Source organism: Nicotiana tomentosiformis, chromosome 4, assembly GCF_000390325.3.
Source record: "Nicotiana tomentosiformis chromosome 4, ASM39032v3, whole genome shotgun sequence".
Lineage (NCBI taxonomy): Eukaryota > Viridiplantae > Streptophyta > Magnoliopsida > Solanales > Solanaceae > Nicotiana > Nicotiana tomentosiformis.
Window position 1 is genome coordinate 126212636 of NC_090815.1, and position 72089 is coordinate 126284724.

The 72089-nt window shown below is 37.5% G+C and overlaps 1 protein-coding gene across 1 annotated transcript; it reads left to right on the top strand.

The window, feature by feature from the left end:
• The first annotated feature begins 54191 nt into the window (after window positions 1-54191).
• LOC104090684 (uncharacterized) lies at window positions 54192-59243 on the top strand. Its single transcript, XM_009595847.4, has 6 exons — window positions 54192-54441; window positions 56383-56482; window positions 56859-57035; window positions 57653-57751; window positions 57853-58098; window positions 58716-59243. The coding sequence occupies exons 2-6, from the start codon at window positions 56423-56425 to the stop codon at window positions 59013-59015; spliced, it is 882 nt and encodes a 293-aa protein (XP_009594142.1). The 5' UTR covers window positions 54192-54441; window positions 56383-56422; the 3' UTR covers window positions 59016-59243.
• Window positions 59244-72089: the final 12846 nt, after the last annotated feature.

The following is a 72089-nucleotide window of genomic DNA, read 5'->3' on the forward strand; positions in this document are numbered from 1 at the left end:
GCACCTGGTTGAGCTGTATCAAGCCTCCCTGAAGAAGATAGAGAAAAATACTGAAGCAAATTTTATTTCTGAAGATAATTTAGACTTCATGCATTTGGATGTAGCTTATTACTTTGCACTCTCGGAAGGAGAAACACGTCATGTGATCGGTGATGAATTTATAGAGATGTAAATATTTTAATTTTTGTTGTTTGTAGTAGATAGTGTGTATATGTAATTATAGTACATAAATAAAAGTTATGCTTTGATAATGATGTTTACTATCATATTTATTTTGTTTATATCATTTTGAAGAATATGGATAATTCTCAAATTATGTTTGGATCAAAGACCAATCATGAAGATATTTGTGTAATTGATAGTGGAACAACTCATGCCATATTCAAAGATCAGAATTACTTTTCTTATTTGCATAAGGAAAAAGCAAATGTTTCTAAAGTTTGATTGAAGGCTCCGGAAGAGCTAATGTATTTCTGTCTAAGGGAACAAAACTTATTATAGACAATGAATTATTCTCCTCCAAGTCTCGAAGAAACTTGTTGAGTTATATAGATATTCGCCGAAAAGGGTATCATGTTGAGATGACAGATGAAATGAATATGGAATATCTTTGTATTACAAAGAATGTTTCTGGCCAGAAGTGCATTGTAGAAAAGTTACCAACTTTATCTTCTGACTTATACTATTCAAAGATTAGTACAGTTGAAGCACACTCTATCATAAACCAGAAGTTTACTGATTCAAATACTTTTGTGCTTTGGCATGGCCGTTTGAGCCATCCTGGATCAATAATGATGAGACAAATTATTGAAAATTCAAGTGGGCATCCATTAAAGAATCTGAAGATTCTTGCAAATGATGAATTTTCTTGTGATGCTTATTATCAAGGCAAAATGATCACTAGACCATCACCAATGAAGGTTGGCAGTCCCCTACCTTTTTAGAACGTATACATGGGGATATATGTGGACATATTTACCCATCAAATGGGTTGTTCAGATATTTTATGGTCCTAATAGATGCATCTTCAAGATGGTCTTATGTGTGCCTACTATCATCTCACAACCTCGCGTTTGCAAAATTATTACCCCAAATAATTCGATTAAGGGCACAATTCCCAGATTATCCCATAAAGGCTATTCACTCTGATAATGCTGGAGAATTCTTATCTCAAGCTTTTGATGATTATTGTCTATCAGTTGGGATAAAAGTTGAACATCCTGTAGCTTATGTTCATACTCAAAATGGCCTTGCAGAGTCATTTATTAAACTCCTGCAATTGATAGCAAACCACTACTTATGAAAACAAAATTGCCCACTACTGTTTGGGGCCATGCTATCTTGCATGCAGCATCATTTATCCGTCTCAGATCGACACATTATAATAAATATTTTTTGTCACAATTAGTTTTTGGTCATGAACCAGATATTGCAGATCTACGAATTTTTGGAGTATATGTGCCAGTAGCACCACCATAGCGTAGTAAGATGGGCCCACAAAGAAGGTTAGGAATATATGTTGGGTTTGAATCACCCTCTATTATTTGCTTTCTTGAACCATTGATGGGAGATTTACTTACTGCTCGATTTGCAGATTGTCGGTTTGATGACACAAATTTCCCACAATTAGGTAAAGAGAAAAAGGAAATCAAAAGAGAAATTGTGTGAAAAGTTTCATCATTATCCCATTTTGATCCACGTACCCCTATATATAATTTGGAGATCCAGAAGATCATCTATTTACAAAATATAGCAAATAAAATGCCAGACGCGTTTACTGATTTGAAAAGGATAACTAAGTCACATATCTCTGCAGATAATGTGCTGTAACAACCCGACCGATCGTTTTGAGCATTTGCACTTCGCTCGGTGGTTTGCGGGCATGGGCAGCCCCGTATGATGCATTCTGATTTATGTGAGTCATCGATTTTGATTTTTAGGTTATTCAGGATTGATATGGGGAAATGATATTCAACTAGGAGCTTTAAATATGAAAGGTTTGACCAAATTTTTGACTATTAAGTAATCGATCTCGGATTTGAATTCTGATGGTTTCGTTAGCTCAATTAGGTGATTTTGGACTTAGGAGTGCGTCCGGAATGTGATTTGGAGGTTCGTGGTAGAATTATGCTTGAATTGGCAAAATTGAAAATTTGGCGATTTTCGGTCGGCAGTGAAAAATTTGATATCGGGGTCGGGATGGAATTTTGAAAGTTGGAATAGGTTCGTAGTGTCATTTGTGATGTGTGTGCAAAATATGAGGTCATTCGGGCGTGGTTTGGTTGGTTTCGGCATCGGATGCCGAATTTGAAAATTTAGAAGTTCTTAGGCTTGAATCCGAGGGTAATTTGGTATTTCGATGTTGTTTTGAGTGATTCAAAGGTTCGTATATGCTAATATATGACTTGTAGGTATTTTTGGTTGAGGTTCCGGAGGCCTAGGATGTGTTTCGTATGAGTTTTGAGCGAGTCTGGGTATTACCGGAACTGAGGCATGGTTCTAGTGCTTAAAATTTCGCTGAGGGCGGCAAAAATTCCGCTGAGGGTGGCAAAATTCCATTGAGGGCAGAGGAGGGGGCGCGGACCACCTAAATTTGGTCGCGGAGGCGCTGCAGGGCAGATCTGTAGATTCGCTGGTTCGGCTTCGGAAGCATATATCTTTTGATATACAAGGAATTTTGAGATGATTCGAAAATGAAAATTGTAGCCCTTCATGTCTAGTTTCCAGAAAGGTAAAGAAATCATCATCTGAACATTTGTAGAGAAAGTTATGGCCAAAATACTAAAGCATGTCACTACAGCTACCAGAAGCGCGGACATCGCTACTTTTTCGCAACCGCTGGGGTTGGATTTTTGCGGCCGTGCCTGGATTTTCGCGGTCAGTGTAGTGGAGATTAGAGAGTGCACTATATAAACGGGGTTTAGAGTATTATTTCACATTTTGGACCTGGGAAGCTCGGCTTGTGGCGATTTTTTGAGGGTTTTCAAGAAATTCATCGGGGTAAGTGATTCTAACTCGAATTTGGTTAATGTACATGAATATATCACTGGTTTTATCATTTGATTAGTACTTTGGGGTGGAAATTGGGAAAAATAGTAGAAACTTTATAAAATGGATTTTGAGAGTTGAATGTCGATTCGAAGTCGGATTTTGACAAATTTGGTATGATTGGACTCGTGAGTGAATGGGTTTTTTAGTTTTGTAAATTTTATTGGATTTCGAGATGTGGGCCCGGGGGCCGGGTTTGAGCCAATTTTGGATTTTGGGCTAATTTGATAGTTTTTCTTGTGAAATTTATTCTATTAACATATATTGATGGTATTGTACTGATTGTGAATAGATTCAAAGCATTTGGAGGCCGCGTCGAGAGGCAAGAGTATCTTGGGGTAGAGATTTATCCGGTTTGAGGTAAGTAACGATTGTAAATCTAGTTCTGAAGGTATAAAATCCCAGATTTGGTATCATTCTACTATTTTGAAGTGACGCACATGCTAGGTGACAGGCGTGTGGGCATGCACTGTTGGAGATTGTGACTTGGTCCATCCCGCAGTAACTGTAGAGTTATATATTTTGTTGAAATTATATGATACTTATGTGTTTTAGAAAGCGTTTCTGTAAATTGGGCTGAATGTCATGTTTGGGCCTTGTGCCAGTGTTGTTTTGACCCTTAGGGGCCTTTTCTTATTATCCTCTCACTGTTTTCGATTGAAAATCTATACTCAGTCATGGTTATACCTGTTTACTGCATAACTCAGTTTTATTACTCGATTTTGATGCATATAAATGTTGTTTTGGGCTGAGCACCCTGTTTTTACTGAAATACTCGAGTGGCTTGAGAAGTTTATGACTGAGTGAGGCCGAGGGCCTGATTTGTGAGGATATTTATGGGATCGGGCTGCACACCGTAACATATTTGTATATTTATGAGATCGGGCTGCACGCCGCAACATGTTTGCATATTTGTGGGATCGGGCTGCATGCCGCAGCATGTTTGCATGAAGCAAGTAGGGAATGCGTATGGTTGAGATCAGTAATTTATTTTATTCAAGAAAAATATAGTTTGGAATGTGATAAAAGATCCACAATTTTATACGAAGACAATGTTGCATGCATAGCACAATTAAAGGGAGAATTTATAAAAGGAGATAGAACGAAGCACATTTTATTAAAATTATTCTACACACATGATCTTCAGAAAAATGGTGACATTGATGTGCAACAAATCCGTCCAAGTGACAATCCGGCAGATTTATTCACTAAATCTTTTCCAACTTCAACTTTTGAGAAGATGGTATACAAGATTGGAATGCGGAGACTCAAATATTTAAAATATAATTTTTATCAGGGGGAGTAAAATACGCGCTATACTCCTTTTCCCTTACTAAGGTTTTCTTTATAAGGTTTTTAATAAGACAACTAGTTATGTGTATTACTAAATATGTGTACTCTTTTTTCTTCACTAGGATTTTTTTTCACGGGGTTTTTCTTAGTATGGTTTTAATGAGGCACATTATCTTTCAATGAACATCCACGGGGAAATGTTATAAATATATTATATTATGTATGTCCATTTAGTACTCCGTTGTAAATAAGTTTCCTGAAGAAGCTTATCTATATGAGACTCCGCCGTAAATATATTTATCTATTTAGTACTCTATTGAAAATAAGTCTCTTGAAGAAGCTTATCCTTTCGGTACCCCGTTATGGATAAACATCACCCCCGGTAGAAGATTATCTATATCTGGTATAATGAGCTTATCATTTCGGTACTCCGTTATGGATAAACATTATTTCCGGTAGAAGATTATCTATATCTGGTAATGATCTTATCATTTCGGTGGTCCGTTATGGATAAACATTACCCCCGATAGAAGATTATCTATATCTGGTACAGTAACAGCTTACAAAACAGCTTGCGGAAGCAGCTTACACAACAACTTGTTTTATTCTATAAATAGAGGAGATTTCAGTTCATTATATACATAAGTTTGAAGTTTGAATAATATATCAGTTTCTCTTTATACTTGTCTTTACTTTACTGTCTTTATTTTATAACAGTTTTCAAATTGACTGTCTATTTTTATTAGAATTGACATATGCTGGAATTGTTGTTGAAAAATATTCTTTAACGAAAATATTTCTTGAATGTGTAGTTTGGGATTTGGTGGTATGTGGTTCATTAGTATACAAAGTTTTGTTATTAAATTAATTTGTATAGGGTGCGTGTATAAACTGTAGTGGTACCGATACCAAATCTTCAGTTGAGTCTGTGACAAATGTTTTTCCATTTAAGAAAAAGTGTTCGTCAGTACTTTGTTTTTAAGATCGTTCCATGGAATTACTACTAAGAAACTAGTGATAAAGCAACGTTTCTAATTGGCCTAGAAAAGTGAAGGTGACTTCTCCGGTTTGGTAACTTGCATTGTTGTTTTGTTAATCCTTTCTCAAAAAGTAAATTGTGTTATAAGAGAAATCAAATTATGTTGGATGTCTATCTTCCTCTATAATCTTTTCAAATGCTTAATGACATATTTTTATGTTTAATGACATATTCAATGACATATTTTTATTCACTTTTCATGCCTATATAAAGGCCTTGTAATAGATTAGAAAAAAACACACAATTGAAGAAGAAATAAGAATCTCTCTTCCTCTCTTTCTCTCTATATCTCTTACCTTGTTTTTCCTTGTTCGCTATTGTTATTTTGAGTTATATTTATAACACGTTATCAGCACGATTGTCACCTTCATTTTCACAATCACATCTTAGTTATGTTCGATTCTCCTTCAGGTATATCACTATATATTCTTTTAGTTTATGGTAATATATATGCACCAATATGCTATTTATTAACAAATTCATATACTGTTAAGTATTTATTTTAATTAATCATGTTACTGAAGTTCTCTTACCTTGCTTATTGTTAAAGAAAATATAAGATATAGATCTTAAGTACGTTAAACTAACAAAAATAATTTAATAAATATGTGTGAACTTGCGTAGAGCAAAACTTATCTTCAAGACATTCTACAAAAATAAAATAGTGATAACCTAGGTGACAAAGTAATTATTGTACATACTAGTTTAAATTACTTTACAATTGGTGGAAAGTAATATTTGAATACATTCACTCTTATCACCGTGTATGGTTATTCCTCAAATCCTTGTTTATAATAAATTGCTTTTTCTTTTACCATACTAAATATATCTCTTTGTGTTTATTCATATACTTCATAATTCTTGTTTATTTGACATATATATTATATGTTACTTACACTTCTTAATTAGTTGTCTGATTTATTTTTACAAGTATATTTTTATTAAAAATTATTTTTATTCGTTCTAACCCATTTACTTTTGTGATTAGTTTCAATATGTCAAACTTGTCAAAGCTTGAATTCGTGGCACTAGACATTACTGGAAAGAATTATTTATCATGAGTCCTTGATGCTGAAATTCACCTTGAAGGATTAAAAACTGAATATTTAACTATAAAAGATCCACTTGAGTTATGGATTAATTTTAAGGATCGATATGACCATCTAAAACTTACGGTATTACCGAAAGCTCGGTATGAGTGGATACATTTAAGGTTGCAAGATTTTAAAACCTTAAGTGAGTATAATTCGGCTATCTTTAAAGTAAGTTCTCTATTAAAATTATGTGGAGACACTATCACAGATGCGGACTTATTAGAAAAAATATTTTCTACTTTTTTACGCTTCAAATGTGGTGCTACAACAGCAATACTATGAAAAGGGCTTTAAAAATATTCTGAGTTAATCACATGCCTACTTGTAGCAGAGCAGAATAATACTCTATTAATGAAAAATCATGAAGCCCGTCCCACTAGGTCAGCACCATTCCCGGAAGTGAATGTTGCAGCGGCATATGATAAGTCTGAAAGAAAATAAAATAATTACCGTGGTCGCGGACATGGTCCTAGACGTGGACGTGGCAGGGGACGAAACAATTATCGTTATTATGGTGAAAATAAACAGGAGAACAATAAGGGTTCTCAAATTAATCCTTCAAAAGGTAAAATTAGTATGTGTCACCAATGTGGTATGAAAGGTCATTGGGCACACATTTGTCGTACGCCATATTATTTTGTCAAACTTTATCAAGCCTCCCTTAGAAAGAAAGAAAATAATGTGGAGGCACACTTAACCTTTCAAAATAATGATGATGAAGCAGGTCCCTCAAACAAATATGATACTGAGGTACATCTTGCATATAAAGATGATGATTTTGGAGGCCTAGAAAATATTACTCATTTAGAAGCTGGAAACTTCTTTGAGGATATTGACTGAAGAACTAATCATCTTATTGGGAATGAAGCTATAATAAAAGTTGTCATTTTGTTATGTTTGCAACTAGTTTATTTTTCTTAAGTGTATTTTCCTAATGTATCATGTGTTGCTAGTTTCTATATTCCTAATGTATTTCTTAATATATATTTTGTTTGTATTTCATATTTCTTATAATGTACTTTTTGATTTTTTTTATGAAGAATATGAAAATTTTTCAGTCTTCAGTTGGACTCAAGATTAATAAAGATGATATATGTCTTCTGGATAGTGCTACAACACACATTATTTTAAGAGATAAGAGATATTTCTCTTATTTGGTAATGAAAGAAGCCAATGTTAATACAATATCCGGTAGTACAAAATTAATTGAAGGTTCTGGAAGAGCCAATTTATTACTACCAGGAGGAACAAATTTGGTTATTGATGAAGCACTATATTGTAGTAAATCTCAAAGAAACTTATTAAGTTTCAAAGATATTCACCAAAATGGCTACCATATTGAGACTACAAATGATGAAAAGATTGAATATCTTTATATTACTACAATAATGTCTGGTAAGAAATATGTGCTTGAAATGTTACCCGCTCTTTTCTCTGGCTTATACTACACAAGTATTAGCAGGATTGAAACGCATGCCATAGTAAATAAAAAGTTTACTAATCAAGATAATTTTATTATTTGGCATGACCGATTGGGTCATCCTGGTTCTATTATGATGCGTAAAATAATTGAGAATTCACTTGGACATTCAATAAAGAACCAAAAGATTCTTCAATTTAAAGAATTCTCTTGTGTTGCATGTTCTCAAGGCAAATTAATTATTAGACCATCAGCTATTAAAGTTAGGATGAAATCCCCTACATTTCTGGAACGTATACAGGGTGATATATGCGGGCCCATTCACCCTCCATGTGGACCATTCAGATATTATATGGTTTTGGTAGATGCATCTACGAGATGGTCACATGTGTGCTTACTATCAACTCGCAATATTGCATTTGCGAGATTGTTGGCTCAAATAATAAAGCTAAGAGCACAATTTTCAGATTATGTAATTAAGACAATTCGTCTTGATAATGCTGGTGAGTTTACATCCCAAGCCTTTAATGAATATTGTATATCAACTGAGATAACAATTGAGTAACTGGTTGCTCATGTTCATACATAAAATGGTCTAGTGGAATCATTGATCAAACGCCTCCAATTAATTACTAGACCAATACTTATGAGAACAAAACTTTCCATTTCAGTATGGGGTCATGCTATTTTACATGCAGCAGCACTTGTGCGGATAAGGCCCACAAGTTATCATAAAGTCTCCCCATTGTAATTGGCTTTTGGTCAGGAGCCAAATATTTCTCATCTTAGAATCTTTGGTTGTGCGATATATGTTCCAATTGCTTCACCACAACGCACAAAGATGGGTCCCCAAAGAAGGTTGGGAGTATATGTTGGGTATGAATCTCCTTCTATTATAAAATATCTAAAGCCTATGACTGGAGATTTATTTACAGCAAGATTTTCTGATTGTCATTTTGATGAATCAGTATACCCAATATTAGGGGGAGAAAATAAGCAGCTGAGAAAGGAGATAGATTTGAATGTATTATCACTATATCATTTAGATCCTCGAACAAATCAATGTGAACAAGAGGTTCAAAAGATAATTCATTTGTAAAATATTGCAAATAAACTGTCAGATGCATTCACTGACCTACCAAGGGTAAATAAGTCAAATATTCCAGCTGCTAATGCTCAATTCGAGTGGATATCCCGGTAGGACAATTAATTAAAGAAAATGAGTTTAAACCACGCTAGAAACGTGGTAGACCTATCGGTTCTAAGGATAAAAATTCTCAAAAAAGAAAAGAAGCAAATGATCAAAGTGATCATAATACGGAGGTAGTGACTCAAGAAGAGCACAAAGACATAACAAATGATAAAACCTCAAGGGAGGTTTAGGTACCTGAAAATGATAAGAATAGAGAGATTTCAATAAGTTATGTCTCAACGGAAAAAAGATGTAACCGAAATAATATTGTTATCGATAACGTTTTTGATTATAATGTCGCTATTAAAATAATGCAACAAGATGAAGATCTTGAACCAAAATCTGTTGATGAATGTAGACAGAGAAATGATTGGCCAAAATGAAAAGATGCTATCCAGGCAGAATTAATTTCACTTGCGAAATGTGAAGTTTTTGGGTCTGTAGTCCAAACACCAAATGGTGTTAAGCCCGTTGGCTATAAATGGATTTTTGTACGTAAAAGGAATGAGAAAATGAGGTACAAAGATATAAGGCATGCCTTGTTGCACAAGGATTTTCATAAAGGCCTGGTATCGATTATGAAGAGACGTATTCTCCTGTTATGGATGCTATAACATTCCCTTATCTCATTAGTTTTGTTGTCCATGAAAAGCTTGAAATGCATTTAATGGATGTGGTTATAACCTACCTTTACGGCTCACTTGATAATAAGATATACATGAAAATTCCCCAGGGATTTAAAATACCTGACGCACATAATTCGAAGTCCCGGAAAATATTTTCAATCAAATTGCAAAGATCTTTGTATGATCTAAAGCAATCAGGTAGAATGTGGTATAACCGCCTTAATGAGTATTTATTAAAGAAAGGTTATATAAATAATACCATTTGTCCATGTATTTTTATAAAGAAAACAACATCGGAGTTTGTTGTACTTGCTGTATATGTTGATGACATAAACCTTATTGGAACTCTTACAAAACTCCAAAAGGCAATTGATTATTTAAAGAAGTAATTTGAGATGAAAAATTTCGAAAAAATAAAATTATGTATTGGTTTGCAAATTGAACGTTTGGCAAACGGGACTTTTGTTCATCAATCTGCCTACATAGAAAAGGTATTGAAACGGTTTTACATAGATGGAGCACATCCATTAAGTACTCCGATGATTGTTCGATCACTTGATGTGAATAAGGACCCGTTCCGACCTCAAGAAAAGAGTGAAGAACTTCTTGGTCCTGAAGTACCATATCTTAGTGCAATTGGTGCACTTATGTATCTTGCTAACACTACAAGGCCTGACATAACTTTTTCAGTTTATGTCTTAGCAAGATATAGCTCTGCTCCTATAAGGAGGCATTGGAATGGAATCAAACACATATTGCGGTATCTAAAAGGGACTATCGATATGGGATTATTTTATGGCAATGATTGCAGTCCCGATCTTGTTGGTTATGCCGATGTTAGGTATTTATGTGACCCACACAAGGCTCGATCTCAAACAGGCTATGTGTTTACATATGGAGGCACTGTCATCAATAGTGGCTACTTCATCTAATCATGCTGAGATAATTGCTATTCATGAAGCAAGTCGAGAGTGTGTATGGTTGAGGTCTATAATATACCTTATTCGAGACAAATATGGTTTGAAGTGTGATAAATTACCCACAATTTTGTATGAAGACAATGCATCATGCATAGCCCAATTGAAAGGAAGATTCATAAAAGGGGATAGGACAAAGCACATTTCACCAAAGTTATTTTTCACACATGATCTTCAAAAGAATGGTGATATCAATGTGTAACAGATCCATTCAAGTGATAAGGTTGATTTGTTCACCAAACCTCTACCGACGTCAACCTTCAAGAAACTAGTGTACAAGATTGGGATGCGAAAGCTCAAGGATGTGAATTGATGCTCTCATCAGGGGAGTTAATACGTGTTGTACTCTTTTTCCCTTACAAGGTTTTGTTCCACTGAGTTTTCCTTGCAAGGTTTTTAACGAGGCAACCATGCGTATTTCTAAACATGTGTACTCTTTTTCCTTCACTATGATTTTTTTTTCATAGGATTTTTTTCTAATAAGGTTTTAGCGAGGCATATTATCTATGGACATCCAAGGGGGAGTGTTATAAGAGAAATCAAATTATGTTGGATGTCTACTCTTCCTCCATGATCTTTTCAAATGCTTAATGACATATTCAATGACTTTTTTTTATGCTTAATGACATATTCAATGACATATTTTTATTCACTTTTCATGCCTATATAAAGGTCTTGTAATAGATAGAAAAAAATACACAATTGAAGAAGAAATAAGAATCTCTCTTCCTCTCTTTCTCTCTATATCTCTTAGTTTGTCTTTTCTTGTTCGCTATTGTTATTTTGAGTTATATTTATATCAAATTGATACTATTTCTTATTATTTTTCTTATATTATTTGTGGAAACTTTAATTATGTTTTCATTTATTTTATGTCCTTACATGCAACTGAAAGTGTTATTTGATTAACGTTACATGTAATTCCGTCTATTTGCATCCGGGGATGCTCGGAATATGACAGAATTATTTGATTAGTTTTCATAGTTATCCACATGTGAAAAACTAGTACCTCGAACAAGGACAGCGGTGCATTTAATATATTACTAGTCTTAGGGTACGCGTTTTGTGCGTGTTCCCTGTGTCAATAAGTAAATTATTTTTAAGAAATCACATAAGTAATATTAAATGATGTGTTTGAGTTGTAAAATTAAAATTAAAAGTATAACTTTGTAAATATATGTTCATAGACTCTATTTAGCTAGCTCTATAAAGGATAAAATCCTGCCACATGAAAGTCCTCGGTGTTTTATAGAAATACCTTATGAAAATTATCGAAAACAAATAATTCCAAAATATACTTTTATCGTGATAATTTGTCAAATAATACAAATTGATTAATTAAATATTTTGGTCTTTTATAGATATAAGAATGATGAGGTTGGCCTATAGCTCCTAAAAAAATTAATAAGAGTGACAATATAAATTCTAAAAATGACTTAATGTTGAGTTAATATTTTATAACAAATAACTTAATGTATAAAAAATATAGGGGATGTTATTTTGGAATATTTGCGAAAAATAAAAAAATTTAATGGCAACTCATTTGTAATACATGTTATACATTTTTCTCTCGCATTATTGTAAATTTTGGCCTTTAAAATTTTCATACTACACATAACTTTTAGATGGTCAAAATGAATTAAAGTTATAGATAGTTAAAACATGGACTACACTTTTATGATAGAAGTAATTCTTTAAAAAAATATTATATAAATTCACGTACATAATATTTAATTTGGAAGAAATGTGTATGGAACTTTTGCTTTATCAAATATATGTGTGCGCCCAATTTGTATGCCTATATACAATAAGCAAATATATTATACGAATTGTTTAATTTATATAAGGTAAAATTTTAATAGATTTTAAAGTTCTAAATATTAGTACTTCCTACCTAATTTAATAAGGAAAGATTTAATTACTAAAATTCTAATTGATTTTTGAAGTCTTAAATATTAATAAATTAGCTTAAATTACAATTTTAGCCGTTGTAAAAATTTTAAGGGATAAAAAAGAAGAATCACATTTTGCTAAGTGATTCGTGCTTTTAATATAGTATGTGTGTGTTTGTGTGTGCGTGTGTGTGTCTATATATATATATATATATATATATATATATATATATATATATATATATTGAATAACTCACCATGTTGGAAAAATATTATAAGAAAAAGATTCAGCGGCAAGTATGGTAAACGAATGCTACAACTAAAGTGAATTTTCAAGCTAAGTGATTTTGGCCAATAATTGAACGTAGATTTACGGCAATAATTCGCCTATTTTATTCCTTTTTTTCCCTAAATATTAGAAAAAATATAGTTATAGTTGTGCCATAATTAAAGTAAATAATTTATATAAGGTAAAATTTTAATTAATTTTAAAGTTATTTTCTACGGAATCCAAATAAGGAAAGATATAATAAATAAAATTTTATTTGATTTAGAAGTCCTAAATATTAGGAAGATAATTAAATTACTATTTTGTCCAGTATAAAATATATTTTTAAAGAGTAAAAAAGCCGAACGACATTTCGCTAAGGGCGTTCGTGCTTTTAATATAGTATAGATATAAATAAATTAAGTTATTTGTTATGAAATAAAATATTAGCTCAACATTAATCAGATTGAAACTTTACATTGACTTGTCAATTTTTCCTATGAGTTACAAGGCCAACCTATTTATGCCCAAAAGAACAAAAAAAATCAATCTTTCAGTTTGTTATACTTATCTTTGTTGATAAACGTATTTCTATTTTATGTATTTATTTTCAGTATTAGGCATAAAAATAACAACAGTTTCACAAGATATTCTCATAAAAGTTCTTAGAAATCACAATAAGGCATATGAAGACTTATGACGTAGGCATGATTCTTTCTTTACTGGATTAACTAAATAGAATCGATGTTTATCATTTTCAAAAACTTATACTTTTTCTTTAATTTTTATTTTATAAGTCAAATATATTCTTTAATTATATTTAGACTTTATTTGATATATTAAAATGTAGTCAACTCCACAGACAGATCCAGGATTAAATTCTATATGTTCAATTTTTAAGGTTTTTAACATTGAACACGTTATATTTTTAAAGTTATGGGTTCATATATACTATTTTTGTAATTTTAATGAATTTTTGCACATAAATATTTACTCCACATCTAAAGTTATGAGTTTAAGTGAAATTATTGCTAACACACTTCATCCGCCCCTGGTCAACTCTAGGAAGGCTTAGAAGTGGGCCAAGACTCCATGGACCATCTGTGCAATATTTAACTTTGTCGGCTATAACAAAACATAATAATTAGGTTAATCTCATTTTCTCGCATTCTCACTACAAATGTTATGGAGACGCATCAATATTGCGTTGATGACACAGTAATGGAGATCTTAACATATATCCCTACCAAGTCTTAATTCAATATGAGATATTCAAAATCTTCTTTGATAAATTCTTAATTCAATATGAGATATTCAAATTTACTCAATTGTAAAAAGCAGAGACCACCATTTTACGTCTTATATATATCCTTTTCATTGAACCGTATGTGCATTATTTTTGTAATAGTTAGAAATGAGACCTAATTAGGTAGCCTAGATCCAAAGCATGTGACATATTATGTAGTATATTTAAATTCTTAGTGATGACATAGTGATGGAGATCTTAACATTTCTATCCGTCAGCTACTCAAATATATTCTAACTTACTATTAAAATTCAAACCCAAATATTAAAAATTAAAACTCATGCTGCTATGTAACTTTATGGCAACATAACGACATACTAGCTAGGCAAATTTGATTTAACATATAGTAAGGCTAAGGGTTTTAAACAATATTACCCGAAAACAAATGAATTGGAAGGATTTTCTTTAGAAACCACGATCGATAACAATATTTATATTATTAAGCGTTATTTCAAATTAATAAGATATTACCCATGTATTTGCATTACCGTTCTTTAGATTAGTTGCTAATATTGTTTTTTATTAATAAGAAGATTTGAGTAGTTTAAATCAAAAACATAAATATTAGACAAAGTTTTATTATAAGTTTGAGAAATTAAGATTAAAAAAAATTATGAACTTGGATAAAAAAGGATTCTCTTTCTCATCCAAAAACAGGTCTGGCTCCAAGGCCTAAGACACTAAGGCAATGGCCTTAGGCCCCCAAATAGTGAGTCCTCATTTTTCTAATAGTGAATTTTATATTTAATTTTTTGAAAAAGTAATGAATGTTTTAAAATAAAAAATATAGGACCTTTATGTAAAAAGAGGTGCGCCGCATGTGGGCCTAGATGAGGAGGTTAAACGGCGCTTCTGGGAAGGGTTAGATGAGATTGTATGTCAGGTTCCACCTGCTGAGAAGCTATTCATAGGAGGGGATTTCAATGGGCATATTGGGTCGACCGCAGGTGGTTATGGCGAGGTGCATGGAGGCTTTGGTTTTGGGGAGAGGAACAGAGGAGGTACATCGTTGTTGGACTTCGCTAAGGCTTTTGGGTTGGTGATTGCGAACTCTAGCTTTCAGAAGAGGGAGGGACATTTGGTTACTTTTCAAAATGCGGTGGCGAAGACCCAGATTGACTATCTCCTCCTCAGGAGGTGTGACAGAGGGTTCTGCAAGGATTGCAAGGTGATTCCGGGTGAGATACTCGCGACGCAGCATAGGCTCTTGGTGATGGACATTGGTATTATGTTAAAGAGGAGGAAAAGGTCTACTCGAGGAAGACCGAGAATCAGGTGGGGAGCCTTAACTAAGGATAAAGCCCAAGTATTGGAGGGGCAGTTGTTGGCTATGGGAGCTTGGAAGAGCAGTGGTGACGCGAGCACTATATGGTCAACGACAGCAGACTGTATTAGGGAGGCTGCGAGAGAGGTGTTAGGGGTCTCGACGGGTATCTCTGGTGGGCACAAAGGAGACTGGTGGTGGAATGAAGTGGTCCAAGATAAAGTGGAAGCAAAGAAGGCGGCGTACCTGAAGTTAGTGGGGGAGCATAGGTGAGGAGGAGAGGCGAGTGTGCATGGATAGGTATAAGGTAGCTAGGAAGGAGGCTAAGCTGGCAGTCACAGAGGCTAAGACTGCGGCTTATGGTCATATGTACGAGGAATTGGGGGAAAAAGGTGGGGAGAAGAAGTTATTCTGGCTGGCCAAGTTGAGAGAGAGAAAGACTCGGGATTTGGACCAAGTGAGATGCATCAAGGAAGAAGATGATAGAGTATTGATGGAAGATGCCCAGATTAAGAGTAGATAGCAGACTTACTTTCATAAACTTCTGAATGAAGAAGGGGATCGGGATATTGTGCTAGGCGATTTGGAGTATTCCGAGAGTCACCGTGACTTTAGGTACTGCAGGCGTATCGAGGTTGAGGAGGTCGTGGGAGCTATGCGTAAGATGAGTATGGGCAGAGCGACCGGGCCAGATGAGATTCCTGTGGAATTTTGAAAGTGTGTGGGGAGAGCAGATTTGGAGTGGTTGACTAGGTTGCTTAATATTATTTTTAAGGGGAAAAGGATGCCAGATGAGTGGAGGTGGAGTACGGTGATTCCATTGTATAAGAACAAAGGTGATATCCAGAGTTGTAATAATTATAGGGGTATCAAATTACTGAGTCATACCATGAAAGTGTGGGAGAGGGTGGTTGAAGCAAGGGTGAGGATGGCAGTGTCTGTATCCGACAACCAGTTTGGGTTCATGCCGGGTCGTTCGACTACAAAAGCTATACACCTTGTTAGAAGGTTGGTGGAACTATACAGAGAGAGGAAGAAGGATCTGCACATGGTGTTTATTGACCTAGAGAAAACGTATGACAAAGTTCCTAGAGAAATTCTCTGGAGATGCCTGGAGGCAAAAGGTGTGTCGGTTCCCTACATTATGACAATTAAGGACATGTACGATGGGGCTAAGACTCAGGTTAGGACAATAGGAGGCGACTCTGAGCATTTTTCGGTTGTAATGGTGTTACACCAAGGTTCTGCGCTCAGTTCGTTCTTATTCTCCTTAGTGATGGACGCGTTAACACACCATATTCAAGGGGATGTGCCATGGTGCATGCTATTCGCCGATGACATAGTTCTGATTGATGAGTCGCGAGCCGGTGTTAACGAGAGGCTGGAGGTTTAGAGACAGGCTCTTGAGTCTAAGGGTTTCAAGCTGAGTAGGACGAAGACGGAATACCTGGAGTGTAAGTTCAGCGCTGAGCCAGGAGAAGTGGGCGTGGATGTGAGGCTTGATTCGCAGGTCATCCCGAGTAGAGGCAGCTTCAAGTACCTTGGTTCGGTTATCCGGGGGGAGGGGAGATCGATGAGGATGTCACACACCGTATTGGAGTAGGATGGATGAAATGGAGGTTAGCATCTGGAGTCCTGTGTGATAAGAGAGTGCCACCGATACTCAAAGGTAAGTTTTGTAAAGCGGTGGTTAGACCGACCATGATGTATGGGGCTGAGTGTTGGCCCGTTAAGAACTCACATATTCAGAAGATGAAAGTAGCAGAAATGAGGATGTTATGGTGGATGTGCGGGCACACTAGGATAGAAAAGATTAGGAATGATGATATTCGGGAGAAAGTGCATGTGGCTCCCATCGATGACAAGATGCGGGAAGCGAGACTTAGATGGTTCGTACATGTTCAGAGGAGAAGCCCAGATGCTCGGTACGGAGGTGTGAGTAGCTGGTTACAGAGGGCACGAGAAGAGGTAGAGGGTGGCCTAAGAAGTATTGGGGAGAGGTGATCAGGCAGGATATGGCAAGGCTCCAGATTTCCGAGGACATGACACTTGATAGGAAGATATGGAGGTCGAGTATTAGGGTTGTAGGTTAGAAGGTAGTTGAGTTGTGCCTTACTTCGTAACATGGTGTGACTAGCCATATAGGGTTTTTGTCTAAGATAACTAGTGGGAATGTTGTGGCGTACTAGTTCGCTTTTCAGTGCAGGTCCTATTTACTAGCTATTGCTTTTGCTTTACATCTTTCTTCTAGATTTCATGGTGTTCCTATTTTTCTTATGACTGTTATGGTGATACTAATATTTACTAATATTGTCTCCCGTTCTTTGCATCCTTCTTCTGGATTTCATGGTGTTCCTATTTATCCTATGATTGTTGTTGTGATACTAATATTGTCTCCTTTTTTGCCTTTTTTTTTTGAGCCGAGGGTCTTTCGAAAACAGCCTCTCTACTCCTTCGGGGTAGGGGTAAGGTCTGCGTACATACTACCCTCCCCATACCCCATTAGTGGGATTTTACTGGGTTGTTGTTGTTTTTGTTGTTGTATGTAAAAAGAGGATAACAGTGATCATTTAGTAATTTATATTTTGTCATCAATATACTTTTTCTTTTTTCTCTTGTCATGATCCGAAATTCTCACCTTCGGACTGTAATGACGTCTACCATTTCACTTGCTAGGCAAGCCAACGTTAGAATAATATTATCCATTTTTAAAATAATTTTTGAATTTGTTAATAACAAAAAATAAATGCGGAAGCAAAGTCTAAAATATATTGAATAATCCATAAAAATAACGGTATCTAAATACCATCCCAGAATTGGTGTCACAAGTGCACGAGCTTCTAGAATAAATACAAATAAAAGTCTGAATAAAATAAAGCTGTCTGGAAACAAACACACATCTAAAGTAAAGTAGACGGGGACTTCAGAACTGCGAACGCCGTACAATTATACCTCAAGTATCCTCTGAGTAGTTGAAATCCGAGCAAGTCTATGGTACGCCGATGGGACCAACTCCAAAATCTGCACAAGAAGTGCAAAGTATAGTATCAGTACAACCGAACCCATGTACTGGTAAGTGCTGAGCCTAACCTCGACGAAGTAGTGACGAGGCTAAGACGGGTCACTTACATTACCTGTACGCAATATTAGTAACAACAACAATAATAGAAATAAATCAGGTAACTCGTTTATAATAATTGAAGCCAACTCAGCAGTCATAACCAATTATAATTTTCATCAATTCTGTTGCAGCGTGCAATCCGCTCTCACAATATATTCACATTCAATTATGTTACAGCGTGCAACCCGCTCCATAATATATTCACATTCGGTTCTGTTGCGGCGTGTAACCCGCTCCTCCAATATATTCATTTTAATCAAGTCTGTTATATATTTATTTCAACCAAGTATATATAGACTTTTTAATAAATCTATTGCGGCGTGCAATCTGATCCCCCAATATTGACTTCTAATAAGTCTGTTGCGGCGTGCAACCCGATCCTCCAATATGGACTTTTTAATAAGTCTGTTGCGGCGTGCAACCCAATCCTCTAATATAGACCTTTTAATAAGTCTGTTGCGGCGTGCAACCCGATCCTCCAATATGGACTTTTTAATAAGTCTATTGCGGCGTGCAACCCGATCCTCCAATATATCCATTTCAATCAATTTTGTTGCGGCGTGCAACCAGATATTCTAATATATCTATTTACACATTCTTATAGAAGAAATTTACCTAATAAATGCAATAATTAATATAAAATTATAAGACAACAAGCATACAATAATTATGATTTAATTATGAAACAAACAAAGACAAATAGCAAATTATTATGGAAATCAGGGAGAAAATAGGCAGTTTAATATTTAATATGTTAAATGTCAAATAATAATTAAAACACATAATTCAAATAGCATATAACAATTAATGCAGGAATTCAAGAATTAAGATTTGACAAAGAATAGGAGAGAAATAATTATTATAATAATTAATTTATGATTTTTCAAGTAAGCAGGCAAACAATTAATTTGACGACGTATAGACACTCGTCACCCCGCCTATACGTCGTTCACATGCATTTCACATAACAAATAATTTAAGGGTTCTATTCCCTTAAGTCAAGGTTAACTACAACACTTTCCTCGCTTTACAAATTCCAATCAATTACTCGACCACAACTTTTCCTTTTAAATTTATCTCCAAAAGTTTCAAATTTATTCACAAACAAATCGATATACTCAATACAAATCATAGGAATTAATTCCATATGAATTTACAAATTTTTCGGATAAAAATTCAAAATCATTAAAATATTCGACAGTGGGACCTACGTCTCAAATCTCGAAAAAATTTACGAAATCCGAACACCTATTCCGAGACGAGTCCACCCATATAAAAATTATCCAATTCCGATGTCAATGGACCTTCAAATCTAAATTTTTCGTTTTTGAAAAGTTTTAATAAAATTCTAATTTCTTTCATCTAAATCCGAAATAAACGATGAATATAGACTTAGATTTATGAAATACAATCACTATATGATAAAGAACACTTACCCAATTCAAAATCGTGAAAAACTCCTTTGGTATCGCCCCTAAATCGGGTTCTAATTGAGGGTTTGTGGAAAATGGGAAAAATCTCATTCTGATTCTGTTTTAAGTCAGAGGCGTCAGGCCTTCTTCGCGTTCGCGAAGGGCCTGTCGCGTTCGCAATGAATAGCAGCCCGTGGCTTTCGCGTTCGTGAGTCCTTCTTCGCGTTCGCGTGCCCGTGCTCGCGTTCATGTAGAAGGATAACAACCCTCCCCCCTCCCCCCAGGCCTCTAAAGCTTCGCGTTCGCGTTGAGTTGGTCGTGTTCGCGAAGGGTGAAGTCCCCATAGCTTCGCGTTCGCGACCCAATCTTTGCGTTCACGAAGAAGGAAAATTCTGCCAGCCCAGTTTGCTCTCCGCGTTCGCGAGAGTACATTCGCGAATGCGATGAAGGAAATACTAGAAGCCTGAAGTTGCAAAAAAACCAGATTTTCTAAGTTCAAAATCATCCCGTAGCCTACCCGAAACTCACTCGAGCCCTCGGGGCTCTAAACCAAACATGCACACAAGTCCAAAAACCTCAGACGAACTTGCTCGCACGATCAAATCGCTAAAATAATACCTAAAACTACGAATCGAACACCAAATCAAAGAAAATTTTTAAGAAAACTTTAAAACTTATATTTTTACAACCGGACGTCCGAATCACGTCAAATCAACTCCGATTCTCACCAAATTCGGCAGACAAGTCATAAATATTATAGTGGACCTATATCGGGTTCCAGAACCAAAATACGGACCCGAGGTCAATAAATCCAATATCAGTAATTTCTTAAAAATCATTAAGCTTTCAAGCTTTTAATTTTTTATCAAAATTCCATATCTCGTGCTAGGGACCTCGGAATTCGATTTCGGGCATACGCCCAAGTTTCAAATCACGATACGGACCTACCGAAATTGTCAAAATACTGATCCGGTCTGTTTGCTCAAAATGTTGACCAAAGTCAATTCAGTTGAGTTTTAAAGCTCTATTTCACATTTTAATCCATTTTTTACATAAAAACTTTTCGGAAAATTGTACGGACTGTGCACGCAAGTCGAAAAATGATACATGGTGCTTTTCGAGGTCTTAAAACACAGAATTACTTATTAAATTTAAAGATGACACTTTGGGTCATCACATTTCTAGTCTCATATTAAAATTTATACTTTGTACATTCTTTTCTTTTTCATATTAAACGGTCTATTCTCTCAATAATAATACAAAGAACATTGAATAGATCAAAATGGCACATACTTTTTTTTATTCTTTCTCAAGTTTTTAAGCATCAGAGCAATGAAATTATATTTTAATATCATGTAATTCAACTTCTAGAATCATGATTTATTTTTTTCAATGTCTATTATCTTTTTCTTTTAATGTAACATTTGTATTTTTTACCTAATATAGGTATTATTTTTATATTATACATTACTTTAAAATTTAAAATTGTCGACTAAAGAATATCAATAAACTTACTTAATCACACAATTAAAAAAAGAGAAAGAGTGATTGAAACGTTAATACAACTTCAACATGGAGCTCTTTAAGAAAATATTTCAAAAAAAGAATAAATAGATTGACTGTATTGCCAATTGATAAAGAATTATTAGTAGAATTGATTATATAAAAAAATTATTAACCACTTTACATCTCAAACAAGTTAGGAAAATAGACTTTACATAAAAATATATATAATTCTTAAATATAAGAAAAAACTTAAAGTCTCTAAATAATGTTTGGCTCTAGGCCCAAATGTATTAAGCCGCCCCTATTCAAAAGGCGAGAGGAATATTATTTTTCTGCCCTAACAAAAGGTTAAAAGGATAAGATAGAATTTACTCAAAAAATAATGTTTTTAATGATCAATTCTAGTCTAACCTTAAAGAGGGCACAATTCGTTAGATATAATTACTTTTATGGGCCGTAAGACCTATAGTTAGGTTATTCTTGTTTCCTGCCATTCTCGCCGCTCATTCTCACTGCAGATGTTATGGAGACACATCAAAATTGCTCTGATGATATAGTAACGGAGATCTTAACTTTTCTTCCTGCCAAGTCTTTAATGCGATTCAGGTGTGTTTCTAAAACTTGGAATACTCTAACACGACACCCTGACTTTCTCCGCTCGCACTTTGTTCGTTCTCAAGCTCGTCCCTCACTTTTATTTCAACTCAACGCAAATCCTAGAAAACTGTATTGTGATGTGGAAACAAGTGAATCGGAACTACTTTCATTACACCTTGATTAGTTTTGCTACAGAGGGGAGATTGTTATTTGCTCAAATCATTGTAATGGCCTTGTTTGTTTGTATAACATTAACGATACTCAAGTTTATTTATTTAATGTCACCACAAAGGAGATGAAAGCTTTGCCACCGGAAATATTTATTAAGAAAACTGCCCACCCATGGTATCCTATGATATTTCTAGGGTTTGATCAGGTGGCGGGAAAGTACAAATTGCTTTGTTTTTTTGATAGTCCATTATTAGTGGTGCCCAAAATTGTAACGCTAGGAGTAACAAACTCCTCCTGGAGAATTATCGATCCGTTAAAATATCGCTCACCTAAGTTTTCTATGGAATGTATTTTCCTCAATGGTGTTCTTTATTGGACTGATAGGTTCACTTGTGTTGTGTACTTCAACTTTAGCGAGGAGAAGTTTGGATATATTTTACCCCCACTCCGATATCCCCAATGTAATTTCACAGGGTGGAGTAGCATTCAAACTGCATTGTGGGGAAAATTGGCTATGTATTGTCTTTATCGTAAACGACGTGATCCTCCAGTTCTTTTGATATACGATGACACTAACAAAGGTTTTCGTTGAGTCTGAGAAGACGACGAGTATTAACGTTCCATCTGTGTTTGTTGGAGGAAAAAAGACTAATGACAAGACAAAGGGAGCATATGTTTTAGCAACAGCAATTGTAACTAGTGCCCCTGCTTCTATGCTTTCCTCCTCAAAGCCTTGTTGCTTAAGATTTGTTAGCAATTTTGCTGAGCACAAAAGAAGTCCTTTTATCAAGTTTATTTATGTTAGCAGTTTTATTGAGACCATCTTTCCATTGACATCTATACTAGTTTGAACAATGTAGAATATTAAGTTTTAGTTTCTAGTTTGGTTGTTTCTTCGACCAGTTTTTGTTCTAAATTGATATACATTAAGTTAAATATTTAAACTTATTAGGATAGTGTGAGCACCTAATTTTTGATTATATTTGAATTTTTTACTATTTTTTTAGTATATAAATATTTTAAAGTTTAATCCATATATTTTAGTCTTTATTTCACCTTTATAGGTTTTATTTAAGAAAATTAAATATCACAAAAAAGTTATTTTTAGAAGTACATATTTTGTTTTCGTTTATAAAAAGAAAATTCACAAAAAGATTTCTTTTAAACTTTGTAGTATTAAATTAGCTAGTGATTTTGTAATTATTCTTTAATGACTTTACTTATATGTTCTTGATTTAAAAATATTTAGCTAGTATTTTTATTTTTACACACTTAAAAGAAAAGAAAAAATAAAATTAAAGCAAGAGCCAATAATAAATGGCCACATGGAAGATTCCCTCATATGTCCTCTAACCAATTCACCCCTATGACATAATACTGACCGAACCGAAAAAACCGAACTGAAAATTTCGATTTATTCGATTTTGATTTTTCGGTCGGTTTGCGGTTTATAATTTTAAAAAGTTCGGTGTTCGGTGCGATGATCGGTTTAATGGTTCGGTTTTCGATTAAACCGAAAAAACCGAATTTTTTTTAGTACTCTGGAATTATAGTTGAATTAGTAATGATGTAAATAGTACTCTGGAATTATAGAACAGGAACTAATTTTCTTAGTGAAAACAGGTTAGCGAGTTAAGGGCTGCTCTTATGTGGATGTAGCTTACAGTTCTGCACCGATGTGTGCCTGAGGCGATACTTAGAAGCACGAAACTGGAAACTTGACAAGGCAAAGAAAATGCTGGAAGAGACTCTCAAGTGGCGGTCTACCTATAAACCAGAAGAAATTCAGTGGGTAAGTTTTGTCTATATTGAACCAAAAGGTTTTGATTATTGTTGCACTAAGTATTACTACTGGAGCAGCTTAATTAGTTTTTGTTTGTTTATTTTTTTGTCTTCAACATAGCTTCTGTCACTTGGTATAATCTTGGAAAATGATTCTGAAATGATGTCGCGCTTTAGCTTCAATATTTTGCACCAATGCAAGCTTAACACGAGATATTGCTAATAATATTTTCTTTTTTGCTTTTTTAATGTAGAATGATTTTTTTTGCATAAAAATTCTTACCTTTTTAGTGTATTTGATGGGATTTCTTATTTCTTTTGTCTTTCTCTCTCAACAAGTAATCTATTTTCGTAGTTTCGTACTATTTTTGCCATGCTTGAAATCGAAAAATCGAACCGAACATGAATAAACTGAACCGAACCGAAGTTATTATGATTCGATTTTGGTTATTAAAATCACAAATTGCAAACCGATTAAACCGAATCGAACTTCTACAAAATCGAACCGAACCGACCGATGCCCACCCCTACCTCTAGCAAAGACCTCCCCAACGCCACATGCCTTTTGGCATGAGTGCACCTCAAATATTCCCTCAGCAAAAGTGTTATTTTCTCCCCCAATTCTCACAATATATAATAGGGAAAAGGGCCAAATATACCCCTCTATTTTTTTATATTGTCTGTATTTAATCTCCGTTATACTATCGGGTCAAATTTACCCTTACTGTTATACTATCGGGCCAAATTTACCCCTATAATCATCAAACTTTTAAAAATACCCCTTGATCTGTTAAGTAATCCAAAATCTCCCAAAAATCAAAAAGCAAATATATTTTCTTTCTTCTTTAGAAGTCTTTCTTTCGAAAATTTTAAAAATAAAATCAAAAAAAAAAGTCCAAAATATTTTCTTTCTTCTTTAGAAGCCTTTCTTTCGAAAATTAAAAAAAATAATTATTTTCCTTGTTAGGAGCTTTCATAGTCTGAATTGTAAGAGAGTAAGAGTTAGTTTTTTTTTTTTATTGCTGATCTTCCCCAACTACGCAAAGATCTGATTCATGTCCCCACATAATACGTAGGCAACCTACATCGGGTTCGATCGAATCATCTAAAAAAAGTGAAAAAGTGGTAAAAAAAAAAAAGAAAAAAAAGAGAGAGTGTTTCTTCTAACATACTTGTTATTTTTAAATTAAAGCTAGTTAAAGTTAGTCGGTTTGTTGGTTTGCAATGGCAACAATCCAAGATCCCTCGAAAATAAAAACATCTTCTTAACCAACGGAACAAGGAAACACTGTTGTTGATCCAAGGTCACGAAAAGGCAAGAAGACAAGTTAGCGGTGAAAAATCAAAAATGGAGACAAATGTGGGGTTGACTTTACCAGATTTGAGCAATAGGACATGGCCTGCTCGGCATGATTTGATGATAGGGAGACATAAAAATTCTTCCAAGTCCATTAGTAAATGAGTTGCTTTGAAATTTCCCATTTCGTCAATCCTGAAATCTGACAACCAATATTGGGAATGTTTTAATCATAAAGTCAAAATTTGAATGTTGAACTAGAAGGAATAAAAGGGTTAAATGTCGTAGTAGTGCTGATGTGCAAATTTGTGGCTAAGATGTCGCTTAGTAACTGGAAAGTCACTCCTTTTTTAGCCATTAAGGAGACATGGTAGCTTATTTTGTCTTCTTCTTTTTGTGTTATCGGACCCTGCTATCCTTTATTCAATAAAAGATAGTCAACCATTTTGTGTCCATTTTGTGCGTAGTTCTTTTCGCTAGTTCTAGTGACATAACATGCATGCGAAATTTTTGGCCAGATCTTAGAAAACTGATTTAGTCTTAAATTGGATAAGTGTGAAAGAGACACTTTTGAAGATGAATAAAGACATGAAACATTTGAAAATTAAGCATGAGCTAAGTTTACATGAACCAAAGCAGTCATGCTCATAGAAGTTAAGGATTTCTACCTTTTGAATCATTGAGAAGATCGGGCTTAAGGATGATCGGACGGGTTGAAATTTGTTTAGCACTAAGAGATAGAACGTGTTTTTCAAAAGAAGCTGTATTCAAGATAACTTGAAATGGATCAGTTTAGTGGCAAAATGCATCTTCTACATCAAGACAAAATCCAAGAAAAGTCACCCAAATTGACAAGGGTCATTCACTGTGAGGAAAGTATTACTCATACAACTTTATACTGAAAAAGACCGAGAAAGCAACATGTTAATCAATGTTGTGATTTCGAAAGGATACTATGTTTGGCGTTCTCGAGGTTGGGAGGCCCTTCTTCTATTATCCAAACACTTTATACCATTCATTACCCCTTTTGAACTTGTGTTATTTTCTTTGATCACCCTCTTTTGAAATCAAGTTTCGAGTTAAAAGTCCAAAAAAAATGAAATGAAAAAAAATAAATAGAAAAGTCCATGCCCCAAGAGTATAAACTGGGGCAACTCTTAGAAAGTTCAACTGTAAAAACAAAAAGAAAAGAATAGTTAAAGTCTATGCCCCCAAAAAATAGAAGCTGGGGCAACTTATTTTGAAAAAAAAGAAAAAAAAAGAAACAGAAAGAAAGATGAAAAAAATAGTTAGGTTAGATGTTTGAACTATGTTTGAGCTGATTCCTTTAAAATACGATACGTAGGCAGGGTTATACAGTTCGGTCCAACCAAATAAGAATTCAGAAAAAAAAAATCCAGTATCTAAAACCGAGGCATGAGTTTATTTAAGTTTTTTGAAAGAGTTGATTCCAAGAGTTGTAAGTGTACAACTTTATCATATTGAGTCTACTTTAGCCTTCATGCCGTCCTTTCTTTCTAACCATATCCAAAAGCCTTCAAAACAAGACCTCCTGTTCAATTTTGAGAATGCCAAGGGAAATCCGCAATGAGCAATGGTTTTCATATGAAGGACATGGTCATGGTTCACACTCAAGGAATCAAGAAAAGAAAAGAAAAAAGAAAAAGAAAAAAAATGAGAAAGTCTTACTAGTGAAAACCCCCATAGGCATTGTAAGACGACGGTAAGTAGAGATAAATAAATGAGAGAGACTTGTAGGTGAAACCTCTCGTGGCACCACTAATCGAAAGTGAGTTGTGAAACTGATGCAAAAAATTAATACAAACAAGCCAGACTTCAAAGCCCGAAGGAATAACAAAAGGTGTTTTTCAGTTTGATAGATCAGGTCGTTGAGTCAAAAAAGCATATCATGATCATTAAGGCTAGTTATTGAAAAACAAAACTCTTCGTTCTGTTCTTTCCGACAGGGGCATTCTTGTTAATATTGTTTCTTTGCATCATTGTGTCCTTCACTCTGAATCAGTCATTGTCAAAACAAACAAGAAAAGATTTCAAAATCTGCTACCATTTTTTCAGTTGCACAAAGTAAAATTGGCCACCACACTCAGTTGTTACAGTCAACATGCCTTGAAGATTCATGAAAATGCTACCCCTCCCCCCTCCCCCCCCCCCCAAAAAAAAAAGACTCTTGTCAACCTACATGGGGCAATTTATTTTAAAAAATATATTTTTGCTTAAAAAAAATTAAAAAAACAGTCGCATGTTAGTATAGGGTACACCATTCCCTAGCTGCATTTTCCAACATAGGGTCTCCACTCCCTAGTTGGTGTTATTTCAGACATAGGATTTCCACTCCCCGGTCTCCTTTTCCAATATAGGGTCTCCACTCTCTAATTAATTTTATTTTAGACATAGTCCACTCCCTAATCTCCTTTTCCAACATAGGGTCTCCACTCCCTAGTTGATGTTATTTCAGACATAGGGTATTCACTCCATAGTTGATTTTATTTTAGACATAGGGTCTCCACTCCCTAATCTCCTTTTCCAACATAAGGGCTCTACTCCCTAGTTGATTTTATTTTAGACATAGGGTCTCCACTCCCTAGTCTCCTTTTCCAACATAGGGTCTCCACTCCCTAGTTGATTTTATTTTAGACATAGGGTCTCCACTCCCTAGTCTCCCTAGTTTTCTTTTCTTACATAGGGTCTCAACTCCCTAGTTGATATTATTTTAGACATAGGGTCTCCACTCCCTAGTCTTCTTTCCAACATAGGGTCTTCACTCCCTAGTTGATATTATTTTAGACATAGGGTCCCCACTCCCTAGTCTCATTTTCAATATAAGGTCTCCACCCCCTAGTTGATTTGATCTTAAATGCAGGGTATACCACTCCCTGATATCTCTTTTCCAGTATAGGGTACACCATCCCAAAAAAACAAAATCATCATGATCTTTTCAGGGTACACCATTCCCGACCTTTTATTACTTTCAATAAAAAAATAGTTTAAAATTTTGTTACAATAACTCACGAAATTTTCCTAGTGAAAACGGGGGCAGAAAAATTTTGTTGGTTTGTTTGTTTTGATGTCTGAGCAGATTTTACCTCGAGGCACAAGGTTCAAGATGACCAAAAGAATAAGTATCAATCCATAAAGAAAAGAAAAGAAAAAAAAAAGACGTGAATAAAAAATGAAGAAGTGAATGAAAAGATGTGAACTGCTCAAGACATGACTGAAGTCACGAGCATTGCATTTCCCGTTTTTATCAGAAGAAGTCGTAGAAGAATGAACTAGCACCTGCAGCTAGCAAGTATCAAGGTTCAAATCAAAAGTCTGCATGATTCTCCATTCAAGACTCAAGATCAAGTTTCAGAAGACTTATAGATAGGAATCGTGTAACTCATAGCTGATAGGCTTGTTTAGTTTCTTTTTATTTTAATTTTGATGTAATAACAGGACCACGGACTGGAGCTTCGACGAAACCTCACTCTATTCTCAAACTCATCATTCCATCATTCTCCTTGAACTACACGCGACCTGATTCCCAACCAGGACTCGGTTGCACTCTTTTCTCTTATTTCTTTCCTTTTGAATAATGATTTGTTCAAAAATTAGTCATATGGCTCACATTGTCTTTGCCTGAAAACTCTTCATATTTCCAAGCAAAGAGAGACATGTTGTGAGCACCTAATTTTTGACCATATTTGAATTTTTTTATCATTTTGTTTAGTATATAAATATTTTAAAGTTTAATCCATATATTTTGGTCTTTATTTCACCTTTATATGTTTTATTTAAGAAAATTAAAAATCACAAAAAAATTTATTTTAGAAGTACATATTTTGTTTTCGTTTATAAAAAGAAAATATACAAAAATGATTTTTTTAAAACTTTGTAGTATTAAATTAGCTAGTGGTTTTATAATTTTTCTTCAATGACTTTATTTATATGTTCTTGATTTTAAAATATTTAGTTAGTATTTTCATTTTTACACTCTTAAAAGAAAAAATAAATAAAATTAAAGCAAGAGCCAGTAATAAATGGCCACATGGAAGATTCCCTCATATCTCTTCTAGCCAATTCACCTTTAGCAAAGACCTCCCCAATGTCACATGCATTTTGGCATGAGTGCACCTGAAATATTCCCTCAGCAAAAGTGTTCTTTTTTCCCCCAATTCTCACAATATATAATAGCTACATTACACATAACAAAGGAGGATCTGAAATAAGAAAAGAAAAGAAAATGGAGCAGCAGTTGTACTGCTCTTCTTCTTCAACTCATCTTACCTTCTTCAACCTCTATTTAACCACCCTCAAATACCCATAAATCAGCTGTAGAATACCAGCCCAAAACTGCCTGAAAAACTCTATTTCCAGCCATGGAAGTGAGCTGAAAAACTTCTCAAAAACTAGCTGAAAACTCAACCGAAAACCTGCAAATCATCCCAAAAATATGGCAAAATAGAATAAAAAATGCGGCAATAACCAGCCCTTTTTTCACCCAAAAACAACTCCAAAATCGATACTCCAAACCCAGCAAAAACAACCATGTAAAGTACCTTTTTCATCCTCAAATCCCACCCCAAAAACAACCCCATAAATGCAGCAGAAAACGGACCAAAACAGTCTCAAAAATGACTCCAAAATCACAGCAAAATCGAGCCAGAAAACCAGCAAAAGAACAGACCATTTTCAACCCCCAAAAGACCCAAAATAGCAGCTCCAAACTAGAGGTGGATCCGGAATTTCAGGATGACGGGTGCACCATTACCCGACCACCATTTGATTTGGTCCTCTATAATTTTACCATGAACTGGCAACAACTTGACAAGTAAAGAACAATCAATATTGTTATTACAAAAACTTATCATTTCATACACAAATATCAATAAATAGTTTTCTTATCTTGGAGAACTATCAATGATAATATCGTTATTTATAGTTACAAATACTAAGCTCGATATATTAAAATTAAATAACTAATCAAAAAGAGAGTGATAAATAAAAAAAGACGGAACTTGAAATTGAAAAGATTCAAATTAATTTAAATTTTATTTTTAGAGCTTTTGAAACTCAATGATTGAACCAAAAAAGAGAATGAAGAAAACATAGAAAAGAATCCAATAAAAATGAAATTTTAATTTAAGGATATATCAAAGGGTGAACCCAAAAACAGAAGAATGCATAGAAAAAAGAAAAGAAATAGAAAAGAAAGAAAGTGCATGAGATTTGAAGGAACTTGGATTCGAACACTAGACCTAGAGGCTAATTGTGCACAAATCTACCACTACACCAAATGCTCTTTTGACCATGGGTACCCACATGAAACATGAAGTAGTTTATCCGAAAAATACCACTGTGCTACGCAGTCTAGGAGGGGAGCATGGGTTCACGTGCCCCATGCCCCATCCACGTGGATCCTCCTCTGCTCCAAAACGCTGCCAGCTTGACCGGGAAAAGCCTCTCTTTTGACACCAAAACAGAGGTTGCCGGCGAATTCGAGCTCATCGCTTGAGGTCACCATTCGAGTCACTTGAGGTTTGAAGTCTTCCGAGCATTTGAGGTCTGTTCGTGATCTCGTTGACTGTTCGTTTGTTGTTCTTTAGTCGAATTTGTGAGGTTGCCGGCGAGTTCTCTGTTCTCTTGGTCGAGTTGTTCTTGTTGAATTTCCACTTTTGTATTCAAGAAGTTTTTCATATATAAAAGGTCTGTTTCCATCGTATCCTTTGTCAATTGCTATCTTATTTGGTACTGGAATGGTATATTTAGCCAGATTCCTTGTTTGTTGTGTACGATCGAAATCGGGCTTGACTATTGCATGACAAATCGGGCTCGAAACGCGAGGGGTTGAAGATCGACCCTGAGTCTCATCGAACCAGAACATTGAGTCCATGATCCCGGAATCGACCCTGACCCCGAATAAGCTCGAGGAAACATTGTTGGTATAACTAACAGAAGACCGAAATAATGGAAGGCCGAAATATCCGTAACCGGTCGGATTTCATGGCGGGAATCTCGACACAAATCAATAAGGAATCAGCAAACCAGGAGATTTTTACCTTTTATAGAATTGTATCTAAAGTAGGACTCCCCTACTATATAAATGGGGTCTGATTACTTGTGAAACACACTGTAACTCGTATCCCAAAGTAATATATTATTATTTTCAGTTCTTATTATTCTCTTGTCATTCTGTTCTGATATCGTCAAAGCACTTTTGGCTCGAGGGCGGCTAACCTTCTAAGGTCAAGACTACTCAACTTGTGTGGTTTGCATTTACTTTTTCATTGTTTATTTCAATTTCAATCAGATTTATCATTTTGTATCAAACTAGATCATGTATCCTTAAAACCACGTATAAATTTAATTGTTATCCGATTTTGAGGGTAAACAGTTTGGCGCCCACCGTGGGGATAAGGATAATAGTGGTTATTTGATATAAATCTCCGTAACACACACTACTTTACGCTTGCTCTTTGAAGTGTCTATATTTCAGGTTAAAACACAAAATATCGAACTCTCAATCAGCACGCCTACCTGTCGACAACAAGTCTGGTTACCACAGTGAAAATAACAACGTAGCACCCGGTAACGAGGTACCGCCCGCTGATCCTATCGAAATTCCGGTCGCAGACCCAATTGACACTAATTCACATGTGACTATCGACACAAACTTACCAACTGACCCCGAGAATAGCGTCCATGGTGGAGCCCGATTAGCAACTCAAAATACACAAAACATTGGAGGGGACGTTATCAGTTTATGGGTGATGTTCGAAATGCTGCAGGCTCAATAGGAGGTGATAGCTCAGTTACAGAACCAAGGCCGTGCACCGAGCAGAGTTAAACCCGATCCACCCCGGGAAGTCACCTGCAGGGATGAACCGGTCGCAGAAAGGTCAAATGAACATGAATCGGGGTCTAACTCCGAGATCATGAAGATGATCGAAGAATTGACAAAACGGATAGAATTAGGGGAGAAGAAAAATCGAAGCTAATGACAAAAAAATGAAAACCTAAAATTTCAAGGTAGACCAGATCCCAGGAGCACCACCGATATTGAAAGGCCTGGATTCCAAGAAGTTCATGCAAAAACCTTTTCCTCAGAGCGCAGCTCCGAAGCCGATCCCTAAGAAATTCCGTATGCCGAGATACCTAAGTATAACGGAACAACCGACCCAAATGAGCATGTAACCTCTTATACATGTGCCATCAAAGGGAATGACTTGGAGGACGATGAGATCGAGTATGTCCTATTGAAGAAGTTCGGAGAGACCCTATCAAAGGGGGCTATGATATAGTATCACAACTTACCTCCTAATTCTATTGATTCATTTGCTATGCTTGCGGATTCTTTTGTGAAAGCACACGCCGGGGCCATCAAGGTTGAAACCAGGAAATTAGACCTTTTCAAAGTAAAACAGAAGGACAACGAGATGCTCAGAGAGGTCGTGTCCCGATTTCAAATGGAACGAATGGACTTGCCACCTGTCGCTGATGATTGGGCCGTTCAGGCTTTCACTCAAGGGCTCAATGTTTGAAGTTCGGTGACTTCACATCAGTTGAAACAAAACCTGGTAGAATATCCGGTCGTTACTTGGGACGACGTGCATAACTGGTATCAATCGAAGATCTGAGTGGAAGATGTTCAACTCGGGACTACTTCAAGGTCTGTTTATCCCATCAGAAACATCGATAGAGTTAAGAGAGACATCGATCGTGAACCGAGACCAAACAAGGATCGGTACCAGCAGTATAATGGATACCGAAGAAGCAGCGGGTCCGGGAGGAAATATAAAAAGAAACGAAATGAGAAGTAACAGAGGTCATAGCAACCGGGGACTCATGAGCAAAAATGCTTCGATAGGCCCATCGGGCCTAAAGAAGCACCGAGGTTATCGGAATACAACTTTAATATCGATGTTTCCGCCATTGTATCAGCTATCGGATGTATCAAAGATACCAAAAGGCCTCGACCTCTACAATCTGATCCAACCGAAAGGGATCCTAACCAGATATGTAAATATTACGGCACTCATGACCACATAATGGAGGATTGCCGACAGTTGAGAGAGGAAGTAGCCCGACTATTCAACAGCGGGCATCTTCGAGAATTCCTGAGTGACCGAGCCAAGAATCATTTCAAGAATAGGGATTCTAACAAATAGACCGAACAAGAAGAACCTCAACACGTCATTAACATGATCATTGGTGGGGTCGATGTCCCTCAGGGTCCGATGTTGAAATGCACCAAAGTATCCATCACAGGGGATAAACGGACTCGAGATTACATATCGGAAGGAACCTTGTCTTTCAATGACGAGGTCGCAGAAGGAATCGTACAACTACACAATGATGCACTGGTAATATATGTACTCATAATAAATTCCGAGTTAAACGTGTGTTAATTGAACCAGGTAGCTCCGCCAATATCATCCGATCGAGGGTCGTGGAGCAACTCGGTCTATAAGAACAAATCATGCCTGTAGTCTGTGTTCTAAACGGGTTCAACATGGCATGTGAAACCCCTAAGGACGAGATAAAATTACCAGTAAATACTGTCGGGACCATCTAGGAAACTAAGGTACAACGCTTTATTTGGAAGGCCATGGATCCACAACATGAGGGTAGTGCCCTCGACACTGCACCAGGCACTAAAATTCCTAACACATAGCAGGGTTAAAACAATCTATGGTGAATGACCGGCTGCCAAGGAAATGTTAGCGGTTGAGGAGGTGATACCGGCATCTACAATCTCAACATCGAAGGATCCGAATCAGATGGTAAAAAACAGGGCCAAATAGCAATCATTGACACTAGCCTCGACAAATTCGGTCAAATGAGGGGAAGGTGAGGATGATGATTACGTGGTTCCCAGATCTTTTATAGCCCCCGATGATTTCGACGCCACCAAATCGACGGTCGAGGAGCTGGAACAAGTCATATTGAGAGAACATTTGCCTGATCAAAAGGTAGACCTGGGCACGGGGTTAAGCTCCGAGCTTAGGAAAAAACTCATTCAATTTCTTATAAATAATGAATATTGTTTCGCTTGGTCCCATCTTGATATGACAGGGATCCCACTGGAGATAACCACTCACAAGCTAAGCCTGGACCCGAAATTTCATCTGGTCAAATAGAAGAGGAGGCCCCAGTCCGAGGTCAAACATGCTTTCATCAAGGACAAGGTATCTAAACTCCTTAAAATAGGGTCCATTCGGGAAGTTAAATACCCTGATTGGTTAGCAAACGTAGTGGTAGTCCATAAAAAAGGGAACAAATTAAGAATCTGTGTAGACTATAAGGATTTGAACAAGGCGTATTCCAAGGACTCTTTTCCTTTGCCCAACATCGATCGCATGATCGATGCCACGGCCGGCCATGAGATCCTCAGTTTTCTCGATGCCTATTCCAGGTACAACCAAATACGGATGGACCCAGATGATCAGGAAAAAACCTTCTTCATCACAAAGTATGGCACGTACTGCTATAACGTGATGCCATTCCGATTAAAAAATGCTTGTGCTACTTATTAACGCCTAGTAAACCGAATGTTCGAGGAACAAATAGGAAAATCAAAGGAAGTTTACATTGACGACATGTTGGTTAAGTCCCTGCGAGTGGAGGACCATTTAAGATATTTGCAGGAAACCTTCAGTATATTGAAACAATATAATATGAAGCTAAACCCGAAAAAATGTGCGTTTGTAGTTAGGTCGGGTAAATTCCTCGGATTCATAATATCAAACCGGGGAATCGAGATCAACCCCGACAAAATCAAAGCCATCGAAGATATCACAGTTGTGGACAACGTGAAGGTCGTGCAAAGACTAATCGGATGCATAGCCGCATTGGGACGATTCATTTCGAGGTCGTCCGATAAGAGCCACCGATTCTTCGCACTATTGAAGAAGAAGAATAACTTCTCATGGACCCCGGAATGTCAACGAGCTTTGGAGGAACTCAAACGGTACTTATCGAGCCCACCACTGCTTCACACATCGAAGGAAGACGAATAACTATACTTGTACTTGGCAGTTTTGGAGATAGCGGTGAGTGGAGTCCTGGTCTGGGAAGAGCAAGGTACGTAATTTCCAATTTACTATATTAGCAGGACCCTAGGTGAGGCCGAAACTAGGAACCCTCACCTAGAAAAACTGGCGCTCGCTTTGCTAAGCACCTCTAGGAAGCTAAAATCGTACTTCCAGTGTCACCCCATATGTGTCATAACTACTTACCCGTTAAGGAACGTTATGCATAAGCTCGAGCTCTCGGGCCAGTTGGCAAAATGTGTCGTGGAAATAAGTGGGTACGATATGGAATACCGATCCCGGACCGCCATTAAGTCCCAAATCTTGGCAGACTTTGTGGCCGATTTTACGCCGGCCTAAATACCCGAGGTCAAAAGAGAGTTGTTAATTAACTCATGGACCTCCTCGGGAATCTGGACCCTTTTTAAGGACGGCACCTCAAATGCAAAAGGGACCGGAGTTGGCATCGTATTGAAGCCACCAACATGTAATGTAGTTAGACAATCTATTAAGACTGTGAAATTGACTAACAACAAGGCCGAAATATGAATCCATGATTGCAGATCTTGAACTAGTAGAAAGCTTAGGGGCAGAAGTGATCGAAGCCCTCCTTGTGGTAAACCAAGTTAATGGAACATTCGAGTTCAGAGAAGAATGAATGCAAAGATACTTGGACAAGCTGCAGGTGACATTATATTGGTTCAAAGAATGGAATCTGCAACACGTACCTCGGGATCAAAACAATGAGGCTGATTCCCTCGCTAACTTAGGGTCATCGGTCGAAGACGACGAGTTCAATTCGGGGGCATTCGTACAACTTATGAGATCGGTGGTGGAAGAAGGCCATGCCAAGATCAACTCGACGAGCCTAACTTGGGATTGGAGAAATAAATATGTAGAATATCTTAGGACCGGGAAACTGCCCCTCGGATCCAAAAAAATCGGGGCTTTGCGTATAAAGGCAATCCGGTTTAGCATGTCCGAAGACGGAACCCTGTTCAGAAAATCATTCGATGGCCCACTCGCAATATGTCTAGGGCGAGGAGATACTGAGTATGTTTTGAGGGATATCCACGAAGGTACCTGTGGAAATCATTCGGGCGCCTAATCGTTGGTTCAAAAAATAATCAGAGCCAGTTATTACTGGATCGATATGGAAAAAGACGTGAAATCCCGGGGAGCTGTTGCATTCAATTTTGTCGCCATGGCCGTTCATGAAGTGTGGAAAGGATATTGTTGGGCCCCTTCCATGGGCTCCCGACAAGGCTCAATTTATATTATTTATGACTGATTATTTTTCTAAGTAGGTGGAAGCCCAGACATACGAAAAGGTAAGGGAGAAAAAAATCATTGACTTCATTTGGGATCATATCATATGCCGATTCGGAATACTGGCGGAGATCGTATGCAACAATGGGAAACAATTCATCGGCAGCAAGGTAAGTAAATTTATCGAGGATCATAAGATCAAAAGGATCTTATCAACACCCTACCAGCTACCACCCTATTGGGAACGGACAAGCAGAATCAACAAACAAAATCATACTCCAAAACCTCATAAAGAGATTAACTGACGCCAAAGGAAGATGGAAGGAAATCCTGCCAGAAGTCGTATGGGCATACCGAATGACCTCGAAGTCCAGTACCGGGGCCACCCCGTTCTCACTAGTCTATGGCACCAAAGCTTTAATACCGGTCGAAGTCGGAGAACAAAGTCTCAGGTTCTGATATGCAACCAAGGAATCAAATGACGAGGCTATGAATGTGAGCATAAATCTACTGGATAAAAGGCGCGAAGCAGCCCTTGTCCGGTTGGCCGCCCAAAAGCAGCGGATCGAAAGGTATTACAATCGACGGGCCAACCTTCAACACTACAATGTCGGGGAGTTGGTACTAAGGAAGGTTACACTAAACACCCAAAACCCGAACAAAGGGAAGTTGAGTCCGAACTGGGAAGGCCCATATCAGATTATTGAGATAACCGGTAAAGGATCATACAAACTCGGAGCGATGAACGGTGAGCAACTACCGAACAACTGAAATATAACTCACTTAAAGCGATACTATTGCTAAGGTACGACCCCATTCTTTTCCTTTTATATATCTATTCCGAACTAATACTTGCAGGGAATCATCAAAGAATGATACAACCTTTAAGCGTGAAAGCACGTGTTGAACTCCTTTTCCCTTGAATCAGATTTGTCCCAAATGGGTTTTTCGGCAAGGGTTTTAACGAGGGCAACAAGTAAATCGTGCTAACCTAGAATTAAAGGCCGGTTATAACCCAGTATCGAAGAACACAACAATATTCGAGGCCTCTCTTCGATAGACCCCGAACACTGGGGGATCATCCTCGGTTAATGACTTTAGCAAGGAAGGAAACTTTATGATTGAACAGTCACAACTTGATTGATAGGATTTACTGTAAGGGACAAATGGTCACATGAACCGTACCCGCATAGACTACTTGAGCCCCGGCATAAAACTTGTACACATATGTAACTATCACGCACAAGAATAAAAGTTTCTACCTTGCGGATAAATATCTTATCCTTTAAGAATTTCTTTTTTATTTCTCTCTTAAGGATTTCTTACATTCGATCCCCTAAAGGTATCGAGCCCAAGAGCCGCCTTTATCCGGGTGCAAACGATCACTCCCAATTAGAGGCTGTCGTCCGAAAACAAACTCGGATGGCTCGGATTATCAGAGCCCGGAGGCACAAAGCCTATTTGGCATTGCCTGAATTAAAAGGCTACGACCATTCCGGGATATCAAAACCTGAGGGCACAAAGCCTATTTGGCGTTGCCCGAATTAAAAAGCTACGGCTAATCCCGTTTGGGGATTGTTATCTAAGGCAAATCTGGATAACTCGAGGTGACAAACACATTGGGCAACACCCGAACTAAAAAGGCTACTGCCATACTAAAATGGCATGGAGACGTCCGAGACCCCTAACAAAAAATAAGGCCTACAAAATTTCATAACCAGTTCTAAAGGCTAGCCTCGGCAAACTATAATCTAAACTACTTTGGAAAAAAGTTTGCGGTAATACCGAACCCCCACGATGCCTTAAAACGAAACAATGTTGAAGGCAAGTTTTGTTCGTACCTCCGAACGTAACCTAACTATTTCATGGTAAGGCAGTTCGATCTTTGCAAATATAAGTAGTAAAGCAAAGGGAAAATTCAAAAGTTGTTGAAGGGAAAAATCCTTAAATACATATCAAAATTTCTTTTTACAAGGACCAAACAGCCCCGATGCAAATTTTTACAAAGGCAGAATGGCCTCAACAAAAAGATAATACAAAAAGCAAAAAACAAAAACATCTAAAAAGAGCCTAAGTGGCCTAGTCTTCATCGGGGGCCGGATCATCACCTTCAGGGCCTTCGCCACCCTCGGACTCACCCAAATCTTCAGACTCTTCATCATCTTCAAGATAAACCAATTTTTTGGCCTCGGCTTCGAGCTCTTTGGCACTCTCAATCTCAGCCGATAAGTCGAAACCCCGAGCATGATATTCCTCGAGGGCCTCCCTTCGAGATTACCACTTCGCGTGCTCGATGATATCCTTTGATCGAACCTGAGCCGCTTCGGCATCGTCCTTATAAACGGCCACCATCTCGTCGACATCGACTTTAACTGCCTTGGCCTCCGACTTGGCCGACTCAAGCTCCTTGGCCAGATTTTCCTGATCGAAGACGGCAAACTCAGCTGATACTAGAGCTCCTCGATCTTTTTGGCCTATACCAATGCCTTTTCCTTTACAGCTCCAAGCTGGACATCAGCCGAAGCCAATTGTGCCCGGGCAGTCTCCTTTTACGAGGCCAAGTTGTCACAACTCGCACTTTGGAGTTGTGATTTCGGCAATGAACTGGTGAGAAAAGGCTCTTCTGATTGTCTGACGTAGGTCTGTCTACTCGGGCAACTTAGTCTTTTTAATTTTAAGCATATATAAGGGGGGTATAGGTGATGAAATCTTTGACCTGCCTCCCCCAGACGTGCTGCCACCAAGCCGTATCGAACGAGCTACCTTGGGGGCAACCTCAAGGGCCTGCCTAGATGACTCAAAGGAGTGTCAAAGGTATCCATACGAGTTTGGGAACTCTATGGGCGGCGCAACACCTTCGGGCTAGCGTTGGGCATCAAAGTGGTACTAGAGGCTCGATGTGTGGGACGGCCAGCCCCGCGGGCTGTCGAATGATGGAATGAGACCTCCATGCCAATTGGATACTTGATGAACCTGTCATAGGGGCATCATGTGTCGACTTGTGAGCATGGCTTGGGTTCAACCATGCAAGCAAGGGTCCGTTGGCCTAAAGGTTCCGTTGTGGGGCGACACTGTACTATTCGGGATAGAAGCGTGTCGCGAGGGCAATGTATGGGCATGGCACGAAAGACGCGCATGAAAATGGCCAAGGGCTAAAGGTTGCCTTACTCAGGCGAGGCACGAGCTAGTCGCGGATGCACTAGGCGAGTGTCAAGCTTGAGGATTGGGCTGCGCACGCGGGAGCGATGCTCAATCTTGGGCTAGGGACAAGACATGTCCTAAGTCAATCCCCCAGGGCGCACATGGATTGTGATCCTAAGATGAGGCGCCACGACATGTGTAGGGCCAAAGGCCTAGAAATCTTACGGGCGGCACAAGTTGGGGCGAGCCTACGGGTGAGTCCCACCAACAGGCACAAGAACGTGCTTGGAATCCTGGAAAAGGAAACAGGTTGGCCTGTAGCAAGAGGAACCGTAGGCGCCGCACGGGCGAGCAGGTGCTGCTACCCAATGTAAGGATTTGGGCCCCTGACACTTGGTATCAGAGCTGACTAAGGCCATACTATGCCATTGCACAATGTCAAGGCAAATTATGGATATGGCGAGTGCATTTTGGATGTCAGTGCGGAGATCACATCAAAGCAGAGATTGATGTTCATATGTCACCAGAGATTGAGAACCTGATACTGATGGTCGAAGAAAGAAATGGGTGATTCCATTGTCTTTCGAGAGTCTAAGGTACTACTGAATGAGGTGATATGCCAATGAGTCGGATGGTCAAGAGAAGGCCCTCTTTGCCAGGTCGTGCAACCATATTGCGAAGAGTGGGAGCTATGGACTATAAACTTGGGCATAATCATAGCAAAGATCTTTCCAAGGTTGCGTGCGATGCAGCAGTTGAGTGTCTTTCCTTCGGGATAGACTTGTGAGCTACCTGAGTGCATTGCCAAGGTGAGGAGACGAATTCGAGGGTATAGCGAAGCTTCGGAATTGGGCAAATTTCCAAGTTAGAAGGTGTCATTCTGGAAAGAAGTACGTCGAATGATCGGGGACCGTTGAGAGTCCAGGTGCGAGGCACACCGATCCGGGAAGCCGTGCTGTCAGGACCAAGAAGGTACCTATCTATAGGGCGAGTATTGAAGTACTACCGGGAGCATTGGATACTTGCTGAGGAAGTGACAGTTGGAAAACAAAGAGCTTTGTTCGGGAATGCGACGACGCTATGACTTTGGGAATGTTGTACTCACCAAAGGTCATCCCAAGAGCTGGCCGAATGCCAAGTGGGACGACAGCGCTAAGATGTATCCTCCACATTGAGTGTGGAAGGATCCCGCCTATGCAAGAGGCATATGGGCAAAGTCGTGGGTCTGGAAGCAACCACATCTTCAAGGTAGTGAGGGAAATTAAAAGCTACGGGAGCGAAATGCTACGGGAGCTATGCCAAGAGGGCATCTTAATGCTACGGGAGAGAAAGGCTACGGGAGCCATGCCAAGGGCATCTTAAGGCTACGGGAGTGAAAGGCTACGGGAACGGCATCAAAAGAGCACATTGATGTGCTAACCTATGAAGGAAAGCTTCAGACGGACATGAAGGCCATGAGGGTCATGGTGTGATTGACTAGTGTGGGTCAATCACAAAGTGAGACACTAGAGGGTACAAGTGCGGAGGCACTTTCCAAGTGAACACCAAAAGGAGGTGAAGTGCAGAGGCACGCTTGGAAGATACTTGGGAGAGAAGTGCATGGGGCACGACTCCTTTTGAGACAGGACTTCGAGGAAGTCCAACCCACAGGACAAAGAGAGCTGAAATGGGCATACCTAAGAGGGCAGACTCCGGGATGTCTTAGGCCATGATATGTCATCGGGGACGATGAGATGTCACAACTCGCACTTTGGAGTTGTGATTTCGGCAATGAACTGGTAAGAAAAGGCTCTTTTGATTGTCTGACGTAGGTCTGTCTACTCGGGCAACTTGGGCTTTTTAATTTTAAGAATATATAAGGGGGGTATAGGTGATGAAAGCTCCGACCTTTCTCCCCCATACGTGCTGTCACCAAGCCGTATCGAACGCGCTACCTTAGGGGCAACCTCAAGGGCCTGCCTAGATGACTCAAAGGAGTGTCAAAGGTATCCATACGAGTTTGGGAACTCTATGGGCGGCGCAATGCCTTCGGGCTAGTGTTGGGCATCAAAGTGGTGTTGGAGGCTCGATGTGTGGGACGGCCAGCCCCGCGGGCTATCGAATGTTGGAACGAGACCTCCGTGCCGATTGGATACTTGATGCACCTGTCATAGGGGCATCATGTGTTGACTTGTGAGCATGGCTTGGGTTCAACCATGCAAGCAAGGGTCCGTTGGCCTAAAGGTGCCGTTGTGGGGCGACACTGCACTATTCAGGATGGAAGCGTGTCGCGAGGGCAATGTATGGGCATGGCACGAAAGACGCGCATGACAATGGCCAAGGGCTAAAGCTTGCCTTACTCGGGCGAGGCACGAGCTAGTTGCGGATGTACTAGGCGAGTGTCAAGCTTGAGGATTGGGCTGTACACGCGGGAGCGATGCTCAATCTTGGGCTAGGGACAAGACATGTACTAAGCCAATCCCCCAGGGCGCGCATGGATTGTGATCCTAAGATGAGGCACCACGACATGTCTAGGGCCAAGGGCCTAGACATCTTACGGGTGGCACAAGTTGGGGCAAGCCTACAGGTGAGTCCCACCAACAGGCACAGGATCGTGCTTAGAATCCTGGGAAAGGAAGCAAGCTGGCCTGCAGCGAGGGGAACCACAGGCGCCGCACTGGCGAGCAGGTGCCGCTACACAATGTAAGGATTTGGGCCCGTGACACTTGGTATCAGTGCTGATTAAGGCCATACTATGCCATGAAACAATGTCAAGGAAAAATGGTAGATATGGAGAGTGCATTTTGGATGTCAGTGCGGAGATCACGTCAAAGCAGAGATTGATGTTCATATGCCACCAGAGATCGAGAACCCGATACTGATGGTCGAAGAAAGAAATGGGTGATTCCTTTGTCTTTCGAGAGTCTAAGGTGCTACTGAATGAGGTGATATGCCGATGAGTCGGATGGTCAAGAGAAGGCCATGTTTTCCAGGTCATGCAACCATATTGCGAAGAGTGGGAGCCATGGACTATAAACTTGGGCATGATCATAGCGGAGATCTTGCCAAAGATGCGTGCGATGCAGCAGTTGAGTGTCTTTCCTTCGGGATAGACTTGTGAGCTGCCTGAGGGCATTGCCAAGGTGAGGAGATGAATTCGAGGGTATAGCGAAGCTTCGGAATTGGGCGAATTTCCAAGTTAGAAGGTGTCATTCTGGAAAGAAGTACGTCGAATGATCGGGAACCATTGAGAGTCCAGGTGTGAGGCACACCGAACCAGGAAGCCGTGCTAGCAGGACCAAGAGGGTACCTGTCTATAGGGCGAGTATTGAAGTACTACCGAGAGCATTGGATACTTGCTGAGGAAGTGACAGTTGGAAAACAAAGAGCTTTGTTCTGGAATGCGGCGACGCTATGACTTTGGGAATGAAGTACTCACCAAAGGTCGTCCCAAGAGCTGGCCGAATGCCAAGTGGGACGACAACACTAAGATGTATCCTCCACATTAAGTGTGAGAGGATCCCGCCTATGCAAGAGGCATATGGGTGAAGTCGTGGGTCTGGAAGCGAACACATCTTCAAGGTAGTGAGGGCAATTAAAAGCTACGGGAGCGGAATGCTACGGGAGCTATGCCAAGAGGGCGTCTTAATGCTACAGGAGCAAAAGGCTACGGGAGCCATGCCAAGGGCATCTCAAGGCTACGGGAGCGGCATCAAAAGAGCACATTGATGTGCTAACCTATGAAGGAAAGCTTCATACGGACATGAAGGCCATGAGGGTCATGGTGTGATTGACTAGTATGGGTCAATCACAAAGTGAGACACCAGAGGGTGCAAGTGCGGAGGCACTTTCCAAGTGAACACCGAAAGAAGGTGAAGTGCAGAGGCACGCTTGGAAGATACTTGGGGGAGAAGTGCATGGGGCACGACTCCTTTTGAGACAGGACTTCGAGGAAGTCCAACCCATAGGAGAAAGGGAGCTGAAATGGGCATACCTAAGGGGGCAGACTCCGGGATGTCTTAGGCCATGATGTGTCATCGGGGACGATGACATTATAAGTGTGGAAGGATGTCACTACTCGCACTTTGGAGTTGTGATTTCGGTAATGAACAGGTGAGAAAAGGCTCTTCTGATTGTCTGACGTAGGTCTGTCTACTTGGGCAACTTGGGCCTTTTAATTTTAAGCATATATAAGGGGGGTATAGGTGATGAAAGCTCCGACCTGCCTCCCCCATACGTGCTGCCACCAACCCATATTGAACGAGCTACCTTGGGGGCAACCTCAAGGGCCTGCCTAGATGACTCAAAGGAGTGTCAAAGGTATCCTTATGAGTTTGGGAACTCTATGAGCGGCGCAACGCCTTCGGCCTAGCGTTGGGCATCAAAGTGGTACTGGAGGCTCGATGTGTGGGACGGCCAGCCCCGCGGGCTATCGATTATTGGAACGAGACCTCCGTGCCAATTGGATACTTGATGCACGTGTCATAGGGGCATCATATGTTAACTTGTGAGCATGGCTTGGGTTCAACCATACAAGCAAGGGTCCGTTGGCCTAAAGGTGCCGTTGTGGGGCGACATTGCACTATTTGGGATGGAAGCATGTCGCGAGGGAAATGTATAGGCATGGCACGAAAGACGAGCATAACAATGGCCAAGGGCGAAAGGTTGCCTTTCTCTGGGGAGGCACAAGCTAGTCGCGGATGCACTAGGCGAGTGTCAAGCTTGAGGATTGGGCTGTGCACGCGGGAGCGATGCTCAGTCTTGGGCTAGGGACAAGACATGTCCTAAGCCAATCCCCCAGGGCGCGCATGGATTGTGATCCTAAGATAAGGTGCAACGACATGTCTAGGGCCAAGGGCCTAGACATCTTACGGGCGGCACAAGTTGGGGCGAGCCTACGGGTGAGTCCCACCAATAGGCACAGGACCGTGCATGGAATCCTGGGAAAGAAAACAGGCTGGCGTGCAGTGAGGGGAACTGCAGGCGCCGCACGGGCGAGCAGGTGCCGCTACCCAATGTAAGGATTTGGGCCTGTGACACAAGTGATCCATGTTGCATTTCCGTTCTTTGGTCTCGTCCTTTACCGCATCCACCTCTTCCTGGAGTTTCTCACTGAGAAGTTTGTAAGCATCCCTCTTCTTAGTGAGCCCTCGAGTCTCGGCCTCATATTGGTTTAACTCTTCCCGATATCGGAGAAAAGTCTTGTGGTGAAGCACCGAGGCCTACAAACACAAAGAAAAAAGTTACGATTATTTATGACTTAATCTAAGTACATAATAGAAGTCGTCAAGAGGCATCCGAAGTTACCCGGCTTAGCGCCTGTTGTGCTTTGTTTAATTTGTAGGGCGCGTCCACATCATTCATCTTGGCTTGATCATTTTTGGTCACCAAGCACCGAAGATAACTGGCAACCCCTACGGGGGCTGAGAGGACCCGGGCATCCTCCGGAATGGACATGATAATCGACCATTTTTGATCAGGATTCACACTCGGAGTTGGGAACCGGTTGACTAGTTTTAAACTTGAAGAAGGCCCGCTAGTTCCTGAAAACGAACTCTTCCTTGGCACCGGTAAGTCATCCAACCCGGTGACGTCTTCCTAGGTGGTAGATTATAAACCATCAAAAAAGTTGTGAAAGAGGTATGCCACCCTTTGGGGCCCCTTGTTGGGGTGCCCTCTCAGCATCTGAGCCTCGTTGATCATGGAATCAGCAAACGAAGGCGACTCGGAGAGATCTATCACTCCAAGTACGTCCTTCGGGGCATTATCCTATGCCCGAGAAGCACCGGCCGCGGTATCTTTGTCGGCCTCCCTAACTTGGGGAAAAACGGCCCCACCCCTCCCTGGTTCGGAGGCCTCGACCACTGCCTCTTCATCGGTCCCCTCCCCCCCGATTTAAGACAGTTTGGTGTCGCCTCGCATGCAGGTCATTAGTTCAGAAGCTTCTTCTTCTTCATCTTTTTCAGAGTCATCCCTGAGCCGATGGAGTGAGTCCAATGGAAGCTATTAGGCACTGGTGCTTTCTTTCGATTTGCTCACCAGCCTCCTCCTCGATTTTCTCTTCTCTGAGTTCAGGTAACTCGGAGCCCTTTTTCTCTTCTTCTCCCCACCCTGTCTCTGAGCAGCGGACTCGGGGGCCAATCCTTGTCACCAGATGGAGGCCTCATTGTGACATCCTTGGAAAGGCGTGCAAAGAAAAAAGAAATGATTAAGGGCAAAGCAATACAGAGGAAACCTAAGTGTTGTACACTCAAGAAAGGAATCTCACCGTGAAAACAGGCCTCTCACTGTCCCTTCAAAAGCTCACGCCATGCTCACTCGGAATACGATTTTTGTGACACAATGCCCTCGACCCACTCCTTGAGTCGACGGACTACATCCGGGACCCGAGCAACAGCTGCATTGCCACCAAACACCGATAAGAAGGAAGGAAAAGAGAGTAAAAAATAAAATTTTGGAAAAAAATGAAACTTTACTTACATTTTATGTTTCATTTCTCGGGGAACGGCATGTACTCAACTGGGATTAGGTCTAAGGTCCTCACTCGAACAAATCGGCCTAGCCAACCTTGATCATGATCTTCATTGATGCTCGAGAACGGGGCTTTACTAGCCCGGTGCGCAAGTTTAATCAGTCCCCTCGAAAGAATCGGGGATTGTATAGGCGCATAAGATGGTCAACGGTGAATGAACATCCGTCAATCTTGCTCACGAAGAACCGGAGAAGAATAACGATCCCCCAGAATGAGGGGTGGATCTGACCGAGGCATACCACGTACCTTTTGGAGAACTGGATGATTACCGGGTCCAATGAGCCCAGCGTAAAGGGATAAGTGTAAACACTTAGGTATCCCTCGACGTGGGTAGTGATATTTTCGTCGAGCCCGGGAACCACCACATCTTTTCCGACCCAATTGCAATCATTTTTAACCGCGTGGAGAATTTCTTCTGTGATCGAGCAGATGTACCTTGAGACTTTTTCACACCGGCCCGGTACGGGTGAAGGTTTCTCAACCTTAAAATCGGTGGTCACCGAGCACCCGCCAGGAATAATTATGCTACGAGGAGGTTCCGTCGCTGGTTCTTCACCGGCCGTCCACGATGTAGAAGTAGCTTCTTTTTGGGGAACTATTTTTGAAGTTTTTGCCATTTTCTTTTAAAATGAAGGGAAAGAGATGAAAAAGAGGAAGTTAAAAAGATACACTTGATGATCTGGAATGAAGACAAGCGGAAGTTCTTACAAAGATCTCAAGAAATCAGATACAAATGCTAGAAAATGTAGAGAAAATTTGGATGTAAAGTTTGAATGAATGAAGAAGAGTGTATTTATAATTTTCAAACGACGGTTGAAAGCCAGGAGTGGCTGACCAGCAATTGATGAGCATTTAATGCCATTAAGACATGATTGACAAGATATTTCGTTCATTTTGTCGTTTCTCACGCGGAGTACCGAGGTGAGAATAAAAAAGCTCATAAAAAACGAGGGGACTATCTGTGTACGGACGAAATCGGGCTCGACTAATACATGACAGATCGGGCTCGGAACGTGAGGGGTTGAAGATCGACCCCGAGTCTCATCGAACCAGAACACAAGGTCAAAATGTCCGTCCTCGAGAATATTGAGTCCATGATCCCGGAATCGACCCTGACCCCAAATAAGCTCGAGAAAACATTGTCGGTATAACCAACAGAAGACCAAAATAATAGAAGGCCGAAATATCCGTAACCGGTCGAATATCACGACTGGAATCTCGGCACGAATCAATAAGGAACCGGCAAATGAGCAAACAAGGAGATTTTTACCTTTTATAGAATTGTACCTAAAGTAGGATTCACCTACTATATAAAGGGGGTCTGATTACTTGTGAAACACACTATAACTCACATGCCAAAGTAATATATTATTATTTTCAGTTCTTATTATTCTCTTATCGTTTTGTTCTAATATCGATAAAATACTTTTGGCTCAAGGGCGGCTAGCCTTCTAAGGCGAAGACTGTTCAGCTTTTGTGGTTTGCATTTACTTTCTCATTATTTATTTCAATTTCAATCTGATTTATCATTTTGTATCAAGGTAGATCACATATCCTTAAAACTACGTATAAATTTAATTGTTATCCGATTTTGAGGGTAAACATTTATAATATTCTGTTCTTCATTGAAATTGCTCGTAATTGGCTGGCTTGGAGTTAACTAACTACCTGACATAATTAGGATGAAATGCTAGTTTGTTTGCATTTTTATTTTAATTTTTGATGTTGGCTTTGTTTGAAATAGAAGATACAGGAGCTAATTTGAATAAATGGTCCAATTGTTTAATTCCATCGGCCCAATACATATGAATCCATCAGTTGGCCCGTCTTTAAATAAGCACTAATTCACAATATCTTCCCCATAATTCTTTATCCATAAATTCGTGAAATTCGCAATAATCTCAAATTGATCTAGAAATAATCATAAACATCACTAGTATGCTTTTAGGTATGAATTAATAATTTAATTATCATGGTTATGGGTACGGTTCACGTGGCATAACTATGATACGTAAATCCAAAATTCAAGTGTGCATTCACACAACTTGACCTTACAACTTCAAAAATACTAAAATAAAAATATTTTAAATTGCGGGTGCATTTCACGTGGCGCGGTTTGCAATGTGAATAAAACAAATAAGTGTACGACATCGTACCTTGTTTTGAAATAAATCCATAAATACTCGAAATGAGTTAAATAAAATTAAAAGCGGTATAAAGTGGCAATGCATAAAAGGTTCTAAAACATGTAATAAATCGGATAATTAAGCCAGGTGTAACTGTAAAGCGGCCGTGCTAAAACCACGGAATCCAGGAGTGCCTCACACCTTCTCCGGGGTTAACAGAATTTCTTACTTGGTCTTCTATGTTTTGCAGACTTTAAACAGAGTCAAAATTTCATTGATTTGGGATTTAAAAATAATTGGTGACTCGGAACACCGTTAATTAAATATTTCCGAGTAGCGACTCTAAAAACTAATATAAATAATCTCATTTCAAATAATATCACTTTAATTGAAAAAACTCCTTATCTCCGAAAAAAGGAGATGTGACATATAACTAATATAAATGGCTTAAAACAAGAAAAATTATAGCATAATAGGATGTGCATATGAATTGTTAGACTTGAAACATCAATTTGTTCCTGACAACAAATAAAAAAAAACATAATGTTATACATTCGGCTATTTTTAGCTTAAAAGTTGGTCGGGCTGCTATTTAAGTTAGATTTCTTTTTTGAGATGGAACATTAAATATTTTGCATTTTGCATTATATATATATATATATATATATATATATATATATATATATATATATATATATAGACAGAGATATCTAGAAGAAAAAAAAAAGTTAAAAATACAATTTATTTAATAAGGTTACTTTAGGGGATATGTGCACTTTTATTAATAACTTTTTTTGTTTGCGAATAATGGGACATAAAAAGAAAATTGCGCTAAAATAGTAAAAAAAATTGATATACTTTTAGTATCGCATCAGGATCAACTAGGATAGAAATAAATATGTTTTTTTGGTATCAAGGTAATAGCTATGAATAATCATCCCCTTGTGGGAAAGAGTAGAAGAATAAGACCTATTATAGCATGCAATGCATACAAAGAAATAATTGATTATGGATTGTGCATTCTTATTCAATAATGTAGAATATTAAGTTTATATAAATTGTGCATTCTTTCCATTAACATCTTTACTAGTTTGAATAATGTATATAGAATATTAAGTTTTAATTTCTACTTTAGTAATACTGGTAGCACGTATGTATGTCTACCAATTTAATTATGGATTGTGCATTCTTATTCAATTTCAGTTTCGACCAGTTTTTGTTCTAAATTGATATACATTAGTTAAATATCTAAACTTATTAGTATAGCAAGTATAAGTGGCTTAAAAGAAGAAACTTTATAGCATAGTAGCATGTGCATATACATTGTTAGACTTGAAACATCAATTTATTCATAACAACAAATAAAAGAAAACATAATATTATACCTTCGTCTACTATTTTTAGCTTAAAAGTTTGGATGGACGGCCATTTGGGATATCAAATATTTTTCATTTCACATAATATTGTATATAATATTTTTTTATTTCATATAATATTATACATACATAGATAGATAGATAGATAGATAGATAAACGAATTATTGAGAAAAAAAAGAGTTAAAAATACAATTTATTTAATATGGTTACTTACCTTTGGGGATAATGTGCACTTTTATTAATAATTTTTTTGTTTGCGAATAATGGGGCAGAAAAAGAAAATTGCACTAAAGTAGTAACACTAAATTGATATACTTTTAATATCGAATCAGGATCAGCTAGATAGAAATAAGGCACTAGCCCAAACAATTTTTTGGTATCAAGGTAATAGCTATGATTAATCATCGCCTTCCGAAAAAGAGTAAGAAAATAAGACCTATTATAACATGCAATGCATACATAAGTGTAATCGTTACGCTTCAGCTAAGTTATGCTATTCCACCTCTTAGAAGGAACATAATTTAAAACATTGATTCGAACATTCATATACACTTTTTGAGTTTTAAGAAATATATAAATACTTTTTTAAAATAGAAAATGAATAAAAATGGAAGAAACAAACTAAGATTAATATAAGATTATTTTTTTGGGACAAAGATTGTTTTCACTGGTTTTGTGGATCACATAAAATTGGAAAATGAGTCAAACCCTTTCATTCATGTCCATGGAAAATATGCAATCTTTGTTAGTGAAATTAACTTGATGCATTCTTTTCTTTAGTTTCTTCATTAACTCAGAATAGAATATTCTTCGTTTCTAGAAAAGGAAAAGAATGAATAAAGAAATAATTGAATATTCATTTTGGAGTCAATGTAATAAAATGATAAATGTATTTTTCTTCTCCTCCAATAAATTCCAATTTTTCTGTTTGGATGTCTTCTTCCATTTGGCAAATTGTGTCCACGCTATTACACCTACTTTATTAGCACTACATATTTCACTTATGGTGCACATTGTCTTTATTTATTTCTTTTTCTCCTCAGAAACAACAAGTGGATGTCTCAGGAGACAGTTTAGTGGCAAAAGTATCACATTTTGAATTTCAGTGCATGAGAGTGAAAAAAAAAAATGGCAAAACCACCCCGGGTTGTGGTGGAGTGGTAAGTATCCATCATATTTAATCAGAGGTCTCGGGTTCGAGCCCTTGGTACGTAATCGTTTTTGCTAGAGAACGCTTTACTTCAAATGTGGGACTTTCTGGCGTGATTTCGAATTTAATTGGGCAGCAATATGGTACCGGACACCGAATGAAAAACCAAAAAAAAAAATTGGCAAAAGTTTAACTTTACCCATAAATTGAAGAGTTAGAATCAAACTCGGTGCTCATTCATTAAGAGCTCTTACCGGTAAAGTAGATTTAAACTTTACAAAATTAATTATTTATGTTATCCGTTAAAAGATTGTGCAAAAATGATCTTGTCATTACCAAATGTAGTATATATGCCTTTATTTTCAAAGGTGCTACATTTGGTATATTTTATTTATATACTAACCATTTTAAATTACCATGTAAGTAAGAAACATAAAAAAAAAGTCTAAATTTTCTCTTGAACTTTGTGAAATTAGTCATCTATGCTCTCCTTTTCTTATTTTTAATCTTTATCTAAGAAGGAAATTAATTTAACATAAATTAGTTACCAGAAAGCAGATTATTTGCATTGTATGACCCTTTTAAGGCGATTCCTTAAATTATTTTTCCATAAACTGAGTGGATTAAAATTAGCTTCTAAAAGTAGAAGCATGAACCTTTATTTTTTATTATTATCGACAAACTTAGTTCACTGGCCTAACAAGGATGAAATCTAAATACTGACTTAAAAAAGGCTAATTATGCAAATGCCCCGTTGTAGGCTATTTTGGACCTCTTTAGAAAACTCTTTTGTCTAGATAGGTAGGGCAGATATGACATTAGTGAAATATCTTGATCTACAACCACTTGGGGTTACCTTTTCTGCCATTTGTGAATTACTTTAAAGTTTTTTTTTTTTTTTGGATAGAGCTGGCCTTGAATAGGGGAAGGGAAATGAAGAAATTAATGGCAATTGTTTCAAGCCATAAATTAATAGTATTTCTTTTTGTCAACTTCTAACTAAATAAAAAAACTCGAAATAACTATATTTCCTTAACTATAAAAAAGAAAAAAAGAAAGAAAGGAAACAGAAAAAAAAAATAAAAAAATAGTAACGTATAACGTATTAAGTGAGCGTTTGGACATAAGAGTTGTAAAATTTTGAAAAGAAAGTGAATTTTTTTTAAGTGAAAATGATATTTAAAAATTAGAGTTGTGTTCGGACATAAATATAATTTTGGGTTGTTTTTGAATTTTTGTGAGTGATCTAAATAAAAATTTTAAAAAATAATTTTTTGGAGTTTTTTAAATTTTCAAAAAATTCCAAAATTTATCTTCAAGTAAAAAATTAAAAATTTTATGGACAAACTCTAATTTAAAAAAAAGTAAAAAAATTTCGGAAAAAAAAAAATTCATTGCCAAACCGGCTCTAAATACGCAGATATTTTTCCTCTTCACTTCTCGACAACTCTTATGACCAAACTTGAAGGAATAGGCCATATGTACGGAAAATACACAGTCAGGGAAACTAGGAAAGGGGGGGCCCTTAGTTATTTAATGTTTGTTTGACTTTCCCATAAAGTTGTGGAAATTATTTACTTAGTTTAAATTAAAAGGCACTATGATATAGGCTTTAGACATCGAATTTGTCTTTGAATAATAACTCTATCTTAAAAACAGTAAAAAAAAAAAAAAAAAAATCAAATATAATTTTGTTTCTGGGATATTTGACTTTTCTTTCTACTTCATGAAATATTCTCTAATTTTAAAAGAGAAAAAAAGTTAAGAAGTTTTTGCCAAAATACAATTGTTACTTTGGATTAGATTATTTTTCCGATCAATAAGTCTCTCATTGGAAACTAGGGTATATCCATAATAAACTCCATTATTCAAAATTTAAATTAATTAGTACTAAACTAATATGATATTTTTTTTTACACTAGTCTCGACCTGCCGCAATTTTTCTCATTTATCATGCTTAATACTCCACCAATTATGCTTTGAAATATTAATATAGACAAACTTTTGGAACCACATGAAACTAAAATATGATCGATCTAATCAAAAGTTTATAATAAGACAGGATATGCAACTCCTCCATTAAGTGTAGGATTCGAATATTAGAATATATCACTCAGCACCTTTCCATATTTTTCCTTTTTTCTTAGTAAAAAGAAAAAGAAAATAAAAAAAGGAATAAAACAACTAGGCCCAACGTGGACTATTAGGTGAGTATTTTATGGAACAAAAATTAATACTTTAAATTAAGTGGAGCAACAGCATTTTAAGACTTTCTTACAACCCCCCCCCCCCCCCCCCAAACCCAAAAAGTTGCAATATTACTAGAAGATTTATGTGGCACGAAAAGATTTCAAGCATCTTTCATTTTAGAACTTCAAAAAAGTTTCCAAGTATATGGTCTGAAACGACTTATTTTACATTAAAATTTATTAATAATTGATTACAGAAATCCTACAACAACAACAATCCAATAGAATCTTACCCGTAGGGTTTGGAGAGAGTAGAGTGTACACAGAACTTACCTCTATACCTTGGGATAGAGAGGGCGAGAGACCCTCGGCTCAGAGACTGATTACAGAAATCCTATTAAGTTAAAAGAGTGAATCATCAAATATTGTAATGGAGTAGTAAATATTTTGTCATCCATAATCAAAGGTCTCGGGTTCGAACCAGAAATCATTTTTCCTTCAAAGTGTAATTTCCTAGCAGTAGGACACGAATTAAAAGTAATCGAGCTCCTAATGAATACCGTGCTGAATAAAAAAAAAAGGAGTAAGCTTAAAAAATACTATTTCATCCGTTTTAATTTTTGTGAACATATTTTATTTTTAGTTGTACCAAAAAAAATAATTTCTTTTTATATTTAAAAAATAATTTATTTTTATACAAAGATTTATAACCACACAAAATATACGTACATTATTTTACATTAAGAGTTAATATTTTTTTTTAAATTTTAAATATGCTCACAACGGCGAGTAAATCAGATGGACCCGGGGTCAGTCGGTCAACAAAATGCACCTGTAACGCACGGCGAATTGGACTAAAGTGACAGATCTCAAACACATGACTCTCACTCACGAGGAAATAAACGGTGGATCTTTACCATGAAATCTGAATCGAGTAGATCTAAATGCCACGTGTCTGTCGTCTGTGACAGACAAAAGTCTCACCTTCCAGAAACTATTTACTAGCAAAAATCATTAGGAAATGACCATAAGAGTCGTACAAAGGACTAATTTTTCTAAATATTAACGAATTGCCGAACAGCTTTTTTATTTATACATAAAAAATATCTCTCTTACATATATGAAAATGAGACTATATTTATAGAGAGAGAAAGCAGTGTGTAGACTCTTACACTCTGCTCCTCAGATATAGAGAGAGAAAGTTCAGAAGTGCGCGTAGTGTATGAATTAATTGGGGTTCAGTTTTTGGCAGATTTTGCATGACATTATTCTGTTAGAAAAAATAACCGAAAACTCACCTTTTTGTGCTCTGCTTCTGCTACCGTTTGTCTTCACTCGTCAGGTATGATCAGTGGCTTCCGCCGCCGCTGTGGGTGGCGGAGAGTTTTTAGACTTTATGTATTTTTACTTTTGTTAATTTTGGGGTTCCTTGTTTGCTCTGTGTGTGTGTTTCTTTTTTCATAAGTTGGTAAAGTCCCTTTTTTTTTATCTCTTACTTTCTATGTGTTTTTACTTTTGTTAATTTTGTGTTTGCTTTTGCTAATTGGGTTGTTGGATCTGTTGATTGTTTTGTTTTATGGATAAATGATTATCTCGTTGACGAATTTGTTTGGCTTAATCTAATGTAAAATACTTGATTTGGGATTTATGTCATAATTAATTACTATGGAAAATTACACTGTAACCAAAAAAATGTATATTCTGTATCATTTTTGTATATATATACATTCTGTATGTAATATACAAAAAACTATAAATTTTATATATTTTTTCGGCTACCAAATATAAATAGATTTTGGCGCGGGCTAAAAGTGAAAAAAGCCATAATTACTCTTGAATGGGCCTGAATAGCTGAAATGAGCAAGAATAGAGCTGAATAGATACATATGATTCTGACCGAGCCCGACCTGGAAATGAGGTAGTCGATTGATTGATTGCTGATTACTATGTAAATGAGTGTGTTAGTTTTACAGTTAAAAATTATTATGGGATAGGGAAAGTTTAGCTTTTATGTTTTTGTTTTTCCAATATTTCCAATCTTGTGATCTCTAATTGACGTAACGAACAAGGAAAGAGTGTTTTTTCATGAATCACCTCTCTGTTGTAGCTGGACATTAGTCAGACAGCTAGAGACTAGCTCTGCTAGGAGAATGTGCTTGATGGCTTTTGTTGGTCTGCCATATAAATTATACTTCTTCCTGAATTTGACCTTGTGTTAGTTCTTCCATTTTCATTTCAATTGGTGAATAATGATGATTTGTGCTGCAAAGGCTGATACTCAAAAGGATGGATTTTGTACTTGATAGACCAGAAAACATAGTCGCTAATTTGCAATTTACCCAGAGAGAGTTGAATGCTTGATTAGCAACAGTAAAAGAAGTTCTCGGCAGTGTCGGTTAATCAAAACGAGTTTCAAGTTCCTTTTGTGTTTCGAAGCAAGTGAAGATAATGTGAAAAACAGCATAGGCTTGAGTTATGGAATTTAAGATCCTATTTTAGCCTACTTTAGTTGGAGTAAAAGGCGATGGCCAAAGTCTCTTTTTTGCCTAGTTAGCTTGGTACGTCAGGTCTACTTTGCTAATTAGTAGAAGTCTTAAGCATTCTTTTATTCAAGTCTTGTTGCATTCTTAAGAAAAAACATGATAAAATGATACATGCTTAGTGACAAAATACCTAATAGGGGGTTTCAGACCTGTAACTCAGTTGCCTTTAGAAATGTACTCTAGGACAAATGCCCTTTCTCCCAATTCCATCATCCGCTTTTTTTAAGCATACAAATATTGAAAGGTGCAGCAGATTGCTCTGTGCTTCTTTATTAGACTGTGACATTGTCTTTCTTCTGATGTTATAAATAAATTGTTTTGCAATTGTGAAAATCTAACCTTGGATTAGGCAATAAGTCAGTTGCCTTTTGTTTACAGCGACTCTTTTAGGAGCGGTATACTTATCAAAATAATAATAATATTAATAATAATAATAATAATAAATAATAATAATAATAATAATAATAATAATAATAATAATAATAATAATAATAATAATAATAATAATAATAAAAGTTTAAAGGAAGTGTCATTGCAAATCTTAAGCCTTTTTTTTCAATAGAAGGTCAGTAACTGTGCCTCTGTTTTTCTTTGTTAATGAAGGCTGTTCCCCTCGTCTATTTGTGTGAGCATTTCATCTGTGAGAAAATGTCTGCATTGCTACATGGGCAATTTTAATGTTAGCAAAGTTTTTAATTATTTGAAAGTTACTCACTTGTTCATATGGATTGTTTTATCAGGTAAAGCACAGTTAAGAGACCAATTATAGCAGCATTGACCATGTTTCGTCGCAAGAATCATTCTAATATTGAACAGGAGGGTGAGGAGAAGCAGCACAAGGTAACAATAGTCCTATCGTTTAGATGTGTATGTTAATAGCCTCCATTCTGACATTGTTTGTGTTACTGCTTTGAGTTAGATTATAGTTGGTTTTGGATCTGTCGCGTGCATTTTAAAAACTTGTTTTCTGTTGTTGTCTTTATACAAATTTTGAACGGGTTTGTACTTTGGAAGAGTTGTTGATGTTCTGTGGGTGCATGGTCATGGCATATTGATACTAATCCTGGAAAAGTTTCATAAAGTGTGCTTGAATGCTCTTGATACCGCATGGCAAGGATGTTGAATATACTTTAAATTTTTTAAACATTGGTTTGTGTTGGCCTTTTCCAATAAAAATCCTATTATGAGCTCTTAGAAATATCGGCTCTTCTTATAGGTTAAGGAGCTTAGGGCTTCCCTGGGGCCACTATCAGGGCGCAGCTCGCAGTACTGCACTGATGCATGTTTAAGGAGGTATTTGGAAGCACGGAACTGGAATGTAGATAAATCGAGGAAGATGTTGGAGGAGACACTTAAATGGAGGTCATCTTTTAAACCTGAAGAAATCCGCTGGGTAAGGGAACAATATATTTGCCCTAGTGGTTGTCTTTTATTGTTAAATAACATGTCCTTTTAACCAGAGTTAGCATGAAAAATCTAGGTCGGAAATCACATTAATTTTCTTTATATCAGTGGTGTGGGATCATACCTCGACTAATCCACCGGGTAACCTGTCCAGTCCACAAACATAGGTTACCAAAGTAATCCTGCTCATCAAGGCTAGAGCAGATGGGCTCACACCTAGTATTGTAGCTGGAAAATGAACATGTAGGATTCGCCGAAATCACATTAATAACCAAGACTAGTTTGAATGATGAAAAAAAACGTACGAGTCTCTTGTAGTGAATTGTGTGAATATTTTAAAGGAGATGATGAAACTGCATTGACCACTTGACTTAATTTAATGTGTGAAATACTTGGATTAGTGTAATTGTTGTATATTTGTTTCTATTGACAAACAATTCCTTTGTCTTAACCATAAGTCTTGTTGGAAGTAGATGATTATCGATATATCTACCATTCAATGCTCTGCGAATTTCATATTTAGGCCTCCGCAGATAAGATTTCCTTTCAGTATTATATGAGTTTACAATTGCTTCTGCTGACCATGAAATGGTGTTGCATTGTCAGCATGAAGTAGCAATAGAAGGTGAGACTGGGAAGGTGTATAAAGCAAATTTTCATGACCGCTACGGCAGGACAGTCCTTATATTGCGACCTGGAATGCAGGTAATGTAAAAGCAAGTTGATGTGTTCAAAATCTTTCTCTTTGTTATTTTTAGTTTCTTCTCCATTTAGTGAAATATTAAGTATGTTTCCCATATATGCAGAACACATCAGCACTGGACAACCAAATGAAGCATTTGGTATATCTGATAGAGAATGCTATTCTTAATCTGCCAGAAGGTCAAGAACAGATGGCCTGGTTAATTGACTTCACGGGATGGTCTATAACCAATAATGTTCCCATAAAATCTGCTCGCGAGACAATCAATATTTTGCAAAACCACTACCCTGAGAGACTCGCTGTAGCATTTCTGTATAACCCACCGCGAATTTTTGAAGCATTTTGGATGGTATACTCTAGATCCCCTTTGTCTTTTGTCCCTGCTTGTTGATCAAACCTAGCTAATTGTAGTGTTAACTAATTCAAAGACAACAGAACTTATTATAGGTACCAAATTACCAATGTTACACCATCATTTTCAGATCTTTTTTCTTTGAACAAACATTTCCTACTATACAACATTGGTTGGGTAAAAGTAAACCTTAAAACAAAAAGATTAGTACTTCCTTTCAGAAGTAGACGTGGCTGGTTAATGCCTTTGGTAAAACTGGCTCTGGAGTGGATCTGTAAACTTTGGAACCTTTGACAGGGTATATGTGCTATCTATCATAGTGATATCATGTACTCGAATTTGCTTTCTTTACCATGTCCTTGAAAATTGTCTCCTCTCGTACTATTTATGCAATTTAGTTGCAATTCATAATTTACAGCTCCTTTTCCAACCTGTTGAGCTCATTTATATTGTTCAAGCATCAGCCTCTCTATCTTTATAAGGTAGGGAAAAGGTCTGCGTACACACTCCTCCTCAGACCCCATTTATAGGATTACACTGGGTTTGTTGTAAGCATCAGCCACCCCCTTATTTTTATCCTTTCCATTGATTAACGCCATTTTCTTACTTTCCAGATTGTCAAATACTTTATGGATCCCAAAACATTTCAGAAGGTCAAGTTTGTCTATCCAAAGAACAAGGATAGCGTGGAACTGATGAAGTCATTCTTCGATGTGGATAATCTTCCTACTGAGTTCGGAGGATCAGCGACTTTGAATTATGATCACGAGGAGTTTTCAAGGAAAATGGCTCAAGATGATGTGAAAGCTGCCAAATTTTGGGGTTTTGACAAACACCACTCTGGTGCTAATGGTTACTCTGCGGCAGAGGTTGCTCCAGAGCCTGAATCTATTGCCCCTCCAGCCATAGCTTAGATGCTTGATCCACTGACCAGTTCAGTCTTATATTGCCTAACTGAGTTTAAATAAATAATGAGAGGAATGTAAGATCTTGCCCTCCCCTTCAGCATATTATCAGGGACTAGAACACTTCCTAAGGTTATTTTCTTGATTTAACTCATGGCAGCTGAAAACCTTGGTACCTTATTTATAGGTTGTATTATGCTCTATTTAGAGTCAAAGAGCTGCAAGCTTAAGGTTTCATCTTCCCCTCTTTCACCTTTTACTTAATCTTTCCTATTTTGCTTTTCCGTTTTCATGATTAATATCAACAGCCTCGAGAGAGCCAGTACTGTCTACCGCAAAATACTACAATCAGTCAATTATTCCCTTTGTTCCCATTTAGTTGCCTGCTGAAGATGAAGAGGAAGTTTTAGCAGAATTTGAGAATCTAAAATAAAAGGTCTGTCTTTTTATGGTGCAGGCACTTGTTGCTAAAACTTAGTTCCTTTTTTTTTTTGGAGATTTTTTTTTGTTTTGTTTTACTTTAGCCGGGGGTCCATCGGAAATAGCTTCTCTACCGGTAGGGGTAAGGTTTGTTGTTGTTCCCATTTAGTTGTCAGGATAATTTTTACATGTCCTTCGAAAAAATATTAAATTTGATTAATCCACACTTACTAATTCTTTGACCACATTAATCTATTTTCTATTAGTAAGTTAATTACTTATTTACAGAGAAACTAATTAGGTCTTTCTTGATTTTCTAAAATGGCAAGTATCTGGAAACAATTAGTTTTAGCAAATTTGACAACAAAACGGAACAGGAGGCGTAATCAATTAGTACATATTAATTTGATTACGTCTCAATTACAAACTAATTGAAATAAAACACTTATCTGTTTCATGAGCACAATTGGAAAAATGAAACTGTTGTCCCGAGCTCAATCTCCCAACTATAATAACTAGAGGAGGTAAAGCCTGTGCGCACAGCCCAATATTGAAAATCTAAAATTGTTTTGAGGTGTTCGAACATTTTTAAATAATCTTTTCAAGTATTTAAGGGAAAATTTATAAAATATTTAAATATTTAACTGATTAAAATATGTATATTGGCCGAAGAATAAATAAATATAATATATATTGCATGGATTAGTAATAGAAATTGTTCCAAGTGCATACAAGCACTGAACTTCACGAACAAAAGTGTAGATGGCATCCATAATTAAAGAAACTAAGCAATCATTATTTGATTGTATTCACCAATAACTTCAAATAGCTTCTGAATTTTAAAATGCCTAATATCCAATTTAATATACATAAAGTAAGATATGTAAGGTTCCAAAATAGGTTGTGCATTGATCAATTTTTCATGTATCAATTATTATTAGCATGTTAATAAATTAACAAAAAACTGTCCCAATTTAGTTAATCCTTATGAATAACCAAGGAGCTTGAATTTTTCTTCGTTGGACATTTGATTATTTTTAACGGAAGAAAAAATAATCATAAAATGCAAATGATAAAGATATTAACCTTTGGACAGTAATATCATGAGTTCTAATTGGATCCTATGATATTAACCTCAATTTAACTTGTCAAAAGGAATGCAAAAGTCACAGAAGATATAAAAATATAATTAATTTATCACTAATATTAAACTAAATTGGAGCTAGTGTTTTATTTTCTAAATGGGAATGGCTTGAGTAATGATTAATAAAAGTAACTTAACGTTTTGATTTGAGATGGTGCAATATCATTTAAGAATTAGCCTTATGTAAATAATTTGTGGCTTGGTTATAATAGTTAATATTCTCCTTGTTCTTATTTTAAAATCAAATAAGAAATTAAGAAAAAAATGTTTTCACACTTCTAAAAATATTAAAACAAAAAATTGATTAAAAACTTTTAAACATTATATATTTAGAAAAATATAGAACTTTTACTTTAGATATAGGAATGTAAATTGTTAAAAAATCTTATTAACTTTAGTTATCTCTACCATTTTTATTTGATATTTCATTTTTTATATTTATGTAATATTTATCAAAGTACATAAATATTCAAAAGTTACATAAAATAAAAAAATTAGAAATTTTTTCTACAACAACAATAAGAGCACGTTTGGACATAAGAAATAAAAGCACAATAAGAGCACGTTTGGAAATAAAAGTTACATACAACAATACCATCACTTCAGTAGTAGTGGAGTCTAATAAGAGCACGTTTGAACATAAGAAATTTTTTCTTTTCTTTTAAATTTTTTTTATTTTTTTCCGAAATCATTGTTTGTTCATAAAATTTTTAATTTTTACTTGAAGATGCAATTTGAAAATTTTTGAAAATTTGAAAAACTAAAAGACCTATTTTTCAAAATTTTCACTCAAATCACTCACAAAACTTCAAAAACAACCCAAAATTATATTCATGTTCAAATACAACTCTAAATTTTAAATACCATTTTCACTTAAAATATTTTTTTCCCTGTTTTGAAATTTTACAATTCTTATGTCTAAACGCCCACTAAGTAAAGCAATGATAATTTAGTGGGCCCGCCATAATCAATGTAGAAGTTTAAAACAAAGAAGCAAAAGTCGTTCAACGTGGCAGCCTGCATTTTGGGCCTTGAAAATGCCTCAAAGTTTCGCCTATTTACATCCAATATGTGATGGCAATTTATGTAATAATGTACAAAATCAGGGGTAAATAGATGTTCCATTAAAGCAGACATGGCTTGGCAATTTGGGCCTCGAGAATGCCTCAAAAGTTTCCTTTATTTACAAAATTATGTGATGGTAATTGGCGTAATAAGATGGCCACTATACGGAGAAAGGTTGGATACGACGGAAATATTGGTCACTATACGGACGAATGTTAGATACGACAGAAAAGGAGTTGCTTGGTATGAAGAAGGATACCACATGACTTTGGATTGGAAGGTATTGTCGCACCTTTAGATTATGTCAATGAGGAATAAGGAATCTTGGTGGGCTCCAGGGCGATGTAATTGTAGCTTCAAGCTAAGTGGGAGAGCCCCACCGTCTACGACTGGATTGCATGGTTGTTTACTTGGGAGGTTTCTGGTTATCGGCATATTGGTGGGTTATTATGGCTAAGGAAAGAGAACATCAGTGGTGATTGGAGCAAAGAATTTGAGTAATGTGTGTTATAATTGGCCTTATCAATACATGTTCAGGCTTTGGGAAGACTCAAGATTTATGCTTTGTGTAGATGTGATGTACAAGAGAGGTGATTTAGTCGGGTGCCTCTTAGAGAGGGTGTTCATGTGCTAACAGAGCCTTGGAGTTGATTATATTCGGGACCAAGTCAGAGTGAGTGGCTCTCAACAACGGTCCTAGGGGATTCAAAATTAAAGTGCGGTGTCTAAGGATTTGCGAGTCCATAGTATAGTTAAGTATCAAATTGTTGTAGTGGAGTATGAAAGATACTTGGAATGTTTTATGTTATCATTAGGTATGCGGTGTAGTATTGGAGGAAGGAAAGAAGTAGCTTCGGATTCGCGAAAGGTCTTGCAGAACGGGTGTACCCGTTGGCGATGCTATTGTGGCCCAATGAGGGTATGATGCGGTTTGTGAGTTTTGAGATGATGTGGTCTCGTGAAATGGGGTCACTTAGGATGGGTGCGGAATTGGGGTCGTTATGTTTTAAATGGAGCTATTATTATTCATAAGGCAAGTCCAGGGTAATTAGAAGAAGTCAGATCAGTTAGCAATGGTTGGATCGGCATGATGTGGCAATGATCGGGTCCTTCAACGCGTTAAGTTTTATAGGTGATCGTGGCAGTACGTGCGAGGCTTGACGACCGTCGTAATTTGATTTATTTGGAGGTATTCGGTTATTATGGCCTGTTATGAGGAGATGGATACCGGAAGGGACATGGTGGTTTAGACCACTACGTGGGGTTATATTTTCTGCGATTATGGAAATTCAGTCACGTGTGGCAATGGTTCTCCTGAAATGAGTTAAATGAAAAGTTTCTATTTGATGAAGTGTGTACCTTATTGTTGGTTCGGGAGTTATGATGAAATTCGTGTACTCTTGCGTATTGGTATGTTAGGTGCAGTGAGCGGCAAGGGAATTAGAAGTTGAGGATCAAGGTTGCGGTTGAGGTCAATAAGAATGTCAAGAGTTCGGATGAGCAGGGAAGAATTCAGATGTTTAGAGTAAGTTGGTATTGTCTTTAGCTTCACCTGAGATCGGTATCCTGTGTAAGAGGCCATGTGTACTGATTTGCGGATTCTTGATTTACTTTACAGCATTAATGTGGCCGGCAGTATGGAGGTGCAGACTTGTTACCTAATGCGGAAGGTCGTGGGAGTGCATCCCACGGGAAGATTGTATAAGTGTGATATGTAGTCACCTGATTGAGTAAAGATTTAAAACCAAGTATGAAGATTGTGGTACTATCGCTAATGTGAGAATTTATGCCTGAAGGGCGCTCGTTTCATTTGATTGTGAGTTGCGAAAGTTTGCTCCGGATTCGATGCTAATGTGGAAGTTTGTTCATGGTAAAATGGTCATTGCGGATCCTTGAGAGGTTATTTGCCCAAGCATGGTATGATCAAAATTGATTTGAGGTCCGTTGATGGGTCTAAATGTGGATGTGTACTCTACACCAGTCTGGGTGTGTTTATCCAACATAGCATTCCTTATGGAAGAGTATTCGGGCGTGGGGTGTTAATTTCGTCGCCGACTATTTCATGCAATACCCTATTGTGCCATGTGAGTTGTGAGACGGCTTGATTATTTGTACAATGTGTTGAGGTCCCACGTAGCGGTGGTATTATGTGAGAAGGATGGCTCTCGAGATGCAGATCATATATTGCACCTTAGCCGTGCTTGAGTTTTATAGCGTATGACGCTACCCGTCTCCCCAAGATTTGTATTATGCACTTGGTGTGCTTATGGTTGATATTAAGGCATTTCGTGAGTATAAGCGTTTTGACTCGATGTGTGTTTTCTTTAGATTATTATGTGTGGATCGGGTGGCATGCCACCACGGTCATATGGTTGGATCGGGTGGCACGCCGCCACAGATATGTTATTTGGATAGGGTGTCACGCCGCCACAGGTATCATGGTTGGATCGGGTTGCACGCCGCAACGGTATCATGTGTGGATCGGGCTGCACGCTGCAACAGTGTGATGTTGAGTACAGTTCCCTATATCTATTCTTGTGTATTTCGTTTCTCATTTCTGAGGAAGGTTCATAACATCCTTTCGGCTGTTTAATTAGTTACATGGGTTGAGTAGTTCTTTCCAGAGTTAGTTGTCCTTATGTATCATATTCGAGTTGGTAGCTTGTGGGCACATTGTGCCATCATATGAGGTTTTTGGCAGTATCTGAGGTGGCTTATTGCCTGAGCAGCTTATACTTGGTGAGACGAGATTATTGGACCTGGGATTAGTGCGATCAGATTTATATGAAGCATATTAAAGAGCAAATATCGTTATTTGGTTCAGAATGGGGTAATGGTTCTTGTCAAGAGGAAAAAAACTCAATGATTTGTTGACTTGGCAGTTGGTCATGAATGTTTACACATCTCTTCTGTCGTGGCAACATTGCGAGAGTAGGAACAAGATTTATATGTGTCTTGATGTATGTTGTGGGCACCAGATTCGTGGAATTTCGGCTATTGTTATTGAAAGGTATTACTTTGGTCATGTGACTTATGCGGTGCATGGTGTGAATTCAACAGAGGTATACAATGCGGTATTGGTGTATCGTGTAGTGATTGATACGGTGTTTGTATGTTGGAAACAGGCATGGTAGAGAATTTCAGATGTTGAAATTTGGCTCTAAGGCTTATTTGACTAAATAAAATGGAGGATCTTCAGACTGGCTCAAGATAATGTGCTCAACTAGGTTGTGGTAGCACGGTTAGGTGCACGTGGTGCTAAACAGTAATTTTGGACAACTCCGGAACAGTTCTTAGCACGTTTGAGGACGAACGTATGTTTAAGTTGGAGAGAATGTAATGACCCGACCGGTCGTTTTGAGATCTAGTGTGTCATTCAGCAGTTTGAGGCTCTAAGAAGCTTCACTTCAGGTATTATCACTTGTACGCGTGGTCGGAATTTAATTTCAGGAAGTTCAGAGTCGATTTGGGAAGAAAATTCTAATTTCGGAAGCCTTAAGTTGGAGGAATTGACTAAAGTATTATTTTCGAGTGAACGACCTTGGAATCGGGATTTGAAGATTCCAACATGTTCATAAGATGATTTTGGACTTGGGCGTATTCCCGGAACGGGTTTTGGATGATCGGGAGCGTTTTGGCGCCTATTATGGAAGTTGGCATTTTGAAAGAATTTCATAAATTTGGGTTGAAGTGTATTTCATTGTCATCGATGTCCGTTTGGGATTCCGAGTCTGGAAATAGCTCCGTATGGTGATTCTGGTATTGGGAGCCCATCCGGAAGTGGATTTGGAGGTCTGTAGGTCATTTTTGGGTCATTTGGGCGAAAGTTGGGAATTTGGATAATTTTAAGAAACTTGACCGGGAGTGAACTTTTTGATATCGGGGTCGCATTTCGATTCCGGAAGTTGGAGTAGTTATGTAATATCAGTTATGACTTGTGTGCAAAATTTGAGGTCAATCGAACGTGATTTGATAGGTTTCGGCATCGATTGTAGAAGTTTGGAATTTCTAAGTTCATTAAGTTTGAATTGGAGGGTGATTCGTAGTTTCGATGTTATTGGGAATGATTTGAGGCCTCGACTAAGTTCGTAATGTGTTTTGAAACATGTTGGTATATTTGGTTGAGGTCCCGAGGGCCTTGGGTGGATTCTGGATGGTTAACGGATCAATTTTTGGACTAAAGGAATAATGAGGCAGCTGGTATCGGGTGTAACCGCACCTGTAAGGTTTTGGCTATAGGGGCAAAGCCGCAGAAGCGGCCATGAGGGGTGTAGGTGCGATTTTAGTTGGGGCAGTGCTGAGGTCACAAGTGCGGTTATCTCGCCGCAGAAGCGAGACCGCACTTGCGGAAAGGAAGGCGCTGAAGTGGAAGCAGCGACTGGGGCATCTCCACAGAAGCGGAATAATTGTTGCACCTGCGGAACCGCAGAAGCGGTCAAGTGATCGCAGGTGCGAGAATTCGAGCTGGGTAGTGAGATTTCCTTTAAAACAGGATTTGGCTCATTTTTCTCCCACTTATCACTTGGTTTGGCGATTTTGGAGAGTTTCAAGTGGGGTTTTTCATCGTCTATGCCAAGGTAAGTTATTCCCCTCCATTGCAAGTTAAATATTTGGATTATATATGGATTTATACATGAAAATTTGTAGAAATTTGGGATTTTTAAAGAAAAACCTAGAAATTAGTATTTTTGAAATTTGACCACGAGATTGGACATGGAGTTGGGAATAAATTATATTTTGGTTCGTAATGATATGGGTAGTGTTTTTTTTCGAAAATTTTCGGAATCCAGGTACGTGGGCCCGAGGGTGATTTTATCGACTTTTCGAGCGGAGTAGGAAATTATTGTAAATTGAATTATAATGAGTATTAGAGCATATATTTATGGAATTGTACATTGTTTGACTAGTTTTGGAGTGATGAGCATCGGTTTGAGGTATTGGAGTGGCGTTAGAGCCGGTTATGGAACTTCAGAGTGAGGTAAGTCTCCTGTCTAACTCTGTGAGAGCAAAATTACCCCTAGGTGTTGTATATTGATGTGTGCTACTTGTTATGGGGGGCTACGTACGCGCGAGGTGACGAGAGCCCGTATGTAGTTACATTCATGTTATTGTCCGGGTAGGCTTAGGTTCATATCATGATGTAGCTGCACTATTTGAGCATTTTCTCGCTTATTAAATTTCTTTGTTTTTCATTTCTACTTGAGACTAGACTTGCTATTGTAGAGATTTCACTAGTTCATGATTTGTCACCGAATAACTTTACTCCTCTTACGGCATGTTTCCGTGATATATATATATATACACACACTTCATTGAAAGGTTTTTGGTTAAAAGAAATTACAACTCACACGTGTATTTGTGAGTGGGGTCCAGGACCCGTCAAAGCAGGATTATGTATTTCACTCTTATGGGATCGGGCGGTTCACCTCAGCATGATTTATGTACCACACTCTCATGGGAGCGGGTCGTTTGCCTCGGAAGTTTAATAGATGCATCTATGGTTTGCGCCGTTCGATCCTCGGCAGTGCACGGTTTAAATTTTATGTTGGATCGGGTCGTACGCCTCGGCATTTCCTATATCATATCCTCATGGAATCGTGCGTAATATTTGGCAAGAATTCAGAGTATCTGTAAGTTTTCCCGATTTGGGTTATAAAAATCTATCTGATGAGATCCACTATATTTATATATATATGCTCCGGTTAAGGAGGGAATTTCTAATGGAGAGCTTGAGTTCCTCATAAAAAAAAAGGGTATTTGTACTACATGATCTATACTTGTTTATCTTATTTATTTACGCTGCCTCATATTTACTTACCTCTTTACTGTACATGATATTATTGGACCACTAGTAAGTGTCGATGTCGACCCCTCGTCACTACTCCTGCGGGGTTAGGCTAGATACTTACTGGGTACACGTTGATTATGTACTCATACTACACTTGCTGCACATTTTTGTGCAGGTATATACGTGACTAGTGGTCTGGTGAGAGCAGAGGCGTGTTTGCATGCGGGGACTTACGTGAGCTGCATTTCATATTACGACCCGCAGCCAGCAGAGTCTCCTTCAGAGTATTTATATTTCTCCTGTCCGAATTTGTATTCCGAACAGATGTTGTATATTATTTTACATTTCTAGTTGATAATCATGCACTTGTGACACCAGATTTTTGGGTGATTATGGGTTATTCTGTTCTGAAATTGTTAAACATATTATTAATTACTTTGTAAATTCCATCTTTCACTATTTAATTGAAGGAAATATATTTTTTTTCAAAAATATTAAAATGAGAACCAAATCAATATTTATTTTTGGCTTGCCTGACAGCGATGTCCAGCGCCATCACGACTTTTAATGGATTTTGGGTCGTGACAGTTCCATTAAAGCAGACATGGCTTGGCAATTTGGGACACGAGAATGCCTCAAAAGTTTCCTTTATTTACCAAATTATGTGATGGAAATTGACGCAATAAGATGTAAAAACAAGGGCAAAAATATTATTGGTGAAGTTGGCATGTCAACGAAGAAGAAACTCAAAGGTATTTTTGTTACACCCTGTGCGTCCCAGGGTGACGTATTGAATATGAGACTTGTTAATCATGATTTAAATTATTTTAAAATCATAATATGGCTATATATGATATTTGGATAGAAAATATGAAGTTTGGGGAAAATCGGATTAAAGTTGCGGAAACACCGACTAAGGATTTGCCCTGTAATAAAGCTTTTTAAGAAATATATTTTGTGTGCTATATGAATTCTTTTTGGGACATATTATATACCATATTTAAGTTCTTGAAATGTAGTTTCCAACTCACTTAACCGTTCATTCATACGATATCCGGATAAAAAGTTATAAGCATTGGAAGAAGGACCAATCATAGGGTGCCAAGTAGCACCTTTTTTACTTTTAAAAAAAAGTGATATTTACATCCCATATCGTCTCTTTCTCCATTTTTCCAGAGAGCTCGCCTAAATAACACCCCTAAATTTACTCTTAAGATCTCAACAAGAGCTTCAAACAATATTATCACCACGGGCACGAAATCAAGAAGCAATAACATTAAAACGATCCCTACGACGTAAGTATCACTATATCGCCTCTCTTTTTCTTTGTAGTTTGAGGTTTGGAAGGTACTTCATAGTTAAGAAAATATGTATTTTCTGTATTTAAGTGTTTAAATAACAAGAAATGTTGATAAATTCATTTCCTAATAGTTAGAAATCACAAGACGGTAATCGGAAGTTGTGAGTTCGAGTTATTTAACTTGTAGTGGACTGTTTTGTGGGTTGTTTCGTGTTGCCTTTGGGCTGTATATTTTTCTACTGTTTAATGGAGGTTTGGAGGAAAACTGTGTGGATAAACACCACATAATGACGGAATGGTGGGCTGGTCGTTCATTGTTACATTTTTTAAAGTTGTTTGACACTATTTTAGTTGTCGTTTTATGTATGAAGTGATTAGGGTGTGTGGGCTGTTTTGTGGTATATTGTGAGGTAGATAAGGTTGGAAAAAGATGATTACATGTTGTTATTGTTGTGTTCTTGTTGTTTTTGGTATATGGTATTGGAGGAGGGCCTAGTTACAGGGGAGATGCAGCCCAAATTTACGTAAATGAGCTACTAGTTTAAGTTACGGACTTAGATTTTACTTAGCACAGATTTTGAATCTCCATATGATGTGGTAGATTGAATTGCATTGTTTGAAGAATTTCTTTGAAGGTATTAAAGACTCAACGGAGTTAAGGTATGTTAAGGCTATCCCTTCTTTCTTTTGGCATGATCCAAATGATACAAACAAAACGAGCAAAATACGCAACTTTCATAAATGACTCTATTCATAGAAATACTATGGGTGTCTATATTATTGATTCCCCATGTGAATTATTATTATTATTATATTCTCTGTTCATGGGTCTCAGAAAAATACGTATTTGATAAAGTTTATCCGAAAGACATATTGATTTTATGATATTCCGAGAAATCTTATTAACGTATTTCTTATGCATTTCATGCATTTATACATGTACATTGACCCATGACCAGATGGAGTTATATACGCGTATATTATATGTATATGGGATATGGAAAAAGGTTATGGCATTATATACGCACCACCACCTGATCAACTGGTATACGTTGATGATTTTGCCCCCAGTGGCTGAGATGATATGATGGGATGCCCTCAGAGGCTTAATGATATTATGTACGCATATACCTATGCATGGTATGGAATTTATATGCATATGCATGAAATTATAAATTTTCATGATTCATAGAGCTATGCAAAATTTCAGGTTGAGTTCTTTACTCCATGTTTCTTTCATGTCTTTTATATACTACTGTCATGCCTTACATACTCGGTACTTTATTTGTACTGACGTCCCTTTTACCTAGGTACATTGCGTTTCATGCCCGCAGGTCCCGATAGACAGGTTGAGAGTTATCCTAGTAGGCTATCAGCTCAGCAAAAGGTGTTTGTGCACTCCACTTGCTCCGGAGTTGCCTATTTGGTCATGTGATTGGAATATGTATTGATTGGTATGGAGGGGCTCTGTCTCGACCTTTATGATATTTATGTACTCTTAGAGGCTTATAGACATATGTCATGTATATTAATACTGGTATGGCCTTATAGGCCAGTACATCATATGTATAAGTCGGTATATCAAGTTGGGTCACCCTATATTGAGTATTTTTCATGTTTCATTCTACTTATATCACGACAGCCTCTCCGGCTCAATTACCTGTGATAGTATGATATGAAAGATACGTTATGTTGGTACTCAGTTGAGTAAGGTACGGGGTGCCCGTCGCGGCCCATCAGTTTGGGTCATGACAGAAGTGGTATCAGAGTAGTTTCGTCCTAAGGAGTCTACAAGCCGTGTCTAGTAGAGTCTTGTTTATGGGTGTGTTGTGTACCACACTTATAAGTAGGAGTCTACAGGACATTAGGACTGTCACTCTTTCTTCTTACTCTAAACCGTGTGGTAAAGCTCAGTTGTAAGAAATTCAAACTCATAAATTCCATTTTATTCGCTATACAACAACATCTACATCCAAAAAGACAGTTGGTAAGAGATTGAATGTGGTTGTGGAAGAATTGAATCAGAGGAACTCAATTTTGCACCATACTTATGATGAGTAAATGTAAGGCCTTCAGTAGATATGTGTGTACTACCACATCTGAGCCTCTTGATAAGGAGCCTTAAGGCATGAATATCTATATACCCCTATGGTAAAAAGCAACGAGAGAATCAGAAGGTAGATACAAGTTTCAACAAGTAAAAGAAGCTAGGTGAAGAAGGATACGAGGTACCCAGTTAGTAAAGATTATCTGTATTTACAATTCAGGCAGAGAAATATAAACATTCTGAGTTACTTTCAACAGTAACAGAGATATATACAATTGATCACACCTATCTCAATTATGTCCTATGGGAGCTAACAGATATTGGTTAAGAGAAGGATGGGATATGAATATCCAGCTGGGGTTAGAGTAACCCAAAATTATGGATGGATTATTATCATTAGCTATTATTTTTTAGGGATATTGCAAACGTGGTAATGGTTCTCCTTGTGAGGCACCCAGATGGTGCACGCTAGAATAGTACAATCATATATAAATACTAGAATATTCTGAAATTTCAGAAGATTGGCATTGTAATCCTAGAAAGGATAAATATTTACCTTAGAATGACTCCAGCCCCGAGTAAAGAAAAAAAAAGTGGTAGGCATTCCAAAGAGCCAGTGGGATGAAGCAAGGGAAGCTAAAAGTGAAGGAACGTTTTGTTGAAGTTTCCAAAATAAAGTGATAGACAAAAATATTATCCAGAGAATAAGAAGAGAGTAAATGAAGCATCATGAGTAAGATGTGATATATGGGTGATAATGGTAAATCAAAATATGATAAGACTACAGATTTTATAGTCAAGTGAAGGAAAAGACAAGAAGTTACAAGCCTTGAGACAATAAAAGAGTATAAGCCATAAAGTCATGTCCCCATTTCGATAAATGAGTTGGTGACTCATACATGATTATCAGAAGGAAAAGTTAGACCCCGGAATAATAGAAATTAGTATGGTCTAGTGAATACGATAAACTGAACATGAATTCGGGACCGAAGGATTTGATAATAGTTGACATCGTGAGAATTTCAGAGGTCGCATTCCGACGATAATTGAATAGACAACAAAAGAATAACCTTTAAAGGTCATTCAGGAAGATGTTTCCCTAAAACAAGCACTGTGATCAGAGTTAAGCTCAAGGGACTAAGTGTGCCAGCTATACTAGGTGACACCTTTGTATGTAAGAAATTAAATTATCCCTGGTACAAAAGGGTTACCGCACGGCGAGTAAGAGTCCAAGAAGATGTGTAAAGATGACAAATATGAAGAAGTGAAACATTTAAAGGTAAATCTTCATAGCAATAAATATTAGTACTCTCCTAAAG

Excerpts from the sequence above, each read along its gene's own strand:
- LOC104090684 (XM_009595847.4), top strand. The coding sequence starts at position 56,423 with ATGTTTCGTCGCAAGAATCATTCTAATATTGAACAGGAGGGTGAGGAG. Across the intron at positions 56,483-56,858 it reads GTGAGGAGAAGCAGCACAAG|GTTAAGGAGCTTAGGGCTTC; the intron begins GTAACAATAGTC and ends CTCTTCTTATAG. Across the intron at positions 57,036-57,652 it reads AACCTGAAGAAATCCGCTGG|CATGAAGTAGCAATAGAAGG; the intron begins GTAAGGGAACAA and ends TTGCATTGTCAG.